Source organism: Perca flavescens, chromosome 18, assembly GCF_004354835.1.
Source record: "Perca flavescens isolate YP-PL-M2 chromosome 18, PFLA_1.0, whole genome shotgun sequence".
Taxonomy (NCBI): Eukaryota; Metazoa; Chordata; class Actinopteri; order Perciformes; family Percidae; genus Perca; species Perca flavescens.
In genome coordinates this window covers 4956429-5028517 of record NC_041348.1, presented here as the reverse complement: position 1 = coordinate 5028517, position 72089 = coordinate 4956429, and the positions used below count along the sequence as shown (strand labels likewise).

The 72089-nt window shown below is 42.3% G+C and overlaps 1 protein-coding gene across 1 annotated transcript; it reads left to right on the top strand.

The window, feature by feature from the left end:
* The first annotated feature begins 51945 nt into the window (after positions 1-51945).
* LOC114573590 (28S ribosomal protein S28, mitochondrial-like) lies at positions 51946-53864 on the top strand. Its single transcript, XM_028605862.1, is given in 3 exon segments — positions 51946-51981; positions 53560-53782; positions 53785-53864. Coding segments are annotated over 3 exon segments (339 nt in total).
* Positions 53865-72089: the final 18225 nt, after the last annotated feature.

Genomic DNA, 72089 nt, shown 5'->3' with positions numbered 1-72089 from the left:
ACAGAGACTAGTGCAGGGTACAGCCCGTGGGCCAGAACCGGCCCGCCTAAGGGTCCAATCAGGCCCACTGGATGACTTTACAAAGTGTGAAAGTTGCAGAGACGCCATTAACTCAAATTCCAAAGTTTTTTCTCAGAATAAAACCCCTCCCTCCCGGGTTCCTACGCTGGAACATCACTCTGTGGCAGATCTGGAGTGGTTTTCTGGTCTGGCCCACTTGAGATCAAATTAGGAGTACAGTATATGGCCCATGAACTAAAGTGAGTTTGACACCCCTGGACTAGGGTATTCACAATACTGCCTCAGGTAGAAAAAGGCTAAGTCATATCCACTGCCCAAAGTATGTGTACGTTTTCTGACAACTAAAAATCCAATGTGCTAAACCTCAACACCTTTTTTTTTAGAAAGTTGGCATACGTCTAAGGCCTAAGTCTCCAACAAACCGTCCATAATGCATATGGCAATGGGTCTCAGTAGGAAATGGTTGAGTTTTGAAGTGCCTCATATCTGTTGAGGTCATTCTGAAGTTAGTACCCATGCTATTTCTTGCAGCAGCCACTTCGATTCATGCCATTCTCTTTATCTGCCTTTGCTGCATATCTTCCCCCACAGTACAGCCCTCTGTACACTTGTGAGCATCTTATCTGGGCAGCACTGTCTTCACAGAGGCACAGATGTTGATATCAGGCTATTGCATCACTCCTCTCTCCTGGAGACAGGTAGGAGAAAAGAAAGCACTACAAAAGGAGCAGGAATAAATCATCTGGCTTTTGTTATTCTAATTCACAGAAGGAGGGGTTGGCTGCTAAAAATATAGAGTGCATTAGAAAAACATGATTATAAAATGGTTGTTTCTGGTGTAAGAGTTCGGTTCAAAAGTTGGGAAACAAGTTCCATAAGGCTTTTGGTGCTGAGAGTACATTTCAGTTGAAAAAAAAAATGGAATTTAGAAACTAAATCCAAATAATCATGTTTGCCATGTTTCTCATTGAACTTTGCTTTGGGTTTTCTAAAACAAATACCAATTCTATTAACAGGGCTAAAACCTGAGCAGTAACACATTTTTCCACTTGTTCTGTACAGACAGGAGGAAACACAAGTGTTACTAGAGTGCAAGCTGAGAAACTTCAGTGGAGATGGAAAAAAAAGGCTCTTTATATGCCATTGCCCACATTTTAAATGGATGTCTGCCAATAGGCCTAAAACATCACACATATGATTATTGTGACAGAGACTGGGACTCCAGGTTAATGCAAGATATGAATTCAATTGTGATTCTGTGAGAATTCAAACACGAGTCCTCTAAACCTACGTCTGAGAGGTTTGACACATTAACATTAGCCCAAAATTAAGTCGATTTGAGACAAGACCAAGTAACATTGACGTTACCTTAAGTGGTCTCGAAAAGAAGAACGGCCTTGAGTAACGTTAAAGTTACTATTCAATTCAATTCAATTCAATTCAATTCAATTTTATTTATAGTATCAAATCATAACAGAGTTATCTCGAGATACTTTACAGATAGAGTAGGTCCACACTCTATAATTTACAATTTACAAAGCTCCAACAATTACAGTAATTCCCTCAAGAGCAAGCATTATAAATGGCTATTGCGACAGTGGCGAGGAAAAACTCCCTCTTGGGAAGAAACCTCGGCAGAGGACGCGGCCGGGCGTTGAAGAAACATAAGGACTCCGGGGAGTAAACTCCCCAGAGCTAGGTTAGTAACAAGCAGTTCTGGGACAGGATGCATACAAAAGGAAACAAATGAAAACATTGATGAGAGGCTGTACTGGCCTGCCCCCCTCAACTCACACTATATTATTGATTATATGATCAATAAATCTGATGACTACGAAGAGAAGCAGGTGGGCCAGGTTAGGCGGACGCTTCAACTCCTCACTCCACCATAGACCCATATCTAACCTAACTATAAGCTTTATCAAAGAGGAGAGTTTTCAGTTTACTCTTAAATGAGGCGATGGTGTCTGCCCCCCGAACCCAGACTGGGAGCTGGTTCCACAGGAACCTACAGCACTGTTACACTACATCAAGTTACTGAATTCATTTTTAATATAAAGCTACACATGCAGATATTGTATCAGCTAGTATTAAGATTATTTTCAAATAAACTGAACGCTCGCTAACCTTAACGTTACTTGGGTTACTTAACTAAATGCTAGCGAACCAATGCTAGGCGTCGTCATTGCTAGTAGGAGAACAAACGTAACTGACCATTAACGTAAACTTAATAAAGTTACTGAAACAAACAAATAGCTTTTGATAACAACAAAAAGATGCATTTAACTCGATGTGGTTTTTTTTTTATTATTCAATGGTAAATTATAGAAAGCCAGCAGTACGTGGTGTTTCGTTTGGCACAATTTGCAGCACATTATAACAACGTATATTCCCATCCAATTAGATTGAATTCGGTATTGATGCCGCGAAAAATAACAGTAACTCCACTGAAATTATTTGAAAATAAAGTAACGAGCCAATTTTGTAATATGTAAGGAGTAGAAAGTACCGATATTTGTGTTAAAAATGTAAGGAGTTAAAGTAAAAAGTCGGCACAAATATAAATAGTAAAGTAATAATATCTGAAAAATCTACCCGTGAACTTCGTTACTTCCTATCTCTGGATGGCACTATGTGAAAAGGGTTTACCAAAGTGATTACAATTCATCCTATGGAGGTTTATGTCTTTACCAAATTCCATAGCAATTCATCAAATAGCTGTTCATATTTTACTGAAACCTAAAAGAAATGTATCTCTAGAGCCTGGCTAAAAATATTTCTGTATTTTATATGCTATTCCACCACACCATTTCTTGTTTCCCTACAGCACAGAGCACACTCGGGAAATAGTGAATAAAAAGGAGAGCCAGCTGAGAGCAAATATATGGTTTGAGAGTATGTCAGTCCAAACAAGCCATTACAAAGAGGGTGGGGCTGTAGTGCAAAACAAGTTGGATGAAAGGGAGTATTAGCCTAACCCTCTAGTTAACATATGGAGATAGGTACACACCCCCTTATTTTTAGGAAAATTTGAGGGAAAACATTTGATTAATCTTCCCACCCTCCCCTTTGTTCAAGCTCAACAAACCAACCGCTGGCTTCTTGAGGTGGTTTTGTGCACACATTCGTCAAACTCCTAGTCTGGATCAACGGAAGTACATTGCCAGGAAAAGCCTCACAAGCCAGACAAAATGGCAAGGGTTGACAAAAATGTGGATCTTGCAATAAAGCAGTCCTGCTTGGTTCCTTCGGGGAATGGTTGTAAAGATTTACAAAGAATATGTTTATGGCGTACGTTACTCTCAAACTGGGATGTTTTGGAACCGATTGGTGGGGATTGCTGTGTGAACGAAGTAAACACGCCGATGCACTGGCAAGGGCAAATGACGCGTAACCACGTATCCAGCTAATTTAAACAGCTCACGTTTCTGTATTGTGGGAACAGTTAACTTCATTTCATATTGTATGTGGAGTTTTCTTTTTGCGGGGTGCAAATGTTCCACCAAAACAAGTTCCTCCCCGAGACTAATTTGCAGAGCCACCATCGCTGTGTCCGGAGCATAGCGCCGCCCAAGACGATTGTGACCGGTTCAAAGAAATGCAAACAACCCAGAGCATTTTTATGTATTTTTTTACTCCTAACCCATAATATACTGTATGTGTGGTGTAGCCAGACCTTACTCCACAGCACTGTGGAAACAGGTCTGGCAATGCGAGACCCATCCAAATAACTAGGGCTGCTCCCTCTAAGTCGATTAGTCAACTAATCGGTCGTTTTGGTCTTAGTCAACTTAGATTTCTTTATGTTTTATGCTTTTTCATGCTGAATGACTTATTTCCAAGAAACGTACGAGCACATCTCTGGTAAACACAAGAATTAAAGTGATGCTTTTGCATGACTCTTTGCGGAGAAACTCAGATTTACAGATCTGTCGATTAAATCAACTAATCCATTAGTCGATACAATTGAAAGAGTGTTAGTCGACTAAGAATTTCTTCAATCGAGCACAGCCCTACAAATAACTCCAAATAATGTTGCTGGAGCACAGCGAGGGCATTATGCACTTATTCAGCTAGTTAAACTTAAGGGTTTTTAACATCTTACAAAACAGAACTGTCGCTTGTGAAATGATACTTGCTAATAGCTCCCCATGCTGTACCCAGACACTTCTCAGCTGAATGCCTTGCACTACAGTTCACAAACTGAATGGATGCCGGGAAGACAAAATAAATAAGCACACCGTTTACCGCTCCTCTAACCATACTTGCCACATCCATCATTATCATCTATTTTACCTTGAAGCGAGTATTTTGTGCGAGATACAGTACCGTGCAGAATCAAAAGCCCCAGACACAAGCCCCGCTGTGTGGAAACAAAGCCACCGGGTTGATGTTTGTTTTTCCCTGCTGCGAACGCAGCCGACCACAGTGACACCGAAAGCGTGCTCGGCTTTTAGGAACAAATGGCAGGAGGAGAGCGCGTACGCGCAAGCCAAGGTCCTTTCTGCCCCCGTGGCTGCTCACTGATCGCCGATGATAAATGGCCGAACATGGCCGAAGCCTCATTTGGCTCTCACAGCATCGGGTGATAAAAGCGGAGCCCTTGTCAGGGATGGAGTGTGCTCTGCTCTGCTCTGCAAGGACAAGGCCTCACACCCACAGAGACACCAGAGGAGAACAGATTTAATATTCACAGCAGGCAGGCAGGCAGGCAGGCAGCGCGTTTGGAAGCTAGCTGTGAAAAAGGCAAGAGATGTGTCAAAACACAGCTCTGCGGCCGTGTTCAGAGGGAAGTGTATACTGTAGTCGCACGTAAAGGTGGAACTATTTATAGTGTTTCTCATCATAATGCTGTCAGAGAAACTTCAACCTGGATGAGCTTATGTTTTTCAAGGACATTACCCCGACATGATGACTGACTAAACGTGTAAGTGAAAGTAACTCATTTTGCAGGCTTGCACTAAAACTTTATTCTTGACTAGCATCAAGTTTATTTGAAGTGACTATATGTAACTTTTTAGTGTTCCTGAAGCTCTGTCATTTTTCATACAATGATCTTAAATGACCTTCAACAAGCAAACGAGACTAACAGTGAAAACAACGCTATTTTCATATAGTTTTTAGTAAGGCCTCTTCCCCCACAGTTACAGAATGATTTACGGCAGGTAGACAGTGCTACAGTAAGACATTCTGACAGGTCACAGATTTCTTTGTAACACTTGAAAAGCCTGTGTTTGTTTATCCAGCCAGCGTTATAGCGTTTATACAAGCCTAATTGTGTTTTGAAGTTATTTTAGAAGTTATCTGCTGTAGTTATGGCTGATAATGAGGCAGGGCCATCACAGGAAAGAAGGAAATTGAACAAAGAACATCTAAAAGCTAAAAGGGAAAGTGAAAGAAGAGGGGCGTTAACGCGAGTTACACTCGGTCAGGCTATCAACAGATGGAGACAATTACGGGATTGTAAATTATTAAAAAAACGTCCCCGAATCGGCCCCTCAGGTATGTAATAGGGTTTAATCCCGGGAAACGGGATTCCTGGGAAATCTGATCAAAACCATTTCCCGTTTCCCGGGAAAGGTTATGACGGGAAACGGGAAATAAAATAAAATAAAAAAAAGCAAGGAGTGCGTGTCTATTGTTCTCATACTGTAACGTTGATGCAGGCGACGGTAGCTACGGTAAAACAGGCTCCCTAAATCATTACACAGGCTCAATACATTCATTCATTAAAAATAGGCCTGTCTTTTTGCAGTGCACACTGCACACAATTGTACATTTCTGAGGATCATTTTCTTTAATTTTGTTTGGCCTTGCCCTAATAAAGAAATATTTGGTTAACTTCAAGTGATTATTCCCGTTTGCAGCCGTTTACACATCCTCATATAAGGGTTGCCTAGATTTTCAGAAGACAAGTCCCAGACATTCCACCTGGCATTTCATAATTATTGCTGCAGCAGATGTCACGCTGCAGCACGCAGCTCACTTGATCACGCAGCAGAATTGATCATTGCAAACTGTGTTGATGATGGACATAAACTGTGTTCTTTAGTCCTAAAAATGATACAAATAATAAAAAAAATGTCAGTTTGGGATTTTGGGAACGCATATTTGAATGATATCGATACATTACTTGGGCTAAAAACAAACCAAAAAAACACAGCCATTTCCCGGCCATTTCCCGGGATTCCTGGAATATGGGCTGTCTATTTCCCGGGATCTGATTCATCTCATTTTTGGGAAAAATATTAAACCCTAGTATGTAATATGTATTTTATTCATAAAATAACTACAAGGCGCAATGTGGTTTTAAGTCAGTAGCCGACATTAAATTACGGAGTCCGTGTTTGTGTTGGCCTGCTATTCTCTTCTCCCTTGTCCCCCTGTATTTGTGTAAAGCGTCCGTGGGTTTCATATAATGCGCTATATTAATCTAAGTTATTATTACGTTGGTTGCTACAACAAACTCTTAACGCTTTGGCTCGTAACAGTGACAATGATACCCGGTTTAGCTCACAATACGTCCAAAGTAGGCAACACGTGAAATGCAACGATGCATCTGTAACTTATTCTTTGATTGTAAATGAATGATTTCCTCCCCGTAATGCTTACTCAGTAATACAGCATCGTAAAGAAAAGACCTTTATAACAGCAGGTGTGGTAAAACGCCACCGCTTTTGTCCAAAGCGGCCGCTAGAATCAACACAAACTGAGAGTTACATATAGCCACTTTAACATAGAACCTTTTACAGCCAAACTCACCAAGTGCTTCCCAAGAGACAAATTGTTAAAAATAAGCAACACGGTCTCACGGCAGTTCGTGAAATGGTCACGTTATTTTTAATCTACTGATTCGTGTTCACCGGGACGTTTTTCTAGTTTTTTTTCGTGGTGGCCAGCATGAAATGGTCTATACGGAGATTAACAGGGAAAGGAAATGCCACGCCCCAGGGGGAGGACGCCTCACACGCCGGGACACGGCCGCAGGGAACGCGCGACAATAACGGGACGGTTAACGGGGAAACATAACGCCACACGCGGGACGCGATCCCCAGCCTCCGGGGTGAAAGACCTGAATCGTTTGACCCAACCCGACCACCCCAACCAACCTCCTTACGCGGATTTTCGGTATTTCATACTACTCGCTACCGTAGTCGTGCTGTGACCACTACATATGCTTCCCATTTAAATACATTAGTTTACATTTTCATGCTGGCCACCAGGAAAAAAATGACAAAAACGTCCCTGTGAACACGTATCAGTAGATTAAATAACGTGACCATTTCACGAACTGCCGTGAGACTGGGTTGAAATAAGACTCAATAACAGTAAAATGAACGAGCAAAAAAGAATAAAATAACAATGGAAATAAAAAAGAATGTTTAAAAAAAACTGCACCACTTGGCAACCGCAGCACAGTTTGGAAAAATTGGACGATTAATTATCTTCGCGGGCCTTACCGGGCTAATCACTTATCAAACATCCCTGCATAATGTGAATGTATTCTGACGAAGTGAAAAGAAAAATCTCTTAATTAAAAGAAGCAAGCAAACAAAGTAAAAGCCGCGGGTAATTATATTCAATCAGTTTGCAATCATAATGTTGCATGTCTCAATTACAGGATTTCAATGGCCTCCTCACTGTAATCGCACGCGGCGTGTTTGGATTTGAGCAGCCAGACTTACTCTGTTTAAAAATGCCCACCCAGCTTCCTATTATAGCCTGCTGCCTTTGGGATAATTGATTTGGTTTAATATGATAGAAGACAGTGAACAGGAAAGTCTCAAAGGAAATAGGACTGTCATCTGCCTTCCTTCCTATTAGAACACCGTGCACCCTCACCTCAATCTCCTGATCTCCAAATCTAATGAAGTTGTATTTGCATACAGACTGACATCACATGGAGACACACTTTCTACACGGTGTTCAAAATGATTATTTTGTCGACAAGAACATAGCTTTTTTGGAGCATGTCAAGTTAAAAAAAAAAAAAATAATTGTCGTTATGCAGTCGAGGAAACCGAACTGTTCAGGTGATGAGGTTATTATTTCCAGAGACTCATTCATGTTAAAGAATTCAAAGTTAGGCATATACTTTCTGATATAGCCTTGAATTTGTAAATATAAAAAATTTAAAAAAAACTTATCGCAGGAATATTGTAAACAGCTTAACTGTGGCAAAGATCCCTTTAAAATACAGGTTACCTATATTACAGATACCCAATACTTTTTTCTTATTGATCTGCATACATATGTACCTAAGGAGTAAATCTCATCAGTGTCAGTGAGCCAATAAGCATGCAGCATGCTTCTACCAAGATTGTGATTGGCTGTCTATCGTTACACGTTGTAGAGACATGCAGGAAAAACTCTACGATGCGCACAGAGACGGGGCTCATATAGTAGGCACTGAAAAATTAAAAAAGAAAAATAGTTGTGCCGTAATGCTGTAATTTCTTTTTATAAAATTGGTATAGAAAAAAGTATTGTCAAGTCACGGTATTGGTATAAAAAATGTTTGTACCCAGCCCTATTCAGATAGATATTGGTTTAAATAAATTGGCCAAAATGTCAACACCTGAAAAAACTACTGACTTGGATTTAACGACCAGCACACGGAAGAGGAAGTCTTGGTCCGGATATCCGTTGGCTACACTGGAAACCCCCAAATACTGGACGGCTGCCCCCAGAGGCCTAATCGCCACCAGACTGATAGCAGATGGGTTCCAAGATTGGTACCACAGTGGTGTACCTAGTGACTCTGCAATGGAGCGAGAGTCGTGGCTAAAAAAGGACTCTTGATAAAAACAGGTCATTAATAGCTCACTGAAAACCACTTTTTAGACAGCCCCTAACTTCAGTTTGTCTATCGGTTTCCCATCATGCAAGGTGCCAGGCTTCAAATCATAAGGTACAAATAACAACTGTGCAACATCAGTAATAAAACTGGAAAAAGAAGAAAACTTTGGTCAGTGTGGGCTTTCTGCATCTGTCGGTGAATTCCAGGATTTAAAATGTCATGAGCAGAAGGTTTAGTATTCATGACTGCACTGCAGCATGACAACCTTATCGTTCAATATCCATTTGAAATGTATATTCCGTGTACATCATCCACAGAGTTTGAAAACTCATTTACAGGTCTTGTGAGGTGAAGACAGATTGTTCGGCTGGATTGCCGTCCTCATGAATTGAGAATATATTTTGATTGTTTAGTCGAAAATGGCTGGCATTTCATAAACATAATCCAATAATGGGCTTTTTTTTTTTTTTTTTTTTTAAACCACCACTGGTGTGGATGATAATCAGCTTCAGAAAAAAAATAAAAAATTGACCTGTTTAACATATGTCATGTATTATATGATTATTCAGATTGTCCGTTTTAAGCCATAGGTTTTCTTGCAATTAGTCGCGGCAATATAAATGTCAATATGTCAATGTTCTAATTTACTTCCTGTCACTTCACTGCTGCATGCCAAATATTAGCCATCTGGTGTGGCAGTTTGTGGGGACAAACATCTATCCTATCTGTATACTAAGGAGCTGATTATGAATGATGTTTAATAGGCAGTCTGCTGAAGCTTTCATGAGCTGGAATTTCCATGACTCATTATGCTGCAGGTTTAATAACCGTAATCAAATTAATCAATGGAGTACAGACGCATAAATCAAAGGCATTCATATTTTAAAGGATGTAGGATTTCTGTTAACAATTGTTTACCATTCTCTGATGGATGGGCATCGGATCGCGACGTCGATTCGTCTTCTGTCAGGTTCTGGTACAAGGAGGACGGAGAAGATGTCTGAAATTCACTCTGTCAGTCTTAAGGGATACGCCACCGTTTGTTGAAATAGGGCTTATCGCGATCTCCCCTAGCTGTAGATAGGTGATTTTTAGGAAGATATTTTTTGCATGCATCGTTTTAGCCCGGTGCAACACCGGCAGCGCCGCCGCTAGTCAGCTTAGCGTAGCAAATGGAATCCTATGTTGCCGGTTAGCATGTTGTGAGTAAAAGTGAGCCCACAAAAGACAAAAAAACAACCTAAGTACTTGCACTGAGACAAAAAAAATGCGTTGGCCCACCTATCTACAGCCAGGGGAGACCGTGATAAGCTCTATTTCAACGGTGGCGTATTCCTTTAAGCACCGTAAAGTACCCAACCTAATGTTCACTATTCCTTTCTTTCTAAACTCCGGCCAAGCTAACCAAATATCTCAAAAGGTATTTGGCTGAGTATAATTCCTCCCTTTGCTTACTGATACAAATGAGCTCCAGCCCAGGAGGAAGTAAGACGCTGCTGTTTTGTTGTATCTCTTCATCTGAGAAGTAATGATATTTCCATATCTTTATGCGATGTAGGACAAGCTATGATTACAAAGCCACGAGGCCCCAGAGTGTATCTGCAAAACACTAACTAAGGTATTAGTGGGAGACAGGGTGATGAGTGAGAGAAAGTATGAAGTGGCAGGGGGAGCACGTTGTCCCCGTTGCAAGGTCACAGGCTGATCATGTTTACTATGCTGATAGGGTTTATTCTCTGGGGGAGGTTTCGAAAATAGAGTGCAGCATTAATATAGAGTGCGGCATTAATGTGTACTTTGACTTTTCTGTAACACTTTAAAGAAAGACTGTCCCAATCAATATCACTGTTGGCGGGTGGGAAGTATTTTAATGTATTCAAAGTTTTATAATTTCTGTCGCCCCCATGAGGAATTCTAAGTAATGACAACAACACTGTTGACGCGTCCACATGATACAAGCCTTCCATGATCGCACACCACCCCCACCCTTCCTCCACGCAGTAACAAAGGAGGACACGGAGAATTGAAAAAAATACATGGACTATTCAGAAGAGGTCATTCTATTCGTTCGATTTTCTGCGCGCGAAAGTCACCGGGCGACACCATTTTTTAAACATAGCCATACTGAGGAATACAGAGAGTTGTGTGAAGCTGATAGTCTTTATTAGCTTTGTATCAGCTAATTTGGCAATGGCTTGAATGTAACACACCTTCATTAATATAAAACAAAAAGGTACGCACTAAAGCTTTAACTTCTGCTGTCTGTCAGTCAGGCCGGTTAGCCAGCCGCTGTCAACTCTGCTGCTGCTGACAGACACCAGAGACGTTAACGGTGAACAGACTCAGAATGGATTCGATATTAGGGCACAATATATAGTTTTTTTTTTTTTTTTTTTATCCGCATCGCAATATCAACTGGCGCAATAGCCATACTGCAAAAGGTTGCAAAATACCGCGAAAGACACTACAAGATTTTTTGTTAGTTGATAGAAAATATCAGTAGAAAACTGCACTTTTTCCAACCACGGTAAGAAAAAAATCCATACCGTCCCAGCCCTAATCTGTATTTCTTTTTCAGTTCATACACCTGAGATACAACAGCATACAGAGCAAAAGTCCTCATTCCTACCACCGGCTTACAAAACGACTAACATGACCATTACAGAAACGAGGTAGAAGGTGTACTAGAATATTGGACTCCGGTATTAGTACTTTGCAGCCTTTGCATACAACTGATTAGCAATTATAAATATGCAACCCCTTTCCTTGGTATTGCCTTTATTAACCAATTAACCAAGACAAGACAAAACTCAGACAATTAAACAAAAATGAACAACAATAAATTAAAAAGGTCCATAGGCACTGCATAGGGTGCAGCAAGCAACATTAAGGGGCTGTACACAGACACATGCACTAACATGCACACACGGCCAGACCGGTTATCAAAACAAGTAACAGAGGAGCTTGGATAACACACAGACAGTGAGTGGGACTTCATTCTCTTCTCAGAACCCTATTACGCCACTATATCTTTACATAGCAAATATTTGTTTGATGCTTTATTAATGTTCTGGATGTCAAGTACAGCCCTTTTAAGCTACTTAAATTAAATAGCCTGACATTTCTTATAGAATCAACAGCAGAATTAACCTCCCCAAAGCACAGTACACTCAGCCTCTCTAGGGCCCTATTTTAACGATCTAAGCGCACAGCGTGAAGCGCCTGGCGCAGGTGCGTTTAGGGCGTGTACGAATCCACTTTTGCTAGTTTAACGGCAGAAAAAAAGGTCAGTGCACCAGGCGCATGGTCAAAAGGGTTGTATTTAGTGTCTTCATTAATTCATAGGTGTGTTTTGGGCGTAACATGCAATAAACCGATCAGAGGGTCATCTCCCATTCCCTTTAAAAGCCATCCGCGCTTGGACCTTGGCGCGTTGCTATTATGATTTCAGATTTGCCAGCAGGAGAAGAAACTGATCTGCTCGCGCGTTAAGTGAAAGTGCGCGAGCAGAACATATATGGCACGAGCATTATGCCACCAAAACTCCACGAGGTGGAGCTGTAAGACCAGCACGCCCACGGGCGCACAGATGGGCGCGGGTGCATTTGTTATTTAAACGACGTGGCCACTTGACGGGAAATTGACAACTGCGCTGGTCTTTGCGCTGCGCCGGGTGCAAGATAGGGCCCCAAGTCACACTTTGCACCTTAAAATCCAAAGGATTTGTGCTGAAGAGGCTCTGCAGTTACAACAGGGATCCTTGTCAAAAAAGACCCCACACACGGTATTCAAGGTAGGTCCAAAATGAACGCAGAAGTCAGCAGTGGGTTTGATTTGGGTCACTTTGTGCGCTTGCCGGTTAACTTTTTTTTTTTTTTTTTTTTTTTTAAACTATACCAAAATACAATGATGCTTAATATGGTTTAGGTCAGGGAAAGATCGTGGTTCAACTAAGCATTCAACACAATCATCTCGATGAAACTGACTTAGCCCGGGGTCTGAGTACCATACTTTGCAACTTCCTCACAAACAAACCATAGAGCCCCCTCTTGTTCACGCTGTACACCCACAACTGCAACCCCCGATGAAGAGAAATCTGTTGTGAAGTTTGCGGATGACAACCATTAGCGGATGGAACAATGATCAGACTTCATATCGCAAGGACATTCCCAATCTTGCAGGTTGGGTGCACAGAGAACACGCAGCTGGCTCAACGTCAGCAAAACCAAGGAGCTAATGGTTGATTTTAGGAAAAAGGAAGGCAAAGATACACACCCCTGTGGAGCTGAAATGCAACAAGTAAACAGTTTGAGGTTTCTGAGAATCAGCATCACAGAACCTGTCATGTACATCATACATCTCTGCCCTGGTAAAGAAAGCTCAACAACTGCTATATTGCTTAAAATTCACCCTGTTCACCCTGCTGCTCTCTGGCAAGCGATGCAGAAGTGCCACCAGACTACAGAGCACCTTCTTCCCTCAAGCTGTGAGACACTTCACTCAACTCCACCTCATTCTCCACACTCCACCATAAATAAATGACGTGAAACTTTCCTTTTTGCAGGTTTTGCACATTATCATAACAAAAGCTTTTGCACTAACCTCATTCTCCCTATAAACCAATATCGTTATTTTTGCACAATTAAAAATACTCCTATTACCTGTGTATACATGTATAGGTCTACATAAGTACCTGGATTTATTGGGGGTTACACTTTACTTATAAATGTTCTGTGTTTGTAGAATGATGGCATTGTGTAGCCTTTAAATTAACCTTGAACCTTGTCATGTCAAAAAAACGTTTGACAAAATATCATTCGCTGATCAAAGTTAAAAGCTTGAAAAACTTTGTCAAACCACCATTACCAAGGTTCAAGAATGAACATTCACACTTGGCTTGGTTAAGTATTAGTACTAAGTACTACTATTTTAATGAGCATTTTTCAATTTGCCCATAGACAAACCTGAGTGGAAACGTTGAAAATTCAAAATATTGCAAATAAGTTTTTAGGTAGGCTGACAAAAAAAATCAAATCTGTGTGGAGAGATGTGCAAGCTCCTAACATTAATACGTGACACAAACCGACACCGCCACAATTTCATCATGTTTTATCCATTGTTTTACTGCCGCTCTTTCAATTTTATTATAATAACAAATTAATTTATACTTAATTAATCCCACAAGGGAAATTACAATGTTTTCACTCTGTTGTTATTATACACATTACACACAGGCCTGAATTACACACACACACTCAGTACCTATACATGCACAAATGGAGAGATGTCAGAGTGAGGGGGCTGTAGCTATCAATAGACAGGCGCCCCGAGCAGTCAGGGGGTTCGTTGCCTTGCTCAAGGGCACCTTGGCAGTGCCCAGAAGGTGAACTGGCACCTCTCCAGCTACCGGTCCACACCATGAGCTACTGCCAGCCCAACTTATCTTGCTGCTTCCACTTCTGCAATGGTTTAATGGCATCCAGTGCCACCAGCTGTTTTCATGATGGGGGAGGTGGGGGGGGATGAGCTTTTAAGCATATACCTGATGCCAAAATACATTTTTTTGCTGCTCCTTATAACATAACTATTCCTGCTATTAAATTACACGCCTGTTGTAATGTTATGAAATTGTATTTCATTGCGTGTTTAAATAACAAATCTGTTCACATTATGGCGTCATTGCATAGCCCTCGTCTGTCATAACACCAGTAAGCTCTAGCTACTAAAGTCCAGCTACTTTACCAGTGGTTAATTAAAGACAGTCCTGTAGGGCCAGTTTAACATCATTGCACCCTACAGACATGCAACGGCCTTAATTGATATGTCTGCCAAGGACATAGAAACTGGGATGTCTTCAGCACACACTTAATCGTAGCTCATTACAAATTAATTAGTGAGAGGTTCAATTTAACCTCAAATGTTGCTCGACAGCTAATGCTAGCTCCGATCGTGAGTTTATTGACTGCTGCATTAAGTGAGTGTTGTTTACTAAATGACAGCTCATGTATAAAATATACAGTAATAGAGCAGCAAATAAATACAATGAAATAAACACATTAGCCATTACAAAATGAAAATTCTGATTCAAATGGTTTTACAGAGTGATAACGTCAAGTTAAATTTTTTGATTAATTTGTGAAAAAAGAGTGGGACTTTTTCTCATCAATGTTTCCTTAAATGTTATGCTTTTTGGCTTTTTCCCTTTCCTTTATTGTGTTATATATCTGTTTTGATTTTGTGCAGTACAACAAAAATAGTGTTTTCTAAAAATGAAACCACATAGACCTACCTAACCTGGTACAACCCCTAAATACAATTATGAAACTGTTAATGAGCATAATATGAGCACTTTAAAAAAAAAATACCTTTTCTTCTGTAAAAATGATAAACAGGCCTCCCGAGAAAGAAAAAGGAGTAATCATTCTTACATTGTAAATAAATCAGGTTGTCAGTACATGTGTCGGGAAGTATTGGACATAGGTCTTTACTGTAAACATGACAACGGCTTTTCTGCTAAATGTGACACCTTACACAAACATCCCCATTTTTCAATTACTATTTAAATATTCCATTCCCATTCTACCGTTCAAATTTAATACATCAGAATTTGCATAAACTACTTGGATGGAAAACCAGCTATTGTCTGTAGCAATGAGAACATGTCTCAAAGGGTGCTTGAACATAAATAATACATTGTGTTGATTGTGTTCTCCATAGGGTATGTGTGAACAAGTTCCTACAGCAGCAGCAACAACAACAACAAGCAGAGCTGCAGCAGCATGAACCAAACGTGACGGATCACTCCGTTTCTCTCCGATTCCCAGTCATTTTGTAAAAAGTAATAATCACGGGGGGTGCTGCTGAGGACAAAGAAATTGTCCCATTTCAGGACATCCCCCACTCCCGCTGCTCCCTACCAGTGCTGCTGCCTCTGCTGTGACAAGTGGGTTTCCCACCTGTCTGTCACGACGGATTGGCAGCGCTTGCGAGCACAGACACATTACCTGCGAGCAGGTTGATTGGCAGGCTGTATCGAAGGAGTGCCGCAAAATTGTCACTCCAGTTGATGCGCTGGCTTGTGTTGGTTGCTGTCAAGTTGATATAATGTGTACTAAGGACGGGGTGGGGTGGGGTGCCATATTTTCCATGGCAACACTGTATACATTTCTTTAATTCCTGAGTTGCAGAAGGGCCTGCGCAACTTTTTAGCATTTTGCATTGTTCAAAATACCTGTACATGTAGTAGCACAGCAGTGCAAACAGTTCAGTTTGTATTGCTAGATGGTGTTAAAATTATATATCAGGGCTCCAGACTAACTTTTTTCACTAGGAGTACAGTGGCCCCCCAACTGAAAATTTTAGGGGCACAACCAGAAAATGTAGGGGCACACACCGTAAATCAACATGCTAACCAAATATTCACATTTCTACTAATTTCCACTGTATTACTAATAAATACTTTGATAATAGATGCAGAAATTCCAATGTACTGTTTCAAATTCAGTGTCACTTTTGAAGATGCAACATATAAGGTAAACTGACAGCCCCATCGCTGTCATGACAGTAAAAAAATATATAAATATAAATTATTGTAGTTGCATATTATTTTTTGTTTTTTGTTTTCCATTTTCATCATGACCGTTTTTAATTGCTCTTTAATGTTTCATGTAAAGCACTTTGAGTTGCCTTGTTGCTGAAAGGTGCTGTAGAAATAAAGTTGCCTTGCCTTACAACCTCAGCCTGCCAGTCAGTCACCAGGGCATAGAAACCACTGTTGTGCCTGCTCGTCTCCGAGGAAGCGTAACATCAACAGCAACGCGTCCGCTTTCGGCTCGCCATTAAGATCATATCGCAGCAAACTCTGTCTGTGTGAAGTTATGAAAAACTGTAACCACACTTGAAACCACTTTATCAGTATTTCCGTGACTCACTGTGACTTCAACAAAACTGCAGAGCCGACGTAGTTTGCACCATCTGCAGCTCTGCGTGTGTGCGAGTGTGTGTGTTTGTGTCAGAGCTCTGCTCTCTGTCAATTTTCAGAGAGGACAGATAAGCTTGCGCTTACGTGCTCTCAGGTACCGAAATTTCAACATTTAATGTGCGACTGGATGTAAAATTCAGTCGCACACTCTCAAATTTTGGTCGCAAAATGCGACCATTTGGTCGCAGTCTGGAGCCCTGTATATTGGTATTCAACAAATACTTTCTTCATGTACAATCACCTTACAGCAACTCTCACTAATGGTGGAAAGTGCATCCACTCAAGTACTGTATTTAAGTATAGTTTTAAGGTACTTGGGTTTCCATGCTTACGCTGCTTTATACTCACTCCACTATATATCATTTTACTATATTTACAGCTGTAGTTTTTGGATTAAGAATTTTTTTTTTTTAAATTGAATATTGTTAAGTATTAAACTACCCAACAGTACCAAACGTAGACTTGCTTGTAACTAGTGTAATTATTTCTGTATTATGGTACTTAAGTAAACTGTCCAAATCTTCCACAACTGAATCTCATGCAAATGGTCATTAAAAAAATAAATATATTGATTGACACTATGGTTTATGGATATGGGTAGTTCAAAGTAATTTCAACATCCATTTTATTGTGTAAACTCACAGGAACATGTTGGATATACTTCTTTAAATGTTAGTTATGTGTCTGGTCTACAAATAGCAATCCACGTACAACTAAACAACTAAGGCAGAACTAAATCAGCAGCGTGAAATAGGGCTTGAGCAGCCTATTCATAACAAGGCATAAGGGAATAAGAGAACCAATCAAATCACTTTTTTTAAAAGTATCGCTTCTGGCACTGGGACCATTTTAAAAAGTATTGCATTAGCACCGATGGAATGCCTTCTCCAGGTAGGGAATGAGTCCTTACCCCAAGTGAAGGAGTTCAAGTATCTTGGGGTTGTGTTCGCGAGTGAGGGGACAATGGAGCGGGAGATTGGTCGGAGAATCGGCGCAGCGGGTGCGGTATTGCATTCAATCTATCGCACCGTTGTGACGAAAAGAGAGCTTAGCCAGAAGGCAAAGCTCTCGATCTACCGGTCAGTTTTCGTTCCTACCCTCACCTATGGTCATGAAGGCTGGGTCATGACCGAAAGAACGAGATCCAGGGTACAAGCGGCTGAAATGGGTTTCCTCAGGAGGGTGGCTGGCGTCTCCCTTAGAGATAGGGTGAGAAGCTCACTCATCCGTGAGGAGCTCGGAGTAGAGCCGCTGCTCCTTTGCGTCGAAAGGAGCCAGTTGAGGTGGTTCGGGCATCTGGTAAGGATGCCCCCTGGGCGCCTCCCTAGGGAGGTGTTCCAGGCACGTCCAGCTGGGAGGAGGCCTCGGGGAAGACCCAGGACTAGGTGGAGGGATTATATCTCCAACCTGGCCTGGGAACGCCTCGGGATCCCCCAGTCGGAGCTGGTTAATGTTGCTCGGGAAAGGGAAGTTTGGGGTCCCCTGCTGGAGCTGCTCCCCCCGCGACCCGACACCGGATAAGCGGACGAAGATGGATGGATGGATGGATGCATTAGCACCGGTATTGAATAAAAAAACGATACCCAACCCTAGTGGTGACATCACTACATTTTTCTTGAATTGAGTGTAGGCTAGTGGTCTGAAAGTGAGCCATAAAAGTGTTGTTCCAGTGGGGGCTGAGACTTGTGTCAGTTAGTGACTCCGAACAACAGGCGGAGCCTAGATATCCACAGGCAAAGCATTTTAAAGTCTGCCTCCACCACCTGTCAATCGACTGAACTTTCTGAGTTTGCCTGCAAATGACCAGAGTCAAAGGGATCAAGTGGGTCAAGGTACAGTATACCCACCACAATCTGAAAATACTTTAAAATTGGTTTCATGGTCTTGATTCATTAGGTGATTTGTTATAACCCACTAAAGTGGAGTAGTGTTAACGTTGTACACTGTATTAAGGAAATTAAAAGATATGGGTGATTTAAAGTTATAATCTTTATCATAATTTATTAACTTCACGACGTCTGTGGTTACTCTGCAACAAACACTTTGGATTTCTTGTGATTGATTCCCCTTAAAAAAAAAGCCAGCCCGTGATTTGCCAGTTGAATGCTCAATGTCAAAATGGCGGCAGCAGGAAATGTTTTGGTTTGAAACTGTAAAGAGTGAGGCTCATTTTATCAATGAGATAAAAATCACATACAGTAACATTGGATTACCTACATGCATGGTGTCCTGCGAATCCCTTATGAATAGGCAGGACATCTGAATCCACTACTGGCAGACTCCCACATTAACAATGGAAACTACGAAGGGATTCCAGAATGTAGACATTTAATGTCTTTAGACCCATCACAAGTTTATTTACAATCAATTGAAAAATCCTGTGTCCCGTACATACACTTTATAGGTGCTGAGTGAACAGAACTGGATCGGTCATACACTTAGGAAGGAAGAGATCCGAGGAATATAACAAGACAAGCTCTGGACAATAATCCCCAAGGCAAGAAGAAGCTAGGGAGACCTAAATCCAACTGGAGGCGGTCCACGCTTGATGAACTGACCAAGACGGGGACCTCCTGGCAAGAAGTAAAGACCTTAGCAAAGAGGAGAGTGAGGTGGAGATCCATGGTGGACGCCCTATGCTCCCAAGGTGGCCAAGAGGATTAAATGAATGAGCGAAAGAAGTGGATACACTCTCAGCTCATGTACAGTATCTAGAACGCATGTTTGATACTTTCATACCTCAACACTTTCTCAAACGTTAGGTTGGAGACCTAATTTATCCGTTAGGCCACAGAAGAAAGAAAATGACACCATCCAAACTAGCAGTTAGTCTGACCTGCAGTGAGAGGTTGCCGTTTGTAACGCTAGATTTGGTTTATCAAGGACGCTGGCAAAGCAGCACAGTACAGAAAATAAGCACAGCAGAAACGTCAGATAGGTCCGACCGCCAGGTTTAATTATGCATCTTTAAAAAAGGTCCCATGGCATGAAAATTTCACTTTATGAGGTTTTTTAACATTAATATGCGTTCCCCCAGCCTGCATATGGTCCCCCAGTGGCTAGAAATGGCGATAGGTGTAAACCGACCCCTGGGAATCCTGCTCTGCCTTTGAGAAAATGAAAGCTCAGATGGGCCGATCTGGAATCTTGCTCTCCCCCCCTCTCTCCTCCTCAATAGTATTTAAAGCTACAGACACAGAAATGGCACATCCTAAGGAAAGCTCATTGTGGGACTGGCTTTAGTGGCTGTAATTCTGCACCAAGGCTGAATTTCGGGAAAGAGACTTCAGATACAGTATTAGGGGACTACTAAGGCCTATATAAAAGAGACTTCAGATACAGTATTAGGGGACCACTAAGGTCTATATAAAAGAGACTTCAGATACAGTATTAGGGGACTACTAAGGCCTATATAAAAGAGACTTAAGATACAGTATTAGGGGACCACTAAGGTCTATATAAAAGAGACTTCAGATACAGTATTAGGGGACCACTAAGGCCTATATAAAAGCATCCCAAGAGCAGCATGTCATGGGACCTTTAAATGTTAGGCACAGAAGTCACAGCGATTCGGTCTATTGCTGTAATAAACAAAAAATTGCTCCATCAATTGATGTTGTACAGTGGCAATCCAACGCTCTGATTGCAGGTTAAAACAGGTAATCTGGAAATCATTACAGCTTTTTCCGAAAATAATCCCCACAGCTCGAGCTTTCAGCGTGATGGAGTAGAGGACCTGCTCTCTCTGGTATCTCTGCTGATTGACAGGTTGCATTCTGGAGGTGAGCCATGAAAGTGTCAACTCAGCAGGCGCCTGGGGGCCTGGCTGTGCCGATATGATTTATGTAGGCGCTGATTGTGTCAGTTGCTCTGCAAATTGATTGTGTCACTCCTTCCTGTAAACCGGTGCCCTGCCTCTGGCAGGGCCAAAAACCTGAGGCGGGACCGTTTCACAGAGGAAGCTGGGGCGAAGGGGTTTTCTGCAAAAGTTGTAAATTTTTAAAAGTAGTATCAAATACCCTGATAGCACTTCTAAGTGCAAATTTGACTTTGAGCATGTAGGGTCGGAGAAGTGGCGGTGTGCTTTCAAAGGGAAAGAAAGAGACAGTTGTGTAACCAAACGCTGTTCACTCTCATATATTTCTAAGTCACTCTCCTTGTGCATCTGGCTGCTGCAATCAAGAGGAGAGAATTTAGATGAGTGCTCCTCTGGCCCTCATTTGGTTTTATAATTCACCCAGAGGACCAAGGAGAACAGTGTTAAAAACACGAGTGCAGGTTGATGAGCCTGAGAACAGTGGCAGATCAGAGACACTAATTAGGTTAAATAAGGAGAGTTCTGCTTAAATGTGGTCTACCTGGATTTAACACACACACACACACAAACACACACACACACACACACACACACATAGGAAAAATGCTACAGTTCATGTGTGAGCTGGACGTTTTCCTCGTTTTTCAAGTATTAATGTGTTTATTGATTGTCAAAGAAAAAATGAGACTAAAGGAATTGAAAATGAATGTCTTCACTAGTCTACAATTCTTGATTGTATGAAATCTCCTTATTTGGGGCTGGTGATCTTGCAAGTCAAAATTGTGTTTTTTTGCTTAACCCTTCCCTTACAACAACAAAAAAAACAGTGGCTTTGTATTTTTGCATTTGGTGGCCAGTGGACTACAGCAACATTTTTAAGTTCCTAAGGCAAGGATTCACCTTGGCCATGTCACCATTTAGCCTTAGGACACATTATAGCAGCCAGGAGCACAGAGCTCCCCTGGTATCGCTGACAGACAATAAATGTTTGCCAACGTTTTTAAAGGCCTTGCTTTCTACAATATCTACTGTACGTGACTACATATGGGAAAGGTTGGGGAGAGGGAGAGAGAGAGAGAGAGAGAGAGAGAGAAAGAGAGAGATAGGGAGAGGATACAGTTAATAAAAATGCAAGCATTAACTGCAGTGATGTGATACAAACTCTGGTCTACTGCATGAAAGTGAAATGTACTAACTAGAGATGGCCCGATACCATTTTTTGCTTCCCGATACCAATTCCGATACCTGAACTTGCGTATCGGCCGATGCCGAGTACCGATCCGATAACAGTGTGTCATATATTTTATTAGGTTTTAACAGCTGTATACTACTATCACTGTATGGATGTGATATTATTTCTATCTTTGTTGTCTGTCTGGCTCAGATTTCTCTTTAGGGTTTTTTTACGTGGTATAGGATCGGTGCATGAACTCCAGTACTTCCCGATACCGATACCAGCGTTTTAGGCAGTATCGGAGCCAGTATCAGTATCTGACCTTCTCTAGTACTAACACACCCATCAACTAGGGTGGCAACGTATATCCTTTTCTTATCGTCATCGCGATATCACCTGGTGCACCAAACGCATCGCGAAAGGCTGCGACGTATCGCGAAAGACTCTCAGATGTTTGTGTTAGTTGAATAAAAATATCAGTTAAAAAAAAAAACGTCACTTTAAAATGCAACGGTCACCTTTTGTATTCAATTCAATGTTCAATTTGTTCAACAAAAGAATGTTGGAAATTATTTCCTTTCACTTGATTCAACACGCAATTTGTTGTATTTTAGCAGAACACTTAAAGCAGCAGAAATAATAATAATAAGTTTATTTGATATAGCACCTTTCACGGACAGACTCACAAAGTGCTTCACATGATAAAAATTTTACAAAACAGTAAATTATACAACAATAAAGATAGTGCGTCTTCAGCTGCTTTTTAAAAGCTTCAACAGAGACTGCAGAACGTAAGGCAATAGGAAGCGCATTCTACAGGTTTGGAGCCACCGCTTCAAAGGAACGGTCTCCTCTAGTCTTTAAACGGGTGCGTGGGACAACCAGTAATCCCTGGTTAGAAGACCTGAGGGGCCTATTTGTAGTGTATGAATGGAGCAGGTCCGAGATATACGCTGGAGCCTGACCGTGCAAAGCTTTATAAGTCAGAACCAAAACTTTAAATTTGATCCTGTAGTTAATCGGAAGCCAATGTAATGAGTATAAAACTGGAGTGATGTGCGACATCTTGCTAGACCTGGTTAGCAGCCTTGCCGCAGAATTCTGGACTAGTTGTAAACGGTCCTGGGACGATTTGCTGAGACAGGTGAAAATAGAGTTGCAGTAATCAAGCCGAGATGAAATAAAAGCATGAATAATCATCTCAAGCTCAGAATGTGAAACAGTTCCTCTAATTTTGGCAATGTTTCTTAATTGAAAGAAACATGTGCGGGTTAGAGATTTAATATGTTGATCCAAGTACATGTTATTATTAAATATTACACCAAGATTTTTCAGTTTGGATTGAACAGCTGAGGACAAGGAGCCCAGCAGCTGACTAATCTTCGAAACTATAGGGTCCGGAGCAACAATAAGGACTTCGGTCTTATTTTCATTTAGCTGTAGAAAGTTGTTTGCGAGCCTATCCTTGATCAAATTGAAACATCTAAGCAATTTCAACACTTTGTCAGTGTCTTCTGGCTCAAAAGAGACATACAGCTGGATGTCATCTGCATATAAGTGATAAGAAATATCTCCAACTTGGCTAATTATATGTCCCAGGGGGAGCATATACAATGCAAACAAAAGCGGACCTAACAGAACCCTGCGGCACCCCACAGGAAAGGGACGCGGTTTCTGAGGAATAGGGGCCAAGATACACGAGAAACTTCTGTCTGATAGATAGGAGGTGAACCAATCCAGGGCGCTTCCTGAGATACCAACCCAATGTTTAAGTCTTTCAAGCATGATGTTATGATCCACAGTATCGAAAGCGGCACTAAGATCCAACAGCACCAAAACAGAGCATTGACCCTTGTCAGAGGACATTAATAAATCGTTGGATACTCTAAGAAGAGCGGTTTCAGTTGAGTGTTTCTGACGGAAACCAGATTGAAATTTGTCTAAAATGTTGTGTGCATTCAGAACAGCAATGAGCTATTTGCAGAACTGAGTACACTTTGCAGAACTGAGTACACTTTTTTCCGATAGCTGTGACAACTTTTTCAATACTTTTAACAACTTTCCTAAACTCCTATCGCACCAACACACCTACAACACACAATTGACAAAACAGTTCATTTCATGCTCCAAATCGCACACTGAAAGCTAAACTCTACATTGGTTTTCAAAGTACAATAATTCACTAACACAATACACTGGCCCTCATTTATCAACCTAATGTAGAAACCAGCGCAGATATGAGTGCAGAAATCGTCTTACGACAGGCTTCACGTGGGATTCATGAAACGTTCGTATCACACCAATCAGAGCGTGAGAATGGTCGTACATTGATAAATGCGGCGGCTGGAAACGATCATCATTTAAATATCACGCCCCAATATATTCTGGGTTTTGAGGCCTCGCCCCTACAATTTACGACATGGCGAGACGTAATCCGGCTGAGAAGCGGAACTTTTCAGAGGTGGAGCTTGAAACCCTGATATCTCTGGTTCATTTGCACTAACGTGTGTACTATTTGGCAGCCTGAAAACTGGTATTAAAGGCTGGAGAAAGAATGCGGGATGAAAAGAGATCACTGATGCGGTCAACAGTGTTGCCGTAGTAAATCGGACTCCAGCTGAAGTTTAGCCTATTTCATTTATACATCCTTGACACATTTTCTATAGTCCTAATAGTAATATACAGGCTTCTATTGCAATCTATTAGGCCTACATGTAGGTGTACCTATAATTAAATAAACACACGGTAGCGGAGTTTATGCAGTGTCTTTTATTTTACTTGTGTTCGTCAGAACGAGGCAACAGCTGAGGGAGAGCGCGTGTCCTCCGCCCCCCCGTGCTGGACCCTGTCTCCTGACAGCAGAGGGGCTGGAAAAACAAGCCAAAATAACTTGGTCAATGGCAGAAATAAATCATTCACTTGAAAGAGAAACAAAAACCTGAAGAATAAATAAAAATGTTGTGCATCGTCATGTTTCCTGTATTGAATATCATTGCCAAACATAACACTATAGGCTACCTTTTAAAAGTGAGGAATAATATCCTGTCTCCTTCATATAGCCCTCAGTTGGGGCTGTTCTGGACACTGCTCACTGGGCATCGGGTCATCTGGCTCCATCGCTACATTTATGGCACCGTGTCTTCCTGTGCGATATTGTGCAGAACCCCACAGGCTAAAACAATGTTGCAGACCGGCGCATAGAGGTCTTCTAAAAGAGCCAGATCTGCCATTACTGATACGTGATCAACTGATGACTTCTCCTTCTCCTGTTAAACTGATTATATGCTGCACCGCAAGTCCACACTGACTCGAAAACTTGCGTACACAAGTTCAGACCAGACGTGAGATTTGATCGCAGCCTACGCTCACGTCCAAATTGATAAATGCCAAGCTTTGCGTAGGAATCGGCGTACGCCTGTCGTACGCCTGTTTTAGGTCGTACGCACGTCTCATAAATGAGGGCCACTATGTCTACCATAAAAATGCTTTATTTAATGCTTATTATTTGTGTCATTTTTAGGACTAAAGAACACAGTTTATGCAGCACTAATTATGAAATGCCAGGTGGAATGTCTGGGACTTGTCTTCTGAAAATCTAGGCAACCCTTATATAATCAATGTTTTATAGAAATCTATTATAAAAACTAACGAAATATGGTTAAGTAAACCACTGAATGATTCTTAAACCATTACGTTATCGAAATCCATTCTGTGGCTGTTGAGGATGTGTAACAGGCTGCAAACGGGAATAATCACTCGAAGTTAACCAAATATTTCTTTATTAGGGCAAGGCCAAACAAAATTAAAGAAAATGATCCTCAGAAATTTACAATTGTGTGCAGTGTGCACTGCAAAAAGACAGGCCTATCTTTAATGAATGAATGTATTGAGCCTGTGTAATGATTTAGGGAGCCTGTATTACCGTAGCTACCATTGCCTGCATCAACGTTACAGTATGAGAACAATAGATACGCACTCTTTGCCTTTTTTTATTTAATGGTTTTGATCAGATTTCCCGGGAATCCCGTTTCCTGGGATTAAACCCTACTCTAAGCCCTTATTGTCACACTTTCACACACTACTTCTTGCATTGGTACTGAACGTTGGCACTGTGCCTAAATCACCGTTGCTTAATTGTCCAATATTGGTAATTGTCATTTTCTGGTGTCACCTGAACTACCTCCAACTATTGCCAAAGTATTAAGTGTTAACTATTGTACAGCTATCTCAGCATCATGCAGATACTTGCCATGGAAACAAGTGAAAAGTCTCAGAAATAGTCAACATGATGAACATCTATTCTTAGTTGGCATTTGAAAACCAGACCGGCTAAGGTCATTTGCATTCAGAGTCAATTTGTTGAGCAAACCTAAGAATGAATGCATGATGAATAACATTACAACACACATTATGATATTACAGCAACTGAAGTTTGTGTATGTAATACTGCTACTTTGCAAACTACTGTCATAACCTGGCGTTATTTAAATGGGCATTAATTAGGGCCACTTACCCAGAGCACTCCCTGTTTGAGCAGCAGAAAGTGCAATAAGTTGAGTATGTTTCCAAAACAGAGAACAAGCCAAAAAAGTTAATGAGTGAGCTCCCTGTGCACAGCCGTGCTTATTGAAGATGGAGGCAAGCCAGAGAAGAAATTATACAAGAAGTAAAGTCTAACACATTACCTTTCTAACCGACTATTGTTTTCAACCGTTTACTTAAGCGTCGTCTTTGCCAGGGACGGCAAAAGGAAGCCATCACTTCTGATTTAGCCTGGTCTCCTCACTGTAAACACTGAACGCTGCTGATTCGGTGGGGGCATTAGGTTGTTCCCAACGGTCTCTTCTGGCAGGAGCTCGAGCCTCCAGCCTCGCAGCACAGTCCTCCACCTCCTCCTGAACCATCAGTACCCAGGATGCCTTGGAGGTACTCCTCCTGACCTTTGCTGGGCAGATGTACTTTAATCTCGGCCAGGAGGTAGACAAGGTGCCGCGCAGCGGCCCCCGTGTCGATGGCTGTTGGATCCAGAGTGTAGAGGCCACGCCTCCTGAACCCAGTCCCCACTACTCTTCTGTCCTTTCTTCTTCTGGTAAGAATTTCTTACTACCCTTTAAAACTCCTCGGAAACCAAGAGAGAGTGGCTCACTGCCGACAGATTGAGTGCCAAGCTACTTTCACACTCGCATAAACGCAGGTCTTCCCATTCATTTTAAATGGGTGTAGTGTGTTTAGTCAGCAATTGTCTCTACAAGTACTTTACAGTACAATCTTGTGTTTATTAAACTAGTATCTACCTTCCGCTCCAGGCACTCCTATAATTAAACTCTGTGAATTCTCTTTTCTGGCGTTGCCCTGATAAAAAAAGATCTGTGATGTTGTATTATGTTTTGACCTGGCGCATAACTTAAGCAGAGCGGAGAGCCGCTTTACACACACTTCTGGGACGCGCCGCGGCTGGTGGAATGTCAAACATTGACTTGAATGGCCGTGATCGCTCGCACCTCCGGAACACAGCGCAGATGCACCTGCTGGGAATATAAGGGTAAGGGGCACTCCCGCCGTCGCACAACCCTGCGACAAATCACCGGATTGCTTTTTCTAGTCTGAATGTGACCTAAAGGCTGATTTATGGTTCTGTGGAGGCTCCACGCAGAGCTTTTGCCGTAGCCTATTCAGTCAATTAGCTGTAAATATGATCAAGTGCTAATAACTAATATCAGTAGAATATTGCTATGGCTGTAAACATAATAGTAAACATAGCAGTGTGTTAACGGATGCCTGCATAACGAGGTATTAGAAATGTTGTGCGAAATGTAGTGAACGGCCAAATCATTACAGTACAGAGGTGATTTTCATATCTGTATTTTTAGCTGCTGGGATTTTTTTGTCAGTTTGCAATCAAGGTAATAAAAAATAAATAGAGGTTTTGATGTTTCACGGTGAGTGGCCTGATTGCATTTCCATCTCTTAGGAATAGGAATAAACATCTTGTGATAATGTCGACAAAAACTCCCAAGGGAACAGTTGAATAAAGAGTATTTTGGCAGTAGTTTTGAAAAGCTGTGGATCATGGGCTTGTGTAACCCACACACACACGCACACACACACACACACACACACACACATACTCACATTCACACACAACTCACACACACACAGGCTGACGTGTCCTGCAGAACAAAAACTTTGCATGAGACATCACTCTCATTAACATCAGCAGGTTCCAGAGCAGATTCTGTCACCCACATTTTATCACCTTAATACGTCGGTGTCATAACAGCACGTCCCACACTGCAGGCGGCACGTGACGGCCTCGTCGTCCACCACCGACACGCCGCCACCGACTGGAATGGTCTGGGGCCGAGGCCTACTGCAGATGGCTTTGTTGATCTGGCCCTATCATACATCTTCTTTAGGGATTGTCAGTTATGGCTTTTGGACTGTGTGAAATAGCTGAAGAATTTTTACAAAGCAAGAAGTCATAAATATTACAAAATTCCCCACAGGGTGCCATTTCAAATGTCCTCCTGTTTTAATATGAAAGTAATATACTGCGTCTAAAGAAGATTAAAGCCTCCAGCTGGCACTGCACTGCCATCTATCTGAATTCATTTTAAGAGTTTTAAAAGTGAAAAACCATCGCTTGCATCCGTCACTGTATATACATTGCTTAAAAAGGTATTAAAATTGAAGGGGGTATTGGAGTGATCTGCCTCTGTCCAACTGTCTGAGTCTCCATCTTTCTCTTCTGGATTTTTCCCTCTTGCCATCGTCTTCTAATCCTTTTTCGTTCTTTACCAAGTTAGGATAACTGTTAAGCTCTTTAAATATAGAGAGGACGAGGGCCTGAGGCTCGTTGTCCACGAGTCAAAGAAAACTTGGCAAAGAGTATCAGAGGAGTAGAAAGTTCAGCGCGAAAAACAGGAAGCAATGGGGCCTAAATTAATTCAGGCCAATCAGCCTGTTTTTACAACATGAAGGGGAGAGAATCAAAAGAACACAATTATGCACATGGATTCATTTAAAGCTGCAACAACATCGTCCTTTTAGTTTCTACAAACTTTGACCAAAGTGTGAAAAAGTCTCAGACGCATCTCTGCTGATTATGAGGACTGCAGATAAAATCATTTGGGCTTATAGGCAGTTTCCTCAATCCCCAGCAGGCACCTTCCACAGGTACACACACACACACACACACACACACACACACACACACACACACACACACACACACACACACACACTCTGAGCTTGTGAGAAACCTCAGACCTCATCAGAGTTGCCTGGTTACGTGTTAGGTGTTAAGCACGGAGGGAAAGGTCAGCCACAGGCTCCTGGCAAGTATTTTATCAAATCACACAGCAGTGTGGCTGATGAGGATTGGAAGGAGTGTGTGTGTGGGATCAGCCATTCTTGGTCGACTATCCATGCATTCGATGTCGTCTTTAAACTCAATACCTACAGGGGTGTAGGCTATTCGTTGTTCTCAAAAAATATACTCCATCCACAGCTGAATAGGTTTCGGAATTAGCCAGCGTTACAGAGGCTTGCGACGGCAGAAAGGGAGGAAGAAAAAAGAAAAATAAAGAGGCAGCAGCCGTGTGCAGCGTGATTGTGTTGAGACTGAGAGTCCCATCAGGTTTGGGGCTTTAGGATCCAGCACTCCTCAGTTCTCTGATTGGAATGGCCCGGGTCCTCTGAGGACCGGGGAGGGAGAGACAGTCAAGCAGCGAGTGGGAGGGTAAAAGAGCAGACAGCGATTCGGCTAGAGACTGCAGCAGATGTGAAGACACAAACAAACATGACATAAGCCTCTTCATTTCTCTTCTGAATCAACATATAAACTGCAAAACATTCAATTGTGCACGTGTGACGGTCTGGATCAACAGAAGTACATTTCCAGGATAAAGCCTGACATTCTGCACAATGTCAGTCTTTGCCCCTCCCCTTGCGCTCTCTGTGTGCGTTGCCGTTCTCGAAATCCCTTCGTTTCGGGAAACGACTACAATCTTTGAGCTGGCAAGCTACACGCTGAAAATGGCGAGTTTTGAAGGAAATTTGGATCGTGCAACAAGGCAGGCTTGCTTGGTGCTTTCTGTGAATGATTGTAAAGATTTACTAAGACTACGTTTTAGGCGGCATTAACTCTAACTGGGACGGTGGGGATTGCTGTGGACGAATTGCACACGGTGATACACTGGTAAGAGCAAATGGCGTTGAACCATGTATCCAGCTAACTTAAATAGCTCACGTTACTGTATTGTGTCCCAAAACAAATTTGCAGAGCCACCGTCGCTGCGTCCGGAGCTTAGCACCGCCTAAGACGATTGTGACTGGTTTAAAGAAATGCAAAAAACCCAGAGCGTTTTTTTTCTTCGTATCCTACAATGCATCTTTGGTGTAGCCAGACCTTACTACACGGCGTGGTGGAGATACAGTACAGGCCAAAAGTTTCCTTTTTATTTTCATGACTATTTACATTGTAGATTCTCACTGAAGGCATCAAAACTATGAATGAACACATATGGAATTATGTACTTAACAAAAAAGTGTGAAATAACTGAAAACATGTCTTATATTTTAGATTCCTCAAAGTAGCCACCCTTTGCTTTTTTTATTAATAAGGGAAAAAATTCCACTAATTAACCCTGACAAAGCACACCTGTGAAGTGAAAACCATTTCAGGTGACTACCTCATGAAGCTCATTGAGAGAACACCAAGGGTTTGCAGAGTTATCAAAAAAAGCAAAGGGTGGCTACTTTGAAGAATCTAAAATATAAGACATGTTTTCAGTTATTTCACACTTTTTTGTTAAGTACATAATTCCATATGTGTTCATTCATAGTTTTGATGCCTTCAGTGAGAATCTACAATGTAAATAGTCATGAAAATAAAAAGGAAACACATTGAAGGAGAAGGTGTGTCCAAACTTTTGGCCTGTACTGTAGGTCTGGCAATGCGAGACTACGTGTGACATAATCATACACGGTGGTGTTTTGTCGGCCACTGTTAAGTATAACACTCTCAATTTCCCACATCCATAACACCTTATGCAATATGGGTTCCTGCAGCTGGATTATCAATAAACTGACAAATCTGAATCCTCTTATACATATTGAATAATCTGGCAGTTTTAAGTCTCTAACTCAGGAGGGCCATCATAGCAGCAGGGGTACTGCCTGAAAGTAGAGCCACAAGAGCGCTTGTGAACAGCGGGATGTCCAATGAACAGTGTTGTGCCATTCATTCACGCTATTACAGAGTGACCTGTCAGAGAATGCAGACGTTTTTCATGAGAGGGCTTAAGGTTCTCAAGAGCTCAATGATTCGGTTTTAAAAAGAACCAGCATTGTTACATGAGAGCAACATTTAGGCACCATCAGAACCTCAGCATATGTCAGCTGAGACTGAACCAAACACCATTTCCAGCTCTCCCAAGTCTCATCACACATGTCTGAAGACAACGTATGCAACTACCATCACTGCACCCCAGTGGCGCTGCAGCTAAATCTGGTATTATAGTTCTGCATAACAGCGGGATAGGAATCTATTTAAGGTTATGGTCTGTTTTTACCCCTTGATAGCACCGACTCAATATAAGAAAGGAAAGTTGCATGGTGCTTTCGTTACACCCAACAGCAATTGTGTTTACATGTTTCTGTGCACTTTTGTCATGGGGGTGGGGGGGCCGTACGCCTTGTCTTGCCAACTACTGAAAATAAAACCATAGCTGTAACTCTCAATATCCAAAATAATAATACTGTTTACATACAGCCTTTACAATTGTGTTTACAGCTCAAATGTGTCTAGTATTCATTATAATGTTCTGCTACTCAGGGTCTCTCAATCAAAAAACAACAGAAAAACAGAGCAATGCGGTCATTTTCACTGGGAGTAGGGCTTAGTATCGTTCAAAATCTTTCGATCCGGTGCCAATTTCGATACCTCAGTTTCGATACCGATTCCTAACGATACTTTTTTCGATACCATATGTTTTAAAATCCATTTCAACATCAACAAAAATACATTAAACACAAAGCTTTTATTTTCCACCTTAATTTTGAATCAAAACAGTTATCAAAATTAAAAAATTCTGGTACCGAAATTTGACACCGAAAGATAAAGAATTTTTCAATACTCATAGGATTGGAGTATTTTTTCGATACCATCAAAGTATCGAAGTTCGGTACCCAGCCCTAACTGGGAGCCGAATTATCCGCAGATATCTTCTCCTCTCCAAAACGAATGGACCCGGTGATTTAAACTGGTAAAAACACTAAATAAAGCAGTTTCACGCTAAAGATCTAGCCTGGAAATCCAGACCCAAATGGGCCAGGGGTCTGGCCAGGCCAGGGTCTGGCATTGAGTAATGAAAATGGCTCAACTCGAGGGGCGGCACCAAGCATCCATTTGAAAGTCTCACTGCACGCAACTGGATAACACTACGACCAATCACAACAATACACAGGGCTGACGTATCAAGAGCCCCATACGCTTAGGTACCAGCGGAGCTAACTGGTAGATTAAACTATCGTCATCTGTTTAGCTCGCTTCTGGCCCACTTATGTCAGATACGCCGATGTGATTGGTGCAGCTCGGCTACAAGGGCATAGTTAATGAGCATCATTACTCAAAGCCAGAGTGACTCGCCGAGAACTCAAGTACACTCAACTAGGGGTGTGTATTGGCAAGAATCTGGCGATACGCTAGGTAACAGGATACAGGGGTCATGATTCAATATATTGCAATATATTTCCATACTGTGCCTAAGGCGATAGATTGGGATTGTTTTTAAGTATAATTTTAGAAAAACTAATATTTAAAAAAAAAGTTGAGCTGAAATGAGTGGTCAGCATAGACAGCTACTGAGGCTATGTGCATAGTAAAGCTTTGGTGTTCCCTTCTCCAGCTTGAACCATTCATTCGTATTCACACTTGATATTAAATATGTCTCCGTGAACCATCACCTTATCGTGGTGGAGAGGTTTGTGTGTCTCTGTGAACCTGAGGGCTGTGTTGTCTGGAGCTTTGTGCTCCTGGTAGGGTCTCCCAAGGCAAAGTGGTCTCAGGTGAGGGGCCAGACAAAGAATGGTTCAAAAACCCCAATGAAAAAGCTAAGCAGAGATGGAGTGACCCTGCCCGGAGGAAGCCCGGGGCCCCCGTCTGGAGCCAGGCCCAGACGGTGGGCTCGTCGGCGAGCGCCTGGTGGCCGGGTTTGCCACGGCCCCGCCGGGCACAGCCCGAACAAGCTACGTGGCAACTCCCTCTCCATCCCATGGGCCCACCACCTGTGGGAGGAACCGTTGGGGTCGGGTGCGATGCCACATGGGTGGCAGTGAAGGTCAGGGGCCTCGACGGACCAGACCCGGGCAGCAGACGCTGGCTCTGGGGACGTGGAACGTCACCTCTCTGTGGGGGAAGGAGCCGGAACTGGTGCGGGAGGTGGAGCGCTACCGGTTAGATCTGGTGGGGCTTACCTCTACGCACAGTCTTGGTTCTGGAACCATACTCCTGGATAGGGGTTGGACTCTTTTCTTCTCCGGAGTTGCCCAGGGTGTGAGGCGCCGGGCGGGTGTGGGGATACTCACAAGCCCCGGCTGGCGCCGCTGTGTTGGAGTTTACCCGGTGGACGAGAGGGTCGCCTCCCCACGCCTGCGGGTTGTGGGGGGGAAAACTCTGACTGTTGTTTGTGCATATGCACCAAACAGGAGTTCGGAGTATTCGGCCTTCTTGGAGACCTTGACTGGAGTCCTGCATGGGGCTCCAGTGGGGGACTCCATTGTTCTGCTGGGGGACTTCAACGCACACGTGGGCAATGATGGAGACACCTGAGAGGCGTGATTGGGAGGAACGGCCTCCCTGATCTAAACCAGAGTGGTTGTTTGTTGTTGGACTTCTGTGCTAGTCATGGATTGTCTATAACGAACACCATGTTCGAACATAGGGATGCTCATAAGTGTACCTGGTACCAGAGCACCCTAGGTCAAGGTCAATGATCGATTTCATAATCGTTTCATCTGATCTGAGGCCGTATGTTTTGGACACTCGGGTGAAGAGAGGGGCAGAGCTGTCAACCGATCACCATCTGGTGGTGAGTTGGGTCAGAGGGTGGGGAAGACTCTGGACAGACCTGGTAAGCCCAAACGTGTAGTGCGGGTAAATTGGGAACGTCTGGAGGAGGCCCCTGTCCAACAGACTTTCAACTCACACCTCCGGGCGCAGCTTTTCGTGCATCCCTGTGGAGGCTGGGGGCATTGAACCCGAGTGGACAATGTTCAAAGTTTCCATTGCTGAAGCTGCAGCGAGGAGCTGTGGTCTTAGGGTCTTAGGTGCCTCAAGGGGCGGTAACCCACGAACACCGTGGTGGACAACGGTGGTCAGGGAAGCCGTCCGACTGAAGAAGGAGTCTTTCCGGGATATGTTATCCCGGAGGACTCGGAGGCAGTTGCAGGGTACCGAAGGGGGCCGAAGGGCTGCAGCCTCTGCCGTGAAAGAGGCAAAGCAGCGGGTGTGGGAGAAGTTTGAGAAGACATGGAGAAGGACTTTCGGTCGGCACCAAAGTGCTTCTGGAAAACTGTTCGCCACCTCAGGAGGGGGAAGCGGGGAACCATCCAAGCTGTGTACAGTAAGGATGGGACACTGTTGACCTCAACTGAGGAGGTAATAGGGCGGTGGAAGGAGCACTTTGAGGAACTCCTGAATCCGACTAATACCCTCTATGTTAGAGGCAGAGCTGGAGGATAATGGGGGATTGTCGCCGATTTCCCAGGCGGAAGTCACTGATGTAGTCAAACAACTACACAGTGGCAAAGCCCCGGGATTGATGAGATCCGTCCAGAAATGCTCAAGGCTCTGGGTGTGGAGGGGCTGTCCTGGTTGACACGCCTTTTCAACATTGCGTGGAAGTCTGGGACGGTGCCAAAGGAGTGGCAGACTGGGGTGGTGGTTCCCCTTTTTAAAAAGGGGGACCAGAGGGTGTGTGCCAATTATAGGGGTATCACACTTCTCAGCCTCCCTGGTAAAGTCTACTCCAAGGTGCTGGAAAGGAGGGTTCGCCAATAGTCGAACCTCGGGTTGAGGAGGAACAATGCGGATTCCGTCCTGGTCGTGGAACAACGGACCAGCTCTTCACTCGCAAGGATCCTGGAGGGAGCCTGGGAGTATGCCCAACCGGTCTACATGTGTTTTGTGGATTTGGAGAAGGCGTATGACCGGGTCCCCGGGAGATACTGTGGGAGGTGCTGCGGGAGTATGGGGTGAGGGGTCTCTTCTCAGGGCCATCCAATCTCTGTACAACCAAAGCGAGAGCTGTGTCCGGGTTCTCGGTAGTAAGTCGGACTCGTTTCAGGTGAGGGTTGGCCTCCGCCAGGGCTGCGCTTTGTCACCAATCCTGTTTGTAGTATTTATGGACAGGATATCGAGGCGTAGTCGGGGTGGGGAGGGGTTGCAGTTTGGTGGGCTGGGGATCTCATCGCTGCTCTTTGCAGATGATGTGGTCCTGATGGCATCATCGGCCTGCGACCTTCAGCACTCACTGGATCGGTTCGCAACCGAGTGTGAAGCGGTTGGGATGAGGATCAGCACCTCTAAATCTGAGGCCATGGTTCTCAGCAGGAAACCGATGGAATGCCTTCTCCAGGTAGGGAATGAGTCCTTACCCCAAGTGAAGGAGTTCAAGTACCTTGGGGTTGTGTTCGCGAGTGAGGGGACAATGGAGCGGGAGATTGGTCGGAGAATCGGGCGCAGCGGGTGCGGTATTGCATTCAATCTATCGCACCGTTGTGACGAAAAGAGAGCTTAGCCAGAAGGCAAAGCTCTCGATCTACCGGTCAGTTTTCGTTCCTACCCTCACCTATGGTCATGAAGGCTGGGTCATGACGAAAAGAACGAGATCCAGGGTACAAGCGGCTGAAATGGGTTTCCTCAGGAGGGTGGCTGGCGTCTCCCTTAGAGATAGGGTGAGAAGCTCACTCATCCGTGAGGAGCTCGGAGTAGAGCCGCTGCTCCTTTGCGTCGAAAGGAGCCAGTTGAGGTGGTTCGGGCATCTGGTAAGGATGCCCCCTGGGCGCCTCCCTAGGGAGGTGTTCCAGGCACGTCCAGCTGGGAGGAGGCCTCGGGGAAGACCCAGGACTAGGTGGAGGGATTATATCTCCAACCTGGCCTGGGAACGCCTCGGGATCCCCCAGTCGGAGCTGGTTAATGTTGCTCAGGAAAGGGAAGTTTGGGGTCCCCTGCTGGAGCTACTCCCCCCGCGACCCGACACCGGATAAGCGGACGAAGATGGATGGATGGATGGATGGATGGACCTGTGATTTTCAAGGATCCCTTTTAGTATAATGTATATTTGCAACAATTCAACAATAGATGTCAATGTAATGTAGTACTGTAGATGTGCACATAGACTGAATCACCACTTGATGCATTTTTTTTGACAGACGTTAACGCTGACTTTAGAAGGCAAGAAATGTGCGAGAGCATGAAGTGTGACATTGAAAAGGTATCAGAGAGATGATGTGACTTAGCAGGCAGCCTGGTGGTTGGTGGAATACTCAGGTGGTGTATTACTCTGGGTTTTTTTTAGTCTTCTATTTCTGTATTCCCCCCCGCCTTTGTTTGGCCCTGCCGGGTGCAGCTCACCCCTCTGACCGACAGCTTTTGCAATGAATACATTTAAAGAATCTCCCCTTTGTGGAACATGATGGATGAGGACTGTGGAAAAATGCTTTACATTCGTCACTAATGCGTTCCCCTTAACCCACTCTCACACCACTGTGTATGTCTATACTTTGAATTTTAATGAAAGTTTTCATTTTCAGCAGCTGACATATAAACGCGCATCCTAACAAAGGAGAAGCTCTCCGTACATTTTCATAAACACCATCTCATGGTGGAGTGCGATGGATCGACAATCAATCGGCCGACTCTTCTGAACTGCTTACTTAGCCTATCGCTGTTACTCAACTGTGCTGCTGTTAATACAGCTGGAAGGGATGTGAAAGAAAGAGTGTCTGTGGAAGTGCTCCAGTGTAGTTGTTGCCTCATTCTCTCGTCTCCTGCGACATTTAGTCAGTCAAGGGAGCCATTAGTGGAAGGAAACACATATTACAAACTTCCATCAGTCTTTGGAGACCCGTGAGAGTTATGTTGCTTCGGAAGAATACATCAATCCACCCGACCACGAGCTACATAAGTTTGTCGAGCCAGTGTCTAGCGATTCCTGTGATATTCTCCCTGCGAGGAACCAAATGGATGCAGTGTTAAGTCTGTGATCCAAAATGAACATCAGAGTGTCTCTTTCAGTAGAAACAGGGAGGCAGCAGCAGATGGGATGCAGATATTAACAATTCACTGCCGACCCCCGAGTCATGTCTACCACCGGTTACAAGAAATTGCCTCAAACTTTTCTGTCAAAATACACGTTCTTTTCTACTTCCCCCCCACACTGCTCACAGCAGATACCAAAGCGTTTAGACTTGCCGTTGTGCGTTTTCCTTCTGTCTTGAATGACAACACAAATCTAGTCCGATGTGTGCAACATTTCAGAGGAGGCAGGTGGCGACGTTCCACGAGCTACATTAAATCAGGTTACAGTGTACGAGGAGCGCAGGTTTTTATGAAGCCCGTGTGTCGCTTTGTGCGTCATGACGGTGAGATCAAAGTGTGTTCTCTTCGTAGAGACTGCAATTTGCTTGCTCCTCAGCTGCTGTAATGGACGGCTGGCACGTCTGGTTCCATTAAATTTTGACTGTGCAGAGAGGAAGGGAAAGCAACACTGGCTGCGGCGTGCATTCCTCAGCGCTGACTTTTACTGGTCCGCTGGGGAGACGTGGCGAGGAGGGTTTATTTTTTATTTCTTTAAACCAAAGGCTGCAGCAATGACAAAGAGCTCGAGAATTCATTAGAGGTCTTCTGGAGGAAAAAAATAAATCAAAAGAGCGAAAGAAACTGGCTGTCTGCTGCTACTGTCCTTGAGGCTCAGATAAAGAAAAAAAGAAAAACTGCAGCCGCAGATCAATCGGTTATTAAAAACAGTCATTTCAGTTCATGGAGGATCCATTCCGTCTGGTCTTCGAGGTCGAACTAAGCGAGGAACTAATGAACACATCCGTAACACTTGGCCTGAGGTGAAAAGGGATTAAAGTGCATCATAAGCAGACGATAAGAACATAATGAGGGCATTAGCGTCATTATTATTAGGACGTTATATAATATTTGCAAAATGTGCCAAATCCCAAAGGATTAAGTGCCTTCTAGGGCAAAGGCATGACTAAGAACATTTCCGTAGGAGACTCATTCCAGCTTTTGAAATGTTTTTGTAGTTAATTGCCATCATTTGTGATGCATGTCATTATCTGGGACAGAGCAACACAAATATATACTGCATCTGGATTGCAAGTAGAATGCAAAAACAACTAAAGCGCCCTCTATTATTATTATTATTATTATTTTATCGTTGAAAACCAATTTGGTAAACCCGCGATGGCAGTCGAAACAAGGCCGTTTCTTGCAAAAACGACGCCGTTCCCGCCATGGTCACAAAAACGCAAGCTGAGAAGCTGTGTGGATCTGAAGAGGCGTAGCGCTACTTTTGTTGCTCGTTTAATTGAAGAAAACACATTCGCATTCATTCTCTGGAAAAATGATCACTAAATGGAGAGCAATGAAAACTCTACGGCTCCTTCCTGCAGGTCTAGTAAAAACCAGGGATGTCACGGAAAACTATTAAGCTCAAAGTACAGAGCCCTTTCCCTGCACGCGCTCGTAAAACTGGTTCCGTCCTCGCAGAGGGCGCCGGAGTTAATTCGCGAGGTGTTCTCCGTGCATTAATAGGCCAGTCGAACTAAGCAGTTGAACGCGGTCGCGAGATGCGCTTTAGCACACGAGAGGTCCCAGGGAGCTCGAAGTGCGCCAACGTTTTGTTTGCCCATTAACGGGGAAGGATGTTCAGACAAAACTTTTACAAGACGAATCTCTCCCTCCTGTCCTGCGGTGGCGAGCAGAGAGAGGAGGGAGATGAGAGAGGCAGTGGGGAGTTTTTGGGAGGTCGCGTAAACGCAGTTTTCTTAATGTTGCAGCTGCTGCTACCGTTTCTCCACCAGGTCCTGCTTTTTGCTTGGCCCCGATCAACTAGAGGGGAGGAGGCCGATGAGCCGGCATGAAATATTTCATCGCTCGCAATCAGAGCCATCGTCATTATCGCCGTCATCCCCTGTATGAACATAGTAATTGAATTGTCTTTATGAGGATTATGACAAATGATTTTGTGCGTCGCTGTGATTCCGGTGCACACTCCTACACGAGTCCAACCAAATTATTAGCCACATTTGCATTATCAGATTAATGTAATCCTGTTTGCATGCATGTACAGCTACAATGAGAGGATTTCTGCCACTGAACTGGGGAGGATGGGCTTTTGTGTGTGCCTTCTGTTTTTGTTTTTTTATTATTTAACCTTCATGTGATAGCCCGCAGATGCTCCGCTCACCAGTGGACATTACAATCTGTGTGAACAGAGTTTCTTTTTCCTCTCAGCGGGCGCCGCGACAAGCCAATCCCCTTCCAGCTAAGTTGTCCTAGCAGCCCATTACAGTCCGCTCACAGCGAGCCCGATGACAACAGGGCCTGATAAGCTACGCGCATTCCTCTGATTTTGGCACTCTGATTGGCCCGTCTGGCCTATCAGACACCTTCAGCGGATCAGTGCAGGTTGAGCACCCACACACATAAAAAAAAATAAAAAATAGCTCCCTTTCTCTGCAGAGTTTCAAACTCACTTGTATTTTTACTCACGTGGATCATGTGTGAATAAAAATGCGTCTGTCTTTTAAAGTGGACAATATACGGCTGCAGATTGAAAGAGAGATTGCCAGGCTTAGCATCTGCGACCCAGCTCGTCCGCCTCCCCCTCCTCCCCCAAACCTTCTACTGCCCCTCTTGTCTGTTTTGCAGCGATCCAATATTTCTGACTCTGGGTATTTATCTGTGGCCCTAATATGCAGCTCGTGTCACGCAGGGCAGCAGGCGTTTCAGCGACATCACAAAGATGGATTAAGTCATGCGTTAAATTGTCTCTTTGAAGGAAATGAATAAATAAATTTGAGGGACTAATTCCTTGACTGTGCACCATCTCGTGTGAGTGTGATTGCATAATGCTGGCTCCAATGTTCCCTCTGCTCGCCTCTGTTCTCCGTTGTGTTCTGTTGGTTTGTTAATTCGACTGAAATTACATTTCTTATGACCTGGCAATGTCAAAAAGCTATAACTGCATTTGGTATTCTAAATTGTTTAGTGTCTATTTCTATGTACAAAAAAAATATTACCCAGAGTGCACTACTCATGTGATAATAACCCCCTTAAAATATGAAATGTTTTGTCACTACAACCTCCATGTGCCCATTTGTCCTCAATCAGGATCAATGCTATTGTCAGGCAAATGTACAAAGATATAACGTTTATTTCCTGTTAGCTCATCTTCAAAATGAAACTATTGTCTGCTAGCGTGTACTGCAACGTGGTGTCTGTACGCTCGCCAAATGATGGTTTGTTAGAGAGAGAAATATTGCGTCTTTCTAGTGTTATCAGAGGATGAGTCTGTTGGTCAAAAAAATTATTTTGCGTCAGTGCTTTTCTCTCTCTTGGCCTGTAAGTTTACAGCTAATGCTAACGGTATCTGCTAGTGTTACCTGTCGAGTCCTGGCCGAAAGCTATCGCCAGGACATAGTAATATTACTATTTGTTTATCTTGACCTCACCATAATCAAATCGTTTGGACATTCCGGACTCACGCCTCTTCCTAACATACAGATTTGTCCAGATATACTACGAGCGATTGCGCACCGCGAGAAGAGGATGGGATTTTTTTTCCCCATTGTGATATTTGGCCATCGCTGCTCTTTTTCAGTCAACTACAGTCACACAGAGGGTCACAGTAATGCGAAACTTTGCAAAATATAGAGACAGTGCGAGCAGACTTTGCTTGGGAACCGGAGGGTCGCCGGTTCCATTCCCCGTACAAACCAAGTACGGAGTGTGGACTGGTAGCTTGAGACGTGCCGGCTCCCCTCTGGGGCACTGCCGAGCCCTTGAGCAAGGCACTGAACCCCCAAACTGCTTCAGGGGCACTGTAGGCTGCTATGGCTGACCCTGCCCAATGACCCGTCTGAAGAAATGCGTGTGTGTGGGAGGGTTATGCCAAGAAATACATTTAACTGCCTTGTGTGAATTTGCCTTGTATTGGACTGACCAATAAACCATTTTTCTTCTTTCTTTTTATATAATTTTAATATTTTTTGTGGCTTTAACACGCTATGCCTTTTTATATTATTACATACAGTCCTTCCACATATTATACATTGCTAGTGTACAATTATACGGTATGGTGTGTATATCTCACATGCATTCACAAATCATAATTTTAGCAGTAAACACTAGGCGAACACACCTGACTGGGGAATAAAAAAGGCAGTGAGTTCCAGAGATGTAGTCGGTGCCGAGGGAGGCGAGCTCTGGAGGTTTATCCAGATTCCGACTTCTGTACAGACTCGCTTCAACGCGCTGTCACTTGGCACTAGCACATTCTTAAATTGATGCTGAACATCTTTTTTTCCATACGTTAGGATTCACTCTACACATTATTAAAAGAATAATTCTCTTTGTTCCCTTGCTAATTTCTCCCCGAAATACCCCGGGGGCCTTGTCTAACGTTGATTTAACTGTCACATCCAATATATTAAATTATTTTCTCCGATTTATCTTGACTTGTAGGACTCCAGTGGTACATGTTGCAGTGATTCATCAGTAAGGGAGACTTTGAAATTGCTTTAATCAAAGGGTAACACAAAAATTAGTTCTGATCGCCCCAAAAAAAAAAAAAAAAAAACTCCTGTGATTTCAATCATGCTAAAACTCTGTTCTGTGAATTCATTATCGCAGCGCCTGTACAATAACACACCGATAGGGAGCAGAACCTGTCAATGTGACTGTCAAAGTTACTGACAACATTTGCTAACTACAGTGTTTTTAGCAAAATGTAAAACTTAGCTAGCAATGACGGGGGTGCACAACATTTCCACTGACCAAGAATAGGATCTAGTGGGAGGCATAGCAATATGAAAAACTGGACCTGTGGCAAACATAAGCCTTTATGAAGGACAGGAGAATGGTCCTCCCAGAAAGAGAGAGAGAGAGACACACACACACACACACACACACATACACACCTCTGTAGCTTTAAAAGAGTACTCCACAGATTTAGCACTGCACTCCTATAAACCTGTCAGAGTCACAATGGACAGTTGAGTCCAACAGTCTCCATTAGCCAAAATGAATCTCAAAGCGGGCAGCTCCCGCTGGCTACGGCCGTCTCCATCGTGGCACAGCCTGACATCGGCTGAGCCAAAAATGGAAGTTGGATGATTTCAGCGGTTTGTTCGAATTCTGCATTAGCAAAAGACACAAACAAATTTGTACAATTATACGTTTTTTCCAGGACAAGTGACTTTTGTGCATGGACAAGTGAAACGTAAATGTACTTGTCCAAAGGACAAGTGCCTCAAAATGTCAAGCCCTGACACGCGTGTTAATAAAAAAATAAAAAAAAGGGTTTAGGAAAAGAACACAGGAAAAGGCTTTAGTAACACAAAAAAAAGCGACAAAAACATGCTTAGGAAAACAATAAGCGGTTGGGTTTCGGAAAGAAACATTGGGGAAGGCTTAAAAAAAATAAACGGCTGAAAATCGTCAAACGCGGGACGCGATCTCGGCTCTCCTGGGTGAAAGTCCTGTGTTTTACCCATCCGTGGACTTACGTCCCTTTATACTACTCGCAAAGGCGAAAATTAACTCGTAATGTAGGTCAATGGCGGGTGAATTGTGTTGATAAACACGCTAAATAGCGATTATGCATCTTGCCAAAATGGCATACGAATTGGCATGTCATACATACGCCACTTCATGAGATCAGTCTGATACAGCATAGTATCATCATCACATTATTATTGGTGGCAATACAATATGGATACACAGATCCCAACTATCGAACTTTTATGAATGGCACATGACAATTTAACTTTTTTGGTACTATAATAATGTAATAAAATCAATTGCCTTGTCAGTCCACTAGATGGACTGGACAATAAAATTGAAGTAAGAGGAAAAAACAGATGTTGACAAAGTTTTCCTTCTGCGATATAATTTGAAGTTCGAAAAAAACGCTATTGCAATATATTGCAGTGTTGGAACCTAACAGTTATGATCAAGACTATTTTGTGAGGCCTGAAGCTTCCCCTGAGGCCAAAGAGCGGCCTGTGACCCCTCACTCCTAACAAAGGAGTCTCCAAAATGGAGGTTTTACCTCCAAGACATGAGGAAAATGGCAGACTGGTGGAGGGCTTGAGAACTGCAACGACGAATTCTCACACCTTTGTTGAGTTTGGGATTTCTGATTGGCCACGGCTCCTCGAACGCACCACTCGCCGCCAGCAGGCGGCGGAGGGGAGATAAAAGTAGCCGGAGGTCACAGCCCGGGGCTTTTCGTGGTTTCATTGCCGTAAGAAGACACATCGTTCAGCGTTGTTTGAGAATCAACATCGTATCATTCGCTGGTCGAGTAAGACGTTTGTATCGTTCGTGATACCACAGGGTCCTGGTGAATACGAAGCCCGTATTACACCAAATCTGCAGGGGTAAATCAGCCTCGTCTCAAGGAAGAAGAGACAACGCGTTTTTCTTGTAAGTCGACTGGACAGTGTTTCCGCGCCACTGCCCTGGACGGTACGGGTCGTTAATCTCTGCCGAGAGTTAACTCGTTTTTGTTCACCGGGAAATCGCCGGATAAGCAACGGACTGTACACCAAAAAGTAAGAGGCTTTTATAGTTCTGGGCAGATTTGAGAACTAGGGTGTTTATTAATGAGTAAAAGGTATTGCTATTTTGTTTACCATTAATGTGTGATCGGACCGCTGCGTCCTATGTGCTGTTGCGAAGAATATCACTGATCCAGATATTGTTGAAAGTTGTGTTGAACTGTAGCTGATAACTCCCGCCGAGGAGGAATTACTGTACAAGCTGAGTCAGCTGCGCGCTCGCAGTGTGGCGGGGAATAAATGCTCTTTACCGTTAAACAAACCTCAGATTGTGCTATAACGCCACATTAAGTTAGAATCTCGAGTAAAACGAAGAGAGCGGTTAGTCCCATCACCCCAGAGATCAAGGTTTTAAGTTTGTTTCCATAAATCGTGTTTTCCCTCCTTTTCTCCCTCTCTCTCTCTCTTTTCACTCTCTCACACACACACACACACACACACACACACACACACACACACAAGCTAGCTACGTAGCTCCCGAGCTAACGCTGTTAGCTTCACCACGTGGAGTTTGTATAGAGCTAACGCTTGACTTAGCATAAACGTGCGCTTTGCCTAGCAACCCCCTCGGCTTCTTCAGCCCCTCCTCGTGCACCCAGCACCACTACCGCCCTCTTGAGGCTAAATAGTTATGTGCAGCTCACCGGAGTAGCCATTTTAGTAGTTTTGTGTTAGACTACATTTCGACACCGCCCCCTCCACTTTCACTCACACACACACGCCACACAGACACAGAGGTGTCCATGCTACATGCTGTTTTGTTTTGCTTTGTTTTTGATTGTGATATTGTAAAAGGGTATATTATATATACATATAAGTTTATTATTGAAGGATTGCTGATTGGCTACTGATAATTGTGACGTTAATAAATCTTATTATACTTAAATAGCAGTTGCTTGTGATTATTTGTGTAGTTATTGTAATAATTGCTGGCTGAACGGGTCTGTGCTCGAAATCACCCCTTCCTTTGAATCCTTTTAAAGGATTTTTAACAGAAATGAGACTGTTCCACAGTTTGATTATTGGTCCCTGACTTACAGGGTGGTGCCCCGTTTTGATTGTTTGTCGTTATTAATAACCATATTCATAACTTTATTAATATTGATAAAACATATTTGATAATTTGCTAATGATCAAATCTGTACCCTCCAAATATCCTACAGCAGAATATCGCAATATGTTCAAAATCACAATAATATGAAATAAGTATCGTATAATATTGTGTTGTGGGGCCTCTGGTGATTCCGAACCCCTATAATATACTATATTATACAGAGGGCAAATTTAGGACCTAGGTGAAAGAACTGCTTTTAATGCTGGCACACTAAACATTTATGGTGTTATTGTTGTTGTTTTTTGTATGGTTTTCATTCAAAGAAAAGGCTAGATTAGTAAAGATGATCTCTTATCGCCAAAGTAAAGTATCACGTACAGTGCATGTGCAACGGTACACCCAGAGACTCTGTATTGGGGTTGATCTTTATTGGATAAATGCATGAGAAAAAAAGAGGGCCAAAGTTAACTGAAGCCCTCGGGCAGCAGATATATGGAGAGGAGAAATGATAGGCTGGCCAACTGAAAAAACATCTGGATGGGTGTGTGATATGGTCTACCTTCAGCAGACAGGATAGAGGGCAGATAGATATCAACAGCTTGGTCTATTATCTGGTCTAATGGAGGCCCTTCTGTTGGAAACAAAAGCCCTCGGTTGTTTTGCATCAGCTCTTCTGATGATTGGCCGCCGTTTGTCCCAATTCGATGGAGTCAATTAAAAGCTCCATCCGTCAAGCGGCTCCGGCTGCCTGACGCCAAGCCTCAGTGGGAAATACACTGTCGCTCACTTACCACTTTACTGTCATGGGTGTCCTTTTTTTTCCCCCAGCCTTTCTTTCTTTCGTTCCTTCTATATTCCTTTCCCTTCATTCCTTTTCATTTCTCCTCTTGTCTAAGTCACCGTGCCAGGCTTCAAAAAGCAATTTCATCCTTCCTGTGCTGTCACGCTCTGTGTACACAATTTGCTATTGTTTGGTTTCAAGTGTAATTTCTAAATTTTCAGTATATACTGAGTATATTGGAAATATACAGTGTGTGGTGTATTTAATATGTGAACCTCTTTCAAAATGGTCTTAAAACTAAATATGAAATTACAGCAGCCATGCGGTATTGTATATTAAAGAGATATTTAATGAAAATTGGAGCTACAACAATGAGCTGATATAAATGCACATCCACGTATTTGTATTTCTGCCTAATAGGATTAGGACGATTGTTCCTGCCAGCGCCTGCCAGTCCTCATCCTGGTGTTGGCACACCACGCTATATAAAATAGTATGTCCCAACACAACACAACCACACACAACCACACACACACACACACACTTAACTGCATATTGGATAATAAACTAAATTGTGTTCCAAATGGAGGATTTTAGTTATCACCACATATGTTTGTAGAAGAGCATTATGTATAATAGGGGTGCAACGGATCACAAAACTCACGGTACGGATTGGATGACTTTTCGGATCAGCACAAAAAAGGGAGGAATTTAAATGATTTATTAAAAATGTTATAACTTCTTTCACCAGCAAATTGCTGTTAAATTACAAAAAATTTAGAGAAAAGGGTAGTTTACAATAACTTTGAATGCACCACAATTCAAGTAAACGCTACATTTAGTCCAGCAGTGACCAAGTGCTAGTTTGTGTCTTTTAGCTCATAGCTTTAGCTGTAGAATATTGGACGTCCCAGTGTTGGAATCCTATACAGTAAAATACAGCCACACTTTACACCGTTTAGCTGTCAGTATTTTAACTGTGTTTAATCCAGTTACAAGCTAACGGTAGGCTAACGTTACCTAGCAGTTGGATTTAACACAGTTAAAATGCTGACAGCTAAACGGTGTAAAGGTTTGTCTCTATTTCCAACACGAGACGGACGACAGTCTGCAGTTGCCGTTGTCTGAAAAACACATGTTGCGTTCACTTGAAATACGCCTCGCCAGTTTCGTGCTGCATTTATTTTATTGTAAAATATCCTTTCCCCATGCAGTGGTTGTTTTTGTCGTTTACTGGTGAAATAAGGAAGAGGCTCAATATTTATATAACTTTATAGCATTTATTTATTTTTATAACTATTTGACTGAAATGGTTATCAGAAATAATTTATTTAAAAAAAGACAAAAATGTTTTGACTAAAACTTGACTAAAATGGCGAGACTTTTAGTCGACTAAAACTTGACTAAGATACCTTGAGTTCTCTTTTGACTAAAACTAGACTAAAATGACGAGACTTTTAGTCGACTAAAACTTGACTAACAAAATTTTTTGGCACAAGACTAAGACTAAATTAAAAATAGGTGACAAAATTAACACTACCAAACCGCAATCTTTTTCTTAACTTAACTAAGTAGTTTTTGTGCCTAAACCTAACCAACTGTGACCATTACACACTCTCTGGTTTAGATATGAGGAAAACGAAAAACCCTCCCGTGGGTCAGAAACTGAGTCTCTTCAAGCAGTCTGTTCTACAGCGATCATAATTCCAATAGCTTCGCCAGCATTTAGTGTTTTCAGCACATTTATCGATGTGGGGATTGTCACAAACTCAGACTCAGGACAAAGTTTTTAATGAAGGTTCTTGTCAGGCAAACAAAAGTCAAAAACAGTATCAAAAAACAAGGTAGTCCAAGAGGTAAAAAAAACACAGGAGATCGCAAAGGAGAGTGGTGCCAAAGGCAGCGACAAAAATACCGGGAAAAACTCAGGAGACTTCCAGTTAAACTGCTCAAACAAACTTATGTTACGTTTACACGTGGCCGGCTATTTTTATAAACGGGCATTTCAACCTCTCCGTTTTCAAAAATAACATTGTGCACAGCTGTCAGTGTTCAGAAAAGTGTTCGTTTACACGTACCCGTGTAGATATGCCGTCAATGCCGTCAAGAGTACGCCAAACCTGTAGGTGGCAGTGTAACGATAAGCTCAAGCCCACGTTAGCCAATCAGAATCCCGAAAATGGCAACAGCAGCAACGAATCACTTCCTCTCTCTTCTCTTCCTCACTTCCTCGGCTGCCTAAACCTCCATTTGTCTCAGTTTACGTGCAAACGTGCAAACGAAGATTCCAAAAATCTCCACTCTGGCCGGAGTTTTTACAAAGACTCGTTTTCAGAGGAGAATTCTCTGTTTGCATGTAAACGAAGGGCACAAACGAAGGGAAATGTCTCAGTTTTTCAAAATAACCATGTACGTGTGAACAGGGCCTTAGTAGTACAAAAAGATCTGGCAAAACACTGAAGCGACAATACTGAGGGAGTCCGTATGCCATGTAGAGACCAGACCAAACAATAACTGAGGACTGGAGAGGGTTTTTGTAGATGGGTTAACGAGCTGAAATAGGCAACAGGTGAGGAGTGCTAATTTAGTTAATAGTTGTGTAAAGGTAAGTAACCCAAATAGCAGATACAGATAAGACACACACACACACACACACACACACACACACACACACACACACAGACAGACACGCATAGACACACACACACAAACACAAACACACACACACACACACTTATTCATTAAATTATTACCATCATTGTAGTAAGTGCAAGTTAAGTTCATTTATACAACACACAAAAATATATTTGTCAACAATAACTGATATGGGACAAAGCACATAATATATACATGGCAACAGATTAAAAAAAAAGTCTTTAGTCTTGCAAACTGTACCACCCCTGCTTTACTACTGTTATTAACGAGCTAACGTTAGCTTGTCATGCTAGTCAGCTGGATAACGAGTAAACAGCAGCACCAGAAGAGCTACTGGAGGGACGGTACGTTCCTCACTTCAGACCGGAACAGAAGTAGGATAGTGTAGTGACTTTACCCTGCTGTTGAACTCCCTTCCTCCTCATCAAGGACTCCAACATGTTTACGTTTTAGGTGCTGACTCATCACTGTGGTGCGCCCGTGCCATGCCGTGTCGCTTTTGCTTATCTTGCAATTAACTTCAATTTATTTAGTGTGAAATGCTCCCACACCTTGGATGACTTGGGTCGTACTGATTTCTCTGCCTCCGCCGTGCGTTTCAGAACAACGTTACGGGTCTCTCCGGTCTCTCTCCGTATTTCCTCTACCTCCGCTCTGCTCTTTTTTTCTTTTCTTTCGCTCCGCACTGCTCCGCTCAACTCAATTTCTTTTTTATCTCCGCGACTGAGTGCCGTAATAGTTGCTCGACACCAACTTTTTTAATAATCGAATTTTATCGATTTTATCGATTCGTTGTTGCGGCCCTACATGAAATATAACGAAAGCAATAATCATTGTGTAGTTAGCCTCATCGACTGTCTTGTATCCTACATTCAAGAGTTTATGGAGAGAGAAAAAGAAAAAAAAACGTAAGTTGCTCGTCACTTCAGCTTTGCACATGAGGATGGACAGTCCATTGAGTGAAGGTGGAAGTGGACACATTAACGTTAACGCTGCAGTCTTTAGCATTGCACATTAGCCTAGCAGCTAGCAGAGTTTCCTTCTGCTTATAGCTTAATCCCAACAAAACCAATCGGTTGAATTTCAGCCTGCGTGCACGTATATATATATATATATATATATATATATATATATATATATATATATATATATATATATATATACACACATATTATTTTTTTATTAGAGAGAGAAAACAAGTAAGCGGACTGCCGAGTCGCCCTCTCTGCTCTCTGTCTGCTCAGCTGCTAAGACCGCTGTGTTGCGAAGCATCTGCCCTCGGCAAAATTTGTTTTCATTTTACTTTATTGACAATCAAGCTTTCATAACTGTCTGTGGAATAGATCAATGGGGAGGAGAGAAAGCAGAGTGGCCGTAAATAACAGCAAAACACAGTCACTCACTTCGTATCATCTTTGCTATCTCTTTTTCCTCTCGCTTTTCCTCGCAGCAGCACTCATACGCTGCTCTCCGTTACCGCTTGCTCTCCTTGCAATGTTGTTGTGGTATCGATAGAAGTATTTGGTCAAAAATATTGTGATATTTGATTTTCTCCATATTGCCCAGCCCTATAAAAACGTCAACTGGCAAATGTCTTATTTGTATTGTAGTGACCTCTGTGACCAGTACATCTAATAGACATGTTCCAGCTTGGAATGCACGTAGTTGAAATTGACAAATGATATTTTGATGGCTAATAATGACACAAGGCCGACCAGGATGAAAAAAGGTATCTTGTAATAGCTTCTTACACAATTCAATTAGCTTTAGCCACATCATTATTTTCCTCCATAAAAAAATAAAAAAATACGGCACTCTCAATATCTTTTCAACCACTCCGACACTAGTGGTGTTGATGAACCATTACACTGTTAACAGGTTTTGTTCATTTCCGTCTTCAGTGAGTTAAAGGATCATCTTCTTTATGATCATATTCACCAGCCATGCTCTTCGAGAGACAGTCCCATCCAGTCCAGACTATCTCAGGCTGTAATCACAAGCCATTTAGTTGGACTATTAACCATTCCCATTGACCTGTCCTTTCTATTATGTAGCATGACCCTGCATTAGCCTCTCTGTAGCTGCAAACATTAACCTATGCTGGTATTATTACACATGCTAATCCAGTTAGCCGGCTTCCATCAACATCCGCCCTCTCATGTTGCTTCCCGATTCTTTTCTCTCTCTCTCTCTCTCTCTCTCTCTCTCTCTCTCTCAGCATGCAGGCTGTTGCTTTGAAGCTCAGAAAGTCATCATTTGATAGCCTCTGGACTGTGCTTATCTACCCCAGGGTCATCCAAAAAAAATATTGCTCTCAGTTATCTTCACTCCCCGCCCCCCATCAATCCATCCATCTAGGCAGCTCACTCACAAACTCATCACTTAGCCTATTCTGAGGACACGTTGACAAGAGGCGATCGGTCAGAGAAAGAAGTGCTTCTTCTGGGGCAAAACAGTGTTACTTTATGATGCGTTGTGCATTAAGTTTTCTTTTTATCTTGTTTGTGGCAGTTAAAAGCAGGAGGCCAGAGGTGTCTGGAAAAAGAGTTCGTAAATCAGAGATATCAGCTCCTTTTTTTTTTTTAAACCAAGATAAACATAATTAAAAGGTTGTTGGAAAGGTTTCAGGTAGCCAAGAAGAACAGTCCCATCATATAGAAAACAAGGCCCGCACTCTAAAAAGAATCTAGAAGAAACTCTTCAGATGCAATGTCAGCACACTAATGCGCTAAACTAAGGGTTAACAGCGTAAACATTATACCACTTAGCATAAGCATACTAGCGTTGTCACTGTTAGCATGCTGATGTTAGCGTTAAGCTCAAAGCAACGCTGGAGACTTTTCAGACCCGCCCAGCAACTTTATTTCTAAAAAGCGAGTAGCGACAAATTTAGTAACTTACTCAGACCATCAGGGGAAAAAGTGAGAAATATATATTAATTGACTCTAGGGCTGCACAACATATCGTTTATCGTCATCACGATATCAACTTGCGCAATGAACACATTGCAAAAGGAAAAAAAAGACAATATCAGTAGAAAACTGCACTTTATAATGTGACTGCCACATTTTTTTAGTGGTTCCTTTTTTATGCAAGTTAATGTTCAAGTTGTTCAATAAAAGAATGTTGGAAACAATTTCCTTTCAATTATTTTATATTCAACAAGCAATTTGTTGTATTTTAGCAGAATACTGAAAGCAGTAGAAATGCAGAACTGAGTACACTTTAATATCAGTTCATTTTTCACAAGTAACATCATTATCACATTATCACAATATTCCACCACGTTTTGTGTGTGTGTGTGTGTGTGTGTGTGTGTGTGTGTGTGTGTTAACAACTTAACCTTACTACTATACTATGATCCATACAGAAGGTTACATGTTATTGTAAATCTCAACACTGTCTAACTGTCACTGTCTAACTCCTGTTAAATCATATAAGACTAAGGCTATTCTCATTTTGTCTTGTTTTAGGGATCTTAAACAGTGTTGCACTCATTAAGATCTCATCTTAACAGATTTCTGTCATTCAAACAATTCTATATTGTAGTACTTTTACAGCCAACTTCATAAAATCTCTCTTTATTCTGGCTCAAGTCCATAAATACAGTTTATGGATACAGGCACGGAGAACGGGAACTGAAGGCTCGGTTAGCAACAATTACTAATGATGTTCGGGGTGCTTTCACAGCGGTGTGGAGGCTTCTACAGTTTATCAGTAACGTTCCAGTTAATCCCACCAGCAGCATGCCACTACTAACGATAGCCTCTGAGCCTGAAGTGAAATGTGGGCGCTGTCATGCACGCGGCGCGAGACTTCATGGAGGAAGGTGCTGTAGGCCGCTGCTCTGTATGCGCTGTAAAAAAAATAAAATAAAATACAGCCTTGAATTCAGGCTTTATCTACCTGGGCTGGTCTTAATCTACCTGGGTGGTGCGCTCAAGTAGAACATATGTATGGCAAACACTGGAAATATTGTTCCACATGTAAATCACAAAGACTGGATGCCAACATGCGTATAAAAAGAAAAAGAAAAAGTGAGCAGGAAAAAGGGCTTCTATTATCATTACACATTAGACAGAGATCCGTAAATAAGAACCTAAAAAGTCGTGTAGTGGTAGTGTAAGTGCTCTATGTGATCGAGGAAAAAGCAAGTGGCTTGCTCACTCACTTAGTGAAGCCTGACCCTATTTCCCATTCACGGTCCTTTTGCTGCTGAAGTTTAACCCTTCCTCCCTCTGCTGAGAGGGGATTCAGTGCACTCATTCACTCACTCACTCACTCACAGATAAAAACCAACGCTCTCCCACGGAGCTATAATCAATGGCTTAGCTTCCATACGGAGCCAGGAGTTCAGGGAGCAGAGCTCTCATTATCCAACAGTTGTTTTTCTGTGATGGCTGTACATCTTAATTGACCAAAGCTATTACCAGTAATTTCAATCAGCTCAATCAGGGTGTTAAATAAATACATAAATAGATTGCCTGGTTATGTTCGGAAGTGCTGGTTCACAGACTTGCACTACTTCACACGCCACCGAAAATGACTGAAATGAAATGTGGCACTTGAAAAATAATGACTAAACATTGGAGGTAAACTAGAGTTGCTCTAAATTAGCCGTGTTCCATGTTGGGCCATGACAAGAGTAACGTTAATGTCCTTAACGAAAATAAAAGCTTACCTCAAGTTCTGATACACATTTGCGGATGTGAATGAGCTGGTTTACGCTAAAAACGCTGATTTTCATCGAAAGGGGACGAGTTTGCAGGTATGTATTGTACGTCGCAAAGTACGGAGTGTGGACTGGTAGCTGGAGAGGTATGGGCTGAAATAAGTTCCACCAGAAACTGAATTTGAATCATTTATATTTGAATTTGAATTGCTAAACTTGAATAATTGCATTGAAAAACTGAATTTGAATCACATAATTTGAAATTGTATTGTTTAATTTGAATCATTGCATTGAAAAACTGAATCTGAATAGTATAATTTGAAATTGAATTAATTCGTTTGTAACTGAATTCCAATAAAATTTGATCTTCACTGAAAATTCAACTCTCTATATATCCTCACATTCAGTTCATACAATTCAGATTCAGATCAGCAAATTCAATTTCAAGTTACTGAGACAGACATCCGGGTTATTGGAGGATGAAGGAAGAGCAATCGAGAGCAGATCAATAGGTAGAGTTCAGTGGAGTGGCGCAGGATCATCAGTACTAAAGATGCCAAACTGTTTATGGATGTTGGAACGAAAGAAATGACAAAAAACAAACAGGAAAGGATAACAGTTCACAGGTGAGAACGTGTTTTATGATATATATGCCGCCTTGGACTTGCAATCTGAGCTCTGGCGGCAGCGGGAGGTGGTGAGTTCCGTGGCCCAGCGGCAGCGTCTCTTTCCCCGGGCAGGAACACCGCCTCGCCTCGCTGCTGCGCCGGGCCCCGCTCATCCAGATCGGACCGGCCAAAGACAGAGTGGTGATCAGCAGGATCTTCCACGTAGTCCAAGACGACCTGTATGTAGATTTTGGCTGGAAGTTCCACTGCGTTTGCCGGCGGCCGGCGGACGGAGAGAAGCTAAAGCGGGGCAGCAGAGTCCGTTTGCGGCTGCAGGATCTGGAGCTCACTGCCCGCCCAAAACCGACACCACGCTGCTGGAGGCCCGGGCCGTACTGCTGCGACAGCTGGAGGGAAGGGAAGCCCGGGAGAGCTAGAACCAGGACTCAGCGGAGCGGACTGTCAAAGCCTGCTGAAGTTTAAATTACAGGTTTCCTAAAGGGAGTCTGGCGGGACTCGGACTGTGGACATGATTTTAAGTCTTGTTAAATAAATAACTAAATGCAGAAATAAATGAATAAATAGTGGAGGAGTGCCTGTACATTTAAGTCTGTTTAAGCTTCACTTTGAAGCAGAACCTCTTAGTTCAGAAGGGTTAAGCTTCTGTTTGGATCTGTGAACTGATTATAATAAATATTTATAAACACATGAATTAGTCTCTTTGTTTTGTTTGTTACTGCACATGATGATAAAGCTACACTTTTAAATCACAAACAAAACTAACTTTAATATACAAACGCTCTAAGGAAGGAGACAAACGATTAGATATTAGAGTTGATTAAAAATAGACTCAAATAATAATTTACTATTTTGCGTTTTAATGTGGAAACATCTTGTATAAACTCAGGGAACTGGCTCTTACATCACATTGTATTGCAGGCTTGCTGATGTACAAAGTAAACCAATGCAATTCAAATGTTTAAATTAATTAACATGTATTCAAATATGGATAGTCACACTACTTTGCATGCAGTAGGCTAAGGTAAGTAGCGATAGTTCATTTTAAGTTTACTTAATAGAAGAATGTGACTAATAAACCTAGGCCTAACACCAGGCATTACATTTTGAACATTGTGAACAGGTAGATTATAATATCTATGAGTCTCTGGGTCAAGGCGAGGCTGTGCTCCAAAACGTTTGTGCTGGCCGAAGAGGAGTCCTGTGTATCTGCGCCACTGAACTCTACCTATCGATCTGCGCTCGATTGCTCTTCCTTCATCCTCCAAGTACCCGGATGTCTGTCTCAGTAACTTGAAATTGAATTTGCTGATCTGAATCTGAATAGCGAGAACTGAATGTAAGAATATATAGAGAGTTGAATTTTCAGTGAAGATCAAATTTTATTGTAATTCAGTAACAAACGAATAAATTCAATTTCAAATTATACTATTCAGATTCAGTTTTTCAATGCAATGATTCAAATTAAACAATACAATTTCAAATTATGTGATTCAAATTCAGTTTTTCAATGCAATTATTCAAGTTTAGCAATTCAAATTCAAATATAAATGATTCAAATTCAGTTTCTGGTGGCACAAATTTCAGCCCATAGAGAGGTGCCAGTTCACCTCCTGGGCACTGCCAAGGTGCTCTTGAGCAAGGCACCGAACCCCCCCACCCCCCACAACTGCTCGGGGCGCCTCAGCCCCCTCACTCTGACATCTCTCCATTTGTGCATGTATAGGACATGAGCATGTGTGTGTATTTCAGGCCTATGTGTAGTGTGTTCTAACACTGTGAAAAAAAATTGGAATTTCACCACTGTGGATCAATAAAAAAGTATGAATATAAAATGTAACGTAATTAGTTGAGGCTCTGTTCCTCTGATGTAGAAACATGTCTGCAATGCTGCATGGGTGAAAAGCTTCCTTTGTTGCATGAGTGCTCATATGTAACTATTAAACCTGCAGTTGGTGAACATACAGCACAGGTATTCTTGTTTATTTACCTGTATTGTACATCCTGTACTTCATCTTACCTGCCGCTGGCTGAATGGCTTTTGCTAGCCCAGCAGTCCCGCATGAGTAACAAAGACACAATGGAAGCATCACGGGATACAAAATACAGTCTCCAGTGCTTTTCACGTCACAGCTGTACAGTTTGTTTCTAAAGAAACTAATTCTGAAAAAGCATAAAAGCTTTTTCAATGCACATGGTGCACTCACTCAGAACATGTCCTTGAGAAGTGAATCATCTCATTTTGTTCAAACTTTATATAAAGCCAGGTAGGGCAGTCTGGGGAAGTCTGGATGGTAATATTCCATGAATTGTATCCTGTTCACATGTAGTAATGACAATGCCTGATGATTTTTGCCAATTTACGCTGAAGGTGTTCCTCCATGCTGTTGAGTAGCAGTCTTTGATTCCATTTCCGATTGTTGTATTTCTCTAAATAATTCAACAAGTCTAAGCGTTGCAAAATGCAAAAATCGATAAAGTGAAATCTTATTCCGTTGCTAAATGCCTATTACATATAATGCATATTGTATATTTTGGTATAAATAAGTAAAGAAAACTGCAATTAAGTGCTTGTGCAACATAAAAAGAATGCCTCCTAAAGCCCGATTAGCTCCGGGTAGGGCTAGGAACCTAACTTCGACCGAATTGCCTCCATAGAATCGAGTATCGAAAAATGCCTCCTCATTCACTACGGTTTACAACACCCAAGGAGTAAATCTCATCAGTGTCAGTGAGCCAATAAGCTTGCAGCATGCTTCTACCAAGATCTACATAATGTTGGTGATTGGCTGCCTAAAAGCTGTTTTATGCTTCTGCTTTGAATTGACGGCGTACCCCCGCATAACCTTTTGCGCCGCTAACCCCCCTCCGAGCCCTCCGCCGTAGCTCAACGTGCACCTCCAAAAATGGGTAACTTTGCGTCGAGGCGACGCAGACCGCAAGGACTGTGATTGGTCAACTCGTCCTGTGTGTTGATAGTCGGTGTTTCAAGCAGCCTACTGTAGGGAGTATGTCAGTACCCGATCCGTTCCAACTGCACAATCTGTTCTGCGCATGCGCAAGATATTCGCGCATGCGCTGTGGTACGATGATTTACGACACTACCCGATCTGTTCCCACACTAGCCTCCACCGGGAAGCTAACGTTAGTTTAGCTAATAGCTCATTTGGCTAACCGCTAGCTGATTGTAGCGGTCTGCCATCCGTCAGCTAACCTGACTCCGCCAGATGGATTGCTTCGCATTTGCTCGGCATATCCATCTGGGAACTTTCCGTTGGAGAACTTTTGGGAAGGGGCGGAAATACTGGTTAGCTGATTGGATGAACCATCTGTTTAGCACCTATGTTGGTGATAGACGGGCCAAATCAACCAATCAGATCCACGAAGCGTATGAAAATACAACCGCAAGCCCTCCCCTGCTGCTGCAGGCAAAGCATAGCTCGTTAGCTCAGCATGCAAGCAACATGTCGGTAAAGGAGATTTGCCGTTTGTGTAACGAGAATTTAGGAATAAAAGACACCATTTCAGGTTCCCGGACCATATTCCAAAAGAAGGATCCAAGAGAAAAAAAAGCATTAGCGAGCGGCTAACAGAATTAGGGCTACCGCTGGCTGATAATACTGGTTAGCTGATTGAAATAAACCATCGGTCTATCACCACCTAACCTACCTCAAAACCAACGCTGATTGGCCCGGTCGTTTGGCTAACTGCTCCTAAATTTTCTCTGCCTCAAGATGCCAGACTGATCTGCGAGTGGAAAACTGGAGCTCGCGAGATCAGGACGGTCTCACGAGGCTATCCGTCAGCCTCCACAGTTAAGCTAACGTTAGTTTAGCTAACAGCTAATTCGGCTAACCGCTAGCTGAGACAGCATGCAAACTTTTAAAAGACCCTCAAAATAAAACTTCAAAACAAACGTTAACATATATAACAGCTGTTACATCAGTTCTGCTTTACTTGTGCTCATTTAAAATACAATCACTCAATACTTGTCTTTATTGTTACTGTAAAGTCTTAATTTTGCTGTAGCCTGCTTTTCCCATTATGTTTGACTTAACGTTATTTTAGACTGAATCTAGCTGTCCGTTCTGCCTGCACGATCCGTTCTGCGCATGCGTTATTTGTCGGCTAGCAGTTAGCCGAATTAGCTGTTAGCTAAACTAACGTTAGCTTGGGTGGAGGCTAGCGTGGAACAGATCGGGCAGGTCGTAAAACGGTATTATCATCTGCGCATACGTGAACATCTTGCGCATGCGCAGAACGGATTGTGCAGGTGTAACGGATCGGGTACTGACAGAGTAACAACACTGGCATAAGTTTTGCAAATAAACTCCGACATATTTTGGTTACAATGATGGGGTTATGCGTTTGTAAAGTGTCTATATGTCAGTAACGTTTTGAAATTAGCACTTCGCCAGCAAGCAGTACTTTGTGGGCTGTTATGCTTAAGTTTGCTTGCTAACGTAACACAAACTGGCTGGCAGACACCCCTCAAATAACCTCAGACTTCACATCACACCCTAGCGTTATGGCGGTGAAATGCACCGCGATTCAAAGCAACCCCGACGCATAACTCCGAAAGGATCACAACGCCAGCTACGGTGTGGAGTTGACGCATAAGCATAAAACAGCCTTAACGTTACACACAGAGACAAGGCTCACGTGCTTGTAAAAAGTATCGTACAGAAACCGGCATTGCATTCACAGTATCGAAAATGTCTGAGCCATACCCCCAGGCACTGAAGCTCATTGCCCCCCCCCACCCTCCCTAACACCCACACCATCCGATAACAACGCTAACCTCCAGCATCTGCAGGCATCCATAGCACCTTGGACTGGACCACACACACACAACCACAAACACACAGCAGTGTATGGCTCAAGAGTGTGAAAATAGTGTTCACTGAAAATCACCCAAGCAGAACGCACACCCATAGTTCAGAAACATGACAGACTAACATAGCTGAGTGCGGATTGCAAAAGAACAGTCACTTCAAAACGCACTGCAAAGGCCAACTTAGCCTACTGCACTTGACTAACTCTCACACAGGCCTATAGCAGCATCAAATCATAATGATGCAAACAGCATACAGTAGGGCTGGGCGATATGGAGAAAATCAAATATCACAATATTTTTGACCAAATACCTCGATATCGATACCGCAACGATATTGTGGTGTTGCCTATTGGTGCTTTCACAAAATATTTACACAATGAGATTTTTGATAAATCTTCATCAGTCATGTGGATATGATGACTAAGTGGGTAAAGGCAAATAATAGAACAGTTACAACAGTCTGGTAAGTTCAGATAATGGCATAACTTTACTGTAATGGAGCCTTTACAACCAGGAAAAGACAACACTTATGCCATATTACGATATCCAAAATCTAAGACAATATCTAGTCTCATATCACGATATCAATATAATATTGATATATTGCCTGGCTCTAGCATACAGTATTAAATAAACTCTTAAAAAATGCATACATTATCTGGTCACACAATCACAGCAGATTATATTAGCCTACTCACAAAAAAACCATAATAGCTCTTACCTTTCGAAGTTCTTCTTTCTTGTCTTTTTTTTCTCGCAAAGTCGGAGATTATGTCCAGCTCCCTCACCTGGGGGTGACAGTCAAGGGCAGTGCAGAAAGCCTCTTCCGAGTGACTTCAGCGTTGTCCTGAGTTCATTTTTTTGTTTGTTTCCGTTGTGAAAATGTCCCCTCCGTGATGCTGGACACTTAGCTGCCCGATTCTGAAAGTCTGAAATCCCTTGGAGTAGAATATCCTCCCGGACGCTCCCAATGCGTTTCTTCGCTAAAGTTAGATACCGTTAGCTGAAGCTGAGCCGGGTTTAGCACAGCTGGTAGGTAAGGGATAATGTAGAGCGAGGCGGTTGTTATAGCGAATACAACCCCGACAGGGTGATCAGGACTATCGCTATAACAACCGCCTCGCTCTACATTATCCCGCTGATTACATGGCTACTTACCAAATAAATGAATAACTTGACTAATAACTTGACAAAATATTAATTTAAATGGGAGTTTATTGATTTAAATACTATTGTATTGTTTCCACTAGAGAAAATAGTCCGTTCCGTCTCTACGATTGGAATCCTGCGTCCATAGCTATGGAGGAAATATTTATTCATAATTCAAATTGAAAGTCCAAAGAGAAATTGAAAGTCCAAAGGGAAAACAAAACGAGATCAAATTAAAAATATTATTATTTTTTAAATTTTCCATTTGGCTTTGGCTTTTGAATTTCAATTTATCATTGGCTTTTAATTTTCATTTAATATTTGGCTTTTGAATTTCAATTTAACATTGGATTTTAATTTTCCTTTAATATTTGGCTTTTAAATTTCAATTTAACATTGGATTTTAATTTTCATTTGGCTTTTGAATTTCAATTTAACATTGGATTTTAATTTTCATTTAATATTTGGCTTTTGAATTTCAATTTAACATTGGATTTTAATTTTAATTTTCATTTGGCTTTTGAATTTCAATTTAACATTGGATTTTAATTTTCATTTAATATTTGGCTTTTGAATTTCCATTTAACATTGCCTTTTCATTTGGACTTGACACATGTCAATGTAAATGAGGAGGCGTGGCCCAAAGGCTGGTGGGAGGGTCTGAAACGAAAGGGGTGCAGAGGCACCTTATGAGCAGCAGGGGGAGCTTACTGCTGAGGAGCACACTGTTAAGCATCTGTCTGCAGATTCACCACTAGGCTGGGTCTTGTTCCACATGATAGAAAATGATGATGTAAGCTAAACACAAACCACATTTCATGCTACAACCGTCAAGTTTTCATGTAGTTACTATAATTGGGCCCGTGTTAGTGAGGACTAGATTAGGACTGGATTTAAAGCTGATTCTGGTTCCCAACTTCGCCCCAGGTGTGTCTGTTTAAAACACGACTCAGACAACTTCTCTCTTTTGATGTTATATTTAATTAAGCAACAGTAGAAACATGGGTGTGGGTAGCTCTGCTTACGTGTGTTTGTGTGTGGTCAGATTTCGAGGACGCACACACACACAATCTCAACCGGATAGTCATCGTCCGAACTGCGACCTTTCCTTTTTCTTTCTCTCACTTTTTTCTCCGGGTGGTGCGCGCGGTGTGAGGTGCGTGTCCGCGCTATTCTCCAACATGGAGCCTACTCAGAGAAAGTGAGAGAAAGAAAAAGGAGAGGTCGCAGTTCGGACGATAACTATCCGGTTGAGATTGTGTGTGTGTGCGTCCTCGAGATCTGACCACACACAAACACACGTAAGCAGTTTTTTTATTTTATTTATATATATATATATATATATATATACTGTATCTATATATATAATTTGTATAATGTCTGTCACTGTTTCTGTTACTATTTCTATGATGTCTGTCATTATTAAAGAAACATGTAAATGCCATACAATCTTCATTGTTGAATGAAAATGTTTCACAATAAACATATTTGAAACGAAATTATAAAATAAACTTATAATTGTTAATCTCCTCCTTTTGCATGCTTCCCTTTTATTCGTTTTAAAGCACCAAGATGATTAGTTACAAGGTCCCGCCTGAAAACAGAAAAAAATTGGCTTTGTTTTCCTCCATTTGGAAGCATGGAGGAAGAACTTTGCCAGAAGTATCCCATTATTCAAAATTAATTCACTCTTAAGGTCTGTTATATATATTGACACCAAACACAATGTTTTTTCTTGTGAAGTAAGTATTTGGAGTTTGGTTGAGAGCCAGTCCTGTAATAAGTCAGACTTCAGAATAAATACAATGGAAAAACAGGTGATCAGTAGTTTCAATTTTAGTATCACAAAAGAGGTCATTTTTACAATCAATGCCAAATTTTGTAGACTATTTCTATAGCCCAAGGGCCCCTGGGCACGTGCCCAGATTACCCAAATGGTATAGATACGGTTCAGTGCCTAGCTATAGGTTTTTAATTTACATGCTAATCCTTCAATAAAAGGTGGTTTCAGTTTGCCATTTGTCTTAAACAAGAAAGGTTTATATTGCGCTATTCTCCACTCTAGATATGGCTTTGGTGTCGGCCTTCATATTTCTGAATTTCAGGAAAGTAAATGCAATGCAACTTTAATGGTCAGTCTGGAGAAATGGATTGGAATAATCTTGTAGAAACAAAAGAATTCATTATAGAAATGAACCCCTGAAAAAGTCAGACATGTACAGTTTTACAAGCAAATGAACCATTAATATTTTAATTCTCCTTTTCGGCTGTGAACAAAGTCTTACCTGTCTAAAAAAGACCTGGGAATGTTATCTAAGTAAAACACACTTTACAATTATGTAATTTGAGAACAAGAGGTAGTCTTTTTCTCCGTGTAAAGGATTGACATTTCTACCTGTTCCCTAGATATTTCAAATATTGCATTATTTATATATTCCTAGCTGTTTCAAGTAACAGAGCATATGTGGGTGTATTTTAATGAGTGCAACAAAGAAGCTGACTGTCAAACTCATAACTTTGTCTATATACAGTATGCGCAGGCAGTTAATTAAGGACCTTAGCAGCAGCCCATGGTTTTCAATTAGTCTGTCCTCATTACTGTGGAAAAACAGTAGTTTTTCTTTCAATCTGTTATCTTTTTTCATCAGTGCCTAACTCACTCACTCCCTGTTCTTGTGTGGGGGTGGGGGGGGTGGAGAGTTTACCACTGTGTGCATGGATTTATTGCTCATCCACCCATTTTAAACTGATTTCTCTCCCATCATCTTGTCACCTCGAGTTTCAGCTGACAGCATTATGTGAGTTAACCTAAAAGTTAGTGTCACACTACATAAACTGCAAGTTATGATAGGCGGCATATCAATTATTTTCTGGGGAGATGTAAAATGGATCTGACTTTTGATTGTTTAGAACAGGGGTCACCAACACGGTGCCCGCGGGCACCAGGTAGGTAACCCCCAAGGACCACATGAGTAGCCCTCAGGCCTGTTCTAAAAATGAAAATTGAATATTGATATTATCTGTTTCCCACCTTGTTAAGTCATTGTTGATAATTATTGTGAGAAATCATTAACATTATCAGTGTCTTCACATAGATGAGTATCATTAATCATTAATAATCATATATAACTAAAGGCAAACTGAGCACATTTGTTATTTCAGAAGAGTGTATCAAACTGGTAGCCCTTTGTATGACTCAATACCCATGAAGTAGCTCTCAGTTTCAAAAAGGTTGGTGACCCCTGGTTTAGAAGAACATCATTCTCAGAAATGGAACAAAAACTGTTTGCAGAGTATGTTTCAATACGACCAAATAATTTACCCAATGACGTATGGGGTTTGTTTATTTGTTTAAAGGAACATGCCGACTTATTGGGAATTTAGCTTATTCACCGTAACCCCCAGAGTAAGACAAGTCGATACATACCCTTCTCATCTCTCTGCCTGACGGTTCCAGCATTAGCTTAGCCCAGCACAGATCCTGCAGGTAACTGGTTCCAACTAGCCTACTGCTCCCAATTGTGACAAAAGTGACAAAATAACGCCAACATGTTCCTATTTACATGTTGTGATTTGTAAGTCTGGCGTGTACAAAAAACAGCGTAACATGAGACACAGCCATCTTCTAACAGTAAACAAACCGGGAACTATATTCTCAGACAGGCTTGCTGCGAGCATATCACTCCGCCCAAGTACTATATTCTTCCGCCTGAGAATATAGTTCCCGGTTTGTTTACAGTTAGAAGACGGCTGTGTCTCATGTTACGTTGTTTTTTGTACACGCTGTGACTCTATAAATCACAACATGTAAATAGGAACATGTTGGCATTATTTTGCCACTTATTCGGAGCAGTAGGATTACTGGAACCATTCACCTGCATGTTCTGTGATGGGCTGATGCCGCTGGAGCCGTCAGACAGCCTTACAGCACGCACGGAGATGAGAAGGGTATGTATGGACTTGTCTTACTCTGGGGGTTACGGTGAATAAGCTAAATTCCCAATAAGTCGGCGTGTTCCTTTAAAGGTGCAATATGTAATACTGACAGCTAGCGTTTCAAACTGTTAATGCAGTCCAAATTCGAAATACTGGAGAGAGTCGTCACCCCCCAGCCCCTTCTCCCCAAACTTGAAATTCACAGAGGTACGTTGCCAGGTTGAGAACGCAGCATCCACAACATTAGCTACTCCAGAGCACAGCGGAGTAGCTAATGTTAGATGCTGGCTATGTTGACACTCATAAAAGCCTGTGCTCATGCTGAGCTCTGTATCCAACTGACAGCCACCCTATCTCGGCTTAAAATGACTGCAACCGCTAAAACATCATGACCTCGCTGTCCTCTCAACCCAACTGACAGCTACACTGTCTGGGCTTCAAATTACTGCAAGAACCTTTAAAAACACCACAACCTTGCCGTCCTCTCCACCCAACTGACAGACACACTTTCTCGGTTTAAAATTAAGCTAACAACCGCTTACTCAAACTCACAGTCCTCTCTACCCGACTTACAGCCACCCTTTCTTGTCTTAAAATGACTCACCGTTGGTCGGCTACGGCCGCTGAACAGGCTGCATGGGTGTTTTGCCAAAGTGAAATTGCATGTTTTCATTATGAGGAAGTCAAACTTGCGGTTTCTGTCATAGGTCCGTCACGGTGGTTGTAAACAGCTGTGGCCTGCTTGCCTGGTCCTCCGATAACATTAGCAGTTATCGCGTGTTAGCATGGCGGCGTTAGCCAGGACCAGTCGGGATCACTTCACTGGCTGTGTCTCAATTGCTTTTGCGAGTAACTAACTCGAATAATCTGTATAATTCAATGTGAGTGCACAAATGTTGAAATGACAGAAAGTGCCCATCCCTGAGGCGCCCTGATAGCTCCCCTGGTAGAGCGTGCGCCAGATGTACCAAGACAGTCCTTACCGCTGTGGCCCTTTGCTGCATGTCTTCCCCCTCTCTCTCCTCACTTTTCTGTCTGAAACTGTCCTGTCCAATAAAGGCCAAAATGCCCCAATAAATTACCCTAAAGCTTAATGCTTACCTGTTCAGGAGGAAATTAGCCAAATCTGTATCCTTTTGGGCTGTTAGCTGTCTCCATCTTTAAAATACATCTCCAATATTTACCTGGGTTTTATTACATCTCTGGTCATACAACTAGTATAGAAATGCCAAGGTTTTTTAAGTTGGGTACGTCTCCGTTAATCCTGATTGTTTTTCTGCTTCCATGGCTGTAGTGTGCTGGGTTTACGTTTTTATATGGCAACCTGGCCATGCTGTCAAAACTGACAGTTGATAACAACACACAGGCCAAAACACAAACAGACATTCCGTCACGGAACGGAAATTTAAAGGAGAAAATACCGGCTTTAGCATTGTTGTCAAAAATCATAGGTGCATGATCACCAAAGGCTTGCGTCATGTGGATGCACCGACAGTGTTGTCATTACTTAGAATTTCATAGCTTAACTATCTTTGAGGTCATTTTTATTTACAAGAGCAGTGTTCTTTGTTTAAAGGTGCCGTGGGTAGGATTCTCAGTCCCTCCCCCGTTTCCGCTAAAGCCCAAAACGTTCTTCTAAACCCCTCCCCCCACAAGGGAGAATGACTGTGTGTGCATGAGCAGTGATTGACACGCAGTTAGACACACACACACCCCTCCCCTCCCCCCCGGCCCTGATTGGTGCATTTAAATGACCTGCTTCATGTAGTTCTCCTGGAACATAGGGTCAGTTTCAGCAAATATGACAGAAAGTTAGTTTTATAAGTCTTACCTACAGCACCTTTAAGTGTTATTTTGGAAAAAGTAATGACAAAACACACAAAAATAGCATTAAAGAAACAAGTGACATTAAACAAATACAATATAAAGAAGGTTTTCAACTAAATACAACTTTAAAGAAACCATCTGCATCGCTGTGGGTTGTTTGAGGTGGAGGGGACAGGAGATCATGACGCTGCAGATGGCCCAGGATTTGCAGGGGTGGTATTCAAATATTTGAAAAGTGCATCTGAAGAGAGAAGAGGACTATATGTGACCATTATGTCAATAATAAAGCTGCTGATGGTGAACCCCAGCCAATAATAGCCCCTAATAGCCACACTGTAGCCTATAACACAAAGAGCAACAGTAATTACACCGAACATTCATGCACAAAACATGTCTTCTGTCATGTGATGCATGCTGTTGTTTGCTATATAAGACTAATCAATAATGAAAAATGCAAAGGTTTACGACTATTATTTAAAGAAATGAAAAAGGAAAATGGGATGCTGGAGAGATGCTGGAGTGAAGGCCTATTTAATTTAGACTACGTGGTTGTGTTGTTGTGTGGGCTTTGGATGGATGGCGCCAATAGCATTTGCCTATACTGTCTATGCCAAAAATACTATGATTAAATATCAATAAAATAAATAATTATAACATAAATGTGAATAAAGTAAATCAAAATACCAACAACATAAAACATGTAACATGTAAAACATTTCCTTATCTTTTTAAGTGCACATAAATAAGAAAGTTAGCCTTATCTTATTTGCATAATGAGTTACAGAACAATTAACACTTCCTAATAGCACTGCTTGGGGAAGAAATTAACATTTTCCTACGTTCTTACATTTCTTTGGTGCTCTCAAGAGACATATCTTGGCATTTCACTCAAAGGAAAAGTATAAAATTTTTAGTTATAAGATGATTTCGCCTCTGACTAATTGTCTACCTGCCATACTGTAGTAAACAGCCTCTCTGCTGGAAAACAGTTTGCAACAGATCCAAGGTGTGTTTTTGCCACTTTGTTGATGCACACTAATTTTCCCTCCACCAAAGCAAAGAATCGTTTGGATCACTTTTTCTTTCATGTGTCTGCACATTACAATGTATGCATCTGTGTTTGTTCTGCGATTCCTCTGGAAAGTCATTACAAATATGTCAAACTCCTGCCGTAATCCTTGGATGCTGATGCCAGAGTGTTACCCTTCTGCCCAGCAGACGCAGAGGTAGGACTTCAGAAATGGTTACATAATGTACTGCTCGATGATGTTTTAAGCCCCAAACGTCTCCTTCCAGGCAACACTATGACCGTTGACATCAAGGCACCTAACCCTAACCTTAACCCTAACCCTAGCTTGAACCACAGCTCAGCGTCGGGCGGCGGAGAGGAAGTGGATCCATTTTTTTAAAACCATAGACCCTACGGGTCTGAACGAAAAAATACTAAATGGATCTACTTCTCTTTTTAATCTAGTTTTTACAACACATAATATTTACCTCCCACTGCTCCGGTCCCCTTTCTCCTTAACTTTTATTTAATTTATAAATGTCTACGGGAGAGATGCCAGGGCTTGTGTGGAGGTAACCTTTTATTTAAATTAAATTTATTTTTAATTTCCCGCTGTCTATCCTGTCCAGTGGTCCTTTTAAACTGACTTTTAATTTCTGGTACTCTTTTAAACCGTTTGTACTAACCGTTTGTTTTTTTAAGAGTTTTTTTTAAGTGTTTTTATTTACACAATATATATCCCCTTGTGCCAGTGCCCCCCGTAACGCCTATCGCAGGCGTTACGTTTTAACCCAAAAACCTAACCCTAACCATAACCATTGCCTAATCGACTTCAAGGCAGCGCTGCGACCGTTGACTTTAAGGCACCTAACCCTAACCTTAACCTCCTTATTACTAATTTTTAATGGTAAGTGTACTTTTTAACCTCAAGGGCAAGTAATTCAGATAGTATTTTAGACTTTTTAAATGTTTTTAGTCCTTATTATGTGGAGATAGATTGGGATAGAATTATTTTTTTGTATTGTGATGCCGGGGCATTTTTTTTCATAACTCTCTTTTTATATTTCTTTAATTTATTTTGTAATGTCTCCAGACGTTCGTCCTGTAGAGTGGGTCTTTTAACCTGCCTTTAATATCTGGCATTCTTTTAAACAGATTTTTTATATAACTGAACTTGGCTTTTTAAGGAGGTTTTAAAGTGTTTTAATCACACCAGTGGTCCCCTTGTGCCTGTGCCCCTCCCTTTTGATTAGGCCTGCTGTAATTATAAATGTAATGTAGTTTATTTCATTTTAACTTCTTTAACCATTGCATTTTAGGATGCCTATTGACTGGGTGGGGACTACAGCTGGAAATTAGCCATAGAGGCTAAAGCTGCTTCTTTTACTGTACAGTTAATTAAAGGGGACTGTCCATGACATAAACTGACAAACTAAACTAAACTTTGGTGCTATGCTGGAAGAACCGAACAACCCTAACCCTGGACTGTATGACTCAGGAATGCAATCCTGCATCTGCCAATTCTGGTCAATAAAATGTCCCGTCACAGTCAAATAAGCTTCAGTTGTTCTTGCTTCTTTGGGAATCATCTTGAAAATGTTTATCATTACAAAAGGGGGGCTGAATTTGAATTGTCGTATTATGGTTATATTTATGACTTGTATAGTCCCAAACAGCTCTTTTGATTGTAAGCTGTGTATCGTCTGCCCATGCATATGTCTGTTTTCAGTCTGTTTTTACTTTTTTAGTTACTACCCAAAATCAAATTGCCTTTGTGGTTTAATAATGTTGAATTGTATTGATATTTGTATTCCGATTACCCTCATGTCACTACAACGACATTTGAAATATATTTATATTCAGGAAAGACAGACAGACACGGCAAAAACATAACCTCTGCCACTTACTTGGCAGAGAAAGTAACTAACGGGGTTGCCCGTACTGTACCTGGATATGCTTTGCCTTTCTGAAAACTCTCCTGCAACATCTTTTTTGGGACAGAGGGTGGTGCAGGAGACATGGATGTATGGGCAGCTTCTTGTGTTCTTGTGTTGCTGCTGTGTAGCAGAGATGCTCTCAAGTCTTTGAGCTAGAGTCCAAGTCAAGTCCCAAGTCTCTGAGCTAGAGTCCAACTCAAGTCCCAAGTCTCTGAGCTAGAGTCCAAGTCAAGTCCCAAGTCTTTGAGCTAGAGTCCCAGTCAAGTCTCAAGTCTCTGAGCTAGAGTTCAAGTCAAGTATAAAGTCTCTGAACTAGAGTCCAAGTCAAGCTTATGGTAATTGGCACAGCAGCTGCCAGTGCGGTCAACATGTTTGTTATCCTCTCTCATGCCGCACGCATTAGATACGTTACGTATTACGTGTTACATAGGTGGGTTATAGGTTATGCAGGGAGAGGAATAACATTACGCTCATCAGACATTGTTCACAAGCCCCGCATCTTGATTCTAAGTCGAGTCTAAAGTCACTGTGTGTGGAAAAGCAAAAGCAAAGAAACTTTGTTATTTGTCACATACAATCATACAGTACAATGTAGTGGAATTCAATCTCTGCATTTAACCCATCCTAAGCATTAGGAGCAGTGGACAGCCACATACAGTGTCTGGACACTTGAGCCGAGGATTGAACCGCCATTCTTGTGTTTGAGGGCCAACCCACTCTACTCTGAGTCATAGCCACCACAAAAAAAGGATTAGGGTTAAAGGTTTTTTCCAGCCATCACTCTTTCTTGGCTAACAGTCCTCAAAATCCCAATTTATGTGTGTGACTTAAGTGCAATGTTTCCGTGTAGCACTTTCTTGTCGCTTGCATCTTGCTGTATTTATGGATCTACGTGTGAAGTAGCAGCCCACACCACCCTACGTTTCCTTTCTGCCATTCTCTCTCTCATTCTGATACTTTTTTTTATTTTTTAAAGGAATCAATATCAAATGAGTAGCACGTGAGTATCAAAGTATCGATCCCACAGTAGGCCCATCCCTACATGAGATCCTAATACAAAATGTATGTCAGCAAAATATTGCCAGAAAGAAAAGGGTGACTTTAGTGTTATGAGCGAGCAGAGCTTTGTCTGACCTCTCGTCTCCTCTCCTCTGCTCTCCCCTCAAACATCACATTCTGCGGCTCCTCCACCCGCACAGTCCTCCAGCAAGAAGAATGTCCACTCTGCAGTTATGTGGGCTAATATGGCTGCACAACGATTTTTATAGGTCCAATAACGCTGTGGCTTAATAGGTCTAATCTGTCCGCTAGCCCAAAGGTTAAAGCCCGGCAATATATCAGTGTCCCACCGTTATATTGCCGATCTGTAATTGCCTTGCTGGTGGCTTAATTGTTGAGGTGTACGTGGAGATCATTTGGAAATGATCCATCACTTAGTACTGTAATAATGAGTTTTCAATGGTTGGCTGGGCTGAAGCAGCCTCCCTCGCTCCCCACAGAGGGAGTTGTTGAACCAGAGCGCTGCACTGTGTGGTGAGGGGCAGCCGAGCGGAATCGCAAGAGTGAGGCTATGTGTGTGAAGGGGATTGTAGGTTGGGTTTGTTTATGTGGGTATGTGTGTGTGTGTGTGTGTGTGTGTGTGTGTGTGTGTGTGTGTGTGTGAGTATTACTCACTGCACCACTCTTAATCAAACCTGCTCTATCCCCCTGCGTCCTCCAATTTGTAAGTACAAACCTGCATTGGATAGAAATCGGGACACGTTCTTACAGTACGCTCCGGGGTCGACTATTAAAATACAGGTTTTACTTCATGTTCAATATCTTAAGATTAATACAGGGTAGAGACTGTTTTTATTATTCAGAAACAGAGAGAGATGCTCTCCTTGCACGGCAGCTGGATTTTCGCAATATCACAAGGTCACATGATAATCGCGGCATCATGTATCATACGAATAGCCATTTAGTCAGGCTCCAACATAATGGGTTTGTGTCTGAACTACCAGCTCACCGAACCAATCAGAGTCCGGTGAGGAGCTACAAGCAGCTACGGGCGTGGTTTCGGTGTCGACTCTTTGTTCAAAACAACAATGGCGGACTGTAATAGACAGATGGTTCATCCAATCATCTGCCAGTTTTTTGTTTCTTGTGTTTGCCCAAACAATGATGGCTTCCCAGATGGTTCTGTGTTAACAAACCATCTTGTGCTTCAGGTTAAGCCCTATTATCCACCAGGCACGTCTGCATTCCGGATGTGCCGCGACTTCCGTGAGCAGTCGCAGCAATTCAAGTCAATGCTTGATATTCCTGCAAGGCACTCCGCTTCTGAGACGCTCACCTGGGCGGTGTGCCCAGTGGAAGATTGGGCTAACGGTAGGTTTCCACACAGCCAAATTGAAGTTGAATGGAGACGAAAATTGCCCTGATTGGGCGAGATGATAGCGAATCGCCGAGGCAAGCGAAACAAAGTTGACAAAAGTTTAACTTTATTCAAATGAGGACCACTCGAGAACCAATCAGGTCCACGTGTTTGTGTTTGGAGGCGGGAGTTACAAAAAAAGTCTGACAAAGATGGCGGAGGTTATCAGCGCTGTACCATGAAAATTTGGATGTGATTAAAATGTTTCTACACAAACATTGGTACTTGTATCAACACAAATTGTGATTTACATGACACAAACTTAGTCAGGGCACATACACCGCTAAATAGATCACTGTATATGTTAGTTTAAACACTCAAACTTTTCAGCTAGCCAACAGGCTAATCGCTAGCATGTTTGGACATTGGATTTCATTGTAAGCCTAGCCAGGCAGCTAGGCTACTTGTGCATTTGTTTGATTACATGTTTTGTTGGCAAACATTGACGCTTGTATCAACACGGATTTCACAAGCTACAATAGCAACGATAGCTTGCTAGCAAACTACCTGCTAGCTACTGTTAAGATTATCTAAAAGACGTGTTCGTTCTGATTTCTGGAGGAGGAAGGAGAGGCTGGGGGAATTGAAAGTTAACTAAAAGGTTTAATAAAACAACACAATGAAAACAACAGTCAAAACACAAATGTTACACTGCAGCTGACAGCAGACTGATCTCATGCTTCTCCTTGAGTAGTTACAGAAGAACAGTCCTGAATCATTCTCCGGATTACACATGTATTCCCTTCCCTCAGGATAAGGACACACCTCTGAATTTAGGTTTACTACAGGTCACAGACTAAGGTTGATTATCATGGAAGTGTTGATTCCACAGTAATATGCATTTCCTTTGTTCTAATCACGGCTAGCTCAACAGTTACCTTTCCTGTGGGGAAAATGAGTCTCCTACAGTATGCTAAATAACAGCCATGACCTAATCAATTCTTTAGAAGCTACAGACAGTGTGAGCCAGACCAATGCAGTGTAGTTATTTGATTAGATCTAGCAAGTACATTGTTTTCAAAACATAAGCCGGGTTTTAACTTTTTAACTTCAACAATCCCTCATTTTTCACACCTTTGGTGTGAAAACATAGCCTCGTGAGACCGTCCTGATCTCGCGAGCTCCAGTTTTCCACTCGCAGATCAGTCTGGCATCTTGAGGCAAAGAAAATTTGGAGCCGTTAGCCAAATGACCGGGCCAATCAGCGTTGGTTTTGAGGTGGGTTAGGTGGTGATAGACCGATGGTTTATCCAATCAGCTAACCAGTATTATCAGCCAGCGGTAGCCCTAATTCTGTTAGCCGCTCGCTAATGCTTTTTTTCTCTTGGATCCTTCTTTTGGAATATGGTCCGGGAACCTGAAATGGTGTCTTTTATTCCTAAATTCTCGTTACACAAATGGCAAATATCCTTTACCGACATGTTGCTTGCATGCTGAGTTTACGAGCTATGCTTTGCCTGCAGCAGCAGGGGCGGGCTTGTGGTTGTATTTTCATACGCTTCGTGGATCTGATTGGTTGATTTGGCCCGTCTA